The sequence below is a fragment of the Scyliorhinus canicula genome, chromosome 1, assembly GCF_902713615.1.
Source record: "Scyliorhinus canicula chromosome 1, sScyCan1.1, whole genome shotgun sequence".
In the NCBI taxonomy this organism is placed as follows: Eukaryota; Metazoa; Chordata; class Chondrichthyes; order Carcharhiniformes; family Scyliorhinidae; genus Scyliorhinus; species Scyliorhinus canicula.
The window spans coordinates 103,913,096-103,974,043 of NC_052146.1; the positions used below are offsets into that span (position 1 = coordinate 103,913,096).

Here is a 60,948-nt window from a genome sequence, read left to right on the forward strand (position 1 = left end):
TGAAATGCTGGTGGCGAATCGGAACTTTGTGAAGCTATGACCCAGTTTAAGACTTCCATTCATGACTGGACGGAGTCTTTCAACAGCTGTGTTGAAAGGGCAGCAGTTTGGCACAGTGGTTAGCACTGCTGCTTCACAGCACTAGAGACCTGGGTTCAATTCCGACCTCAGGTGACTGCGTGGAGTTTGCACTTTCTCCCCGTGTCTGCGTGGGTTTCTTCCCACAGTCCAAAGACGTGCAGGTTAGGTGGATTGGCCATTCTATAATTGCTCTTCAGTGACCAAAGGTTAGGTGGGGTTATGGGAATAGGGTGGCATGCTCTTTTGGAGGGTCGGTGCAGAACCGATGGTCCAAATGGCCTCCTCACACACTGTGAGGATTCTATGATCAAAAGGTACGTGATTTGAAACTTGCTTTGTATAGTTTCATATCCTGAGAGGATATTTTTGTCCGGTGGGATTGGGTGCTTCCCCCATATTCCCTTATATGGATTGTGAGAGTTTATAAAACCATTCCACCACAATAGACTAACAACCCTATCAGCTGGTATTATAGCTACAGTCATGGAAGGTGCATTTATATCATGGCCTATCAGATTCATAATCAGCCCAAGTTCTTCCATTATTTCACACATTTCTTCAAGGACAGGCGTGTGATCAGATGTCAAAATTCACAATCAGGACTTTCTTCCCCAAAATGGGAGAGTTTGCTGGATGAAATGGTGCCTCATTTGCAGACAATGGGCGAAATTCTCCGACCCCCAGCAGGGTCGGAGAATCGCCTGGGGGCCGCCGAAAATCCTGCCCCCGCCGCGGCAGAGATTCTCCACCACCCGGGAAGTGGCGGTGGCGGGAATCTCGCCACTCCGATCGGAGAGGCCCCTGCGGTGATTCTCCGGCCCGAATGGGCCGAAGTCCCGCCGCTGGGAGGCCTCTCCCGCCGCCAAGGTTTGAACCACCTCTGGAACGGCGGGATCAGCGGCGCGAGCGGGCCCCGGGGTCCTGGGGGGGGCGGGGGGTGATCGAACCCGGGGGGATGCCCCCACGGTGGCCTGGCCCGCGATCGGGGCCCCCCCGCTCAGACTCCGGGCCAGTGCCCTGGGTGCACTATTTCTCCTCCGCGGCCTTCGCCATGGCGGAAGCGGAAGAGAACCCCACATCGCGCATGCGCCAGCAGTGACATCAGCGGCCAGCATGCGCCGACCGGCGAAAGCCTTTCGGCCAGCCCCGCTGCCGGGGGCGCCGGTTTTTTGCGCCAGTTTTCTGGTGCCAACCGCTCCGGCGCGGGGCTGGCCCCCAAAGGTGGGGCAAATTCCCCACCTTTTTTTTTGGTACAACTGTGGCTTTATTACAGTCAGATGCGTGGCCTCCTACTGCAGCTGGCGAAATGGCAGATCAGAGGAGGACACGCATATTTATACGGCTCCTTATGGGCGGAGCTAGCCAGCAGGGGCTACCGGCAAACCTTTTTTTTTTTTATAAATGTTTTTTTATTGAGTTTTCATATTTTATATATGACAAATTACAAGTTATTAGAGAGAGAGAAAAAAAAAGGAAAACACAAAAATTTTTTACATGAATATTTACAGGTAAGCATCTTCATAACAATAATTGTGGCCGCCCCCTTTAGCCAGCATACATATTTTACATTCCCCAATATGGCCGAGGCACATGTTTATAGGCATTTATTTATAGTTTGGTTTTGGGCCTTGGCTTGCCATCAAGCCCCCATACCGAGCCCGTAGCCCCCCCCCCCCCTCCCCCCGGCTACCTTCCCCCGATTCCCGCCCATTTTCCCCTGGTTCTTGGCCACCCGACTATTCTTCCTCATGTACGTTGGCCACAAACAGGTCCCGGAACAGTTGCATGAATGGCTCCCACGTTCTGTGGAAGCCGTCGTCCGACCCTCGGATGGCGAATTTGATTTTCTCCATTTGGAGAGATTCCGAGAGGTCGGACAGCCAGTCTGCAGCTCTGGGTGGTGCTGCTGACCGCCAGCCAAACAGGATTCTACGGCGGGCAATCAGGGAGGCAAAGGCAAGGGCGTCCGCCCTCCTCCCCAGGAATAGATCTGGCTGGTCTGAAACCCCGAAGACCGCCACTATCGGGCATGGCTCCACCCTCACCCCCACCACTTTGGACATAGCCTCGAAGAAGGCTGTCCAGTACTCCACAAGTCTGGGGCAAGACCAGAACATGTGGGCGTGGTTGGCCGGGCCTCTTTGGCACCGCTCACATTTGTCCTCCACCTCCGGGAAGAACCTACTCATACGGTTTCTCGTTAAGTGGGCTCTATGTACCACTTTTAGTTGCGTCAGGCTGAGCCTTGCGCACGTGGAGGTGGAGTTGACCCTATGCAGTGCTTCGCTCCAGAGTCCCCACCCTATCTCCATCCCCAGGTCGTCCTCCCATTTCCTTCTTGTTGCGTCCAGTACGGTGTCGTCCCTGTCTACCAGTCGGTCATACATGTCACTACAGTTCCCTTTCTCTAGGATACTTGCGTCCAGTAGGTCTTCCAATAGTGTCTGTCGTGGCGGTTGTGGGTACGTCCTTGTCTCCTTTCGTAGGAAGTTTTTGAGCTGCAGGTACCGTAGCTCGTTCCCCCCAGCTAGCTGACATTTCTCTGTCAGTTCGTCCAGTGTTGCGATCCTGTCGTCCGTGTATAGGTCCCTGACTGTCAGTGTCCCCCCGTCCTGCCTCCACCTTTTGAAGGTGGCGTCGGTCAGTGCTGGTTTGAACCTATGGTTGTTGCAGATGGCAGCCTTGTCCGACATTTTGTACAGGCCAAATTGCTGCCGCAGTTGGTTCCAGGATTGGAGGGTGGCTGTCACCACTGGGCTGGTGGAGTGTTTTTTGGGTGGGGATGGGAGTGCTGCCGTGGCGAGGGCCCGGAGGGAGGTTCCCATGCAGGAGGCCTCCTCCGCACGCACCCACTCGGCTTCTGGCTCCTGGATCCATCCCCTTACTCGCTCGGCTGTTGCCGCCCAGTGGTAGAATTGTAGATTCGGGAGGGCTAGCCCCCCCCTGGATTTTGTTTTTTGTATGACCTTCTTTGGGATCCTAGCATTTTTACCCCCCCATACGAACGCCATGATATGTTTGTCCAGCGCTTTGAAAAAGGCCTTGGGGATGTAGATCGGAATGGATCTAAACAGGAAAAGGAACCTGGGCAGTACGTTCATTTTGATCGTCTGGACTCTCCCCGCGAGGGAGAGCGGGAGTGTGTTCCATCTTTGCAGGTCCTTTTTAACTTCCTCCGTCAGGCTGGTGAGGTTCCATTTGTGGACCCCTTTCCAGTCATGGGCTATTTGGATCCCCAGGTAGCGGAATTTATTTCGGGCTTGTTTGAACGGCAGGCCCTTTAGCGCTGCCCCCCCCCCCCCCCCCCTTGCGGGTGTACTGGAAAGATCTCACTTTTGCTCATGTTGAGTTTGTAGCCCGAGAAGGCTCCAAACTCTTTCAGGAGCGCTATGATTCCGTCCATGCTGCTTTGTGGGTCCGAGATATAGAGGAGCAGATCATCCGCATAGAGTGAGACTCTGTGCTCTCTACCTCCCCTTCGGATCCCCCTCCAATTTTTTGCTGCCCTGAGCGCGATTGCTAGCGGTTCGATTGCTAGTGCGAACAGCAGCGGGGACAGTGGGCATCCTTGTCTGGTGCCCCTGTGCAGCTGGAAGTATTGGGAGTTGGTATTGTTGGTCCGTACACTCGCCATGGGAGCGTTGTATAGGAGCTTTACCCAAGCGGTGAACCCTGTTCCAAGCCCGAACCGCTCCAGTACCTCTATGAGGTATTTCCATTCGACTCTGTCGAAGGCCTTTTCTGCGTCCAGGGAGACGATCACCTCTTGTGTTCTCTCCCCGGAGGGGGTCATTATCACGTTCAGCAGGCGCCTGATGTTCGCGGTAAGCTGTCTACCTTTGACGAAGCCCGTCTGGTCCTCTGTGACCACCTCAGGTACACAGTCTTCTAGCCTTTTGGCTAGGATTTTGGCCAGTATTTTGGCGTCTGCGTTCAGCAGGGATATGGGTCTGTATGACCCACATTCCGTTGGGTCTTTGTCTTTCTTAGGTATCAGCGAGATTGAGGCCTGTGCTAACGTGGGTGGCAGTGTGCCCCTAGCTAGCGAGTCTGTGAACATCTCCCGCAGGTGCGGGGCCAGCGCTGTCGCGAATTTTTTGTAGAAGTCCGCCGGGAATCCGTCCGGTCCCGGCGCCTTCCCCGTCTGCATGGAGCTAATGCTCTCCATGATCTCTCCCAGTGCTAGTGATGCTTCCAGATCCCGTTTTCTGCCCTCTCCCACGACTGGTATGTCCAGTCCATCAAGAAACCGGTTCATCCCAGCCTTCCCCGTTGGGGGCTCCGAGGTGTATAGCTCTTGGTAGAAGGCCTTGAAGGTTTCGTTAATCCTCTCTGGTTCTGTTTCCCACGTGCCTCTGGTACCTCTGATTTGCGCAATTTCCCTGCTGGCTGCCTGCTTTCTCAGCTGGTGTGCCAACAGGCGGCTGGCTTTGTCTCCGTGTTCGTACAGGGCCCCGCAAATTCCCCACCTTTGGGGAGGCCCGACCCCTGAGTGGTCGGTGCCACTCCCCTACGCCGAGACCCTCCGTCACGCCGGGTAGGGGAGAATCCCGTCCCAGGTTTGTGTTAGGTGGCTAAACACCCATCAAATGATCTCGGTGCAATATTTGTCAGGAGTGTTGGATGTCAGATGTCAGCCAACAGCAGATAAGTTTTTCAAAAGATTAATTTTAAAAATCCTTTGTGGAACCCAGAGACTCGTGCCTCCTCTACCTGTACCATTCTGACAATCATCTCCACCAGCGTCCTGGAACAAGCCGGCTGCAATTTCTCTCATTGGGCCATTGGCCTGTGGAAGGTGGGAAAATGCCCTTGCTTGTCTTTGAATAGCACCATGGGATCTTTCATATCACTCAAGGTGCAAACAGCATCGCAGTTTAATGGCTCAACCAAATGGTGGGACTCCCTCAGCACCGCAGTGTTGCATTGGAGCATCAGCCTAGATTTTGTGTTCATTTCCAGTCCTGGACTGAACCCACATCTTTCTGACTCAGGCCATCAACGGGAGGTTGTGCTAACCACATGGAAAACAATGACGATTTACTGAGACGCAAGCCTCAGAACCGAGGCACATTTGTCTTTCATAGTGAAGTAGATAAGCAGCTGTTGAAAAGTGTACTGGGATTAACTAAATGCTATAGATCTGAGCACTATATAGTCCTCAACTGAATAATACTTTCAAGCCAAATTAAATTGGAAGCTCCTGTTGGATATGGCTGGTATGGTTATCAGGTTGCCAAACTGCTTGGAAACCTAGCTTTGCATTTTTGATCCAGGCAAAGAAGTTGTCCCCTTCTGGAAGCATAATACTGGAGCCAATGTTTACTCTAACATTTATTTACAGAGTGAAAAATTACAAGCAGAAACCTCCCAATTCAACCATGCCAGAATTTGTGTGTCTTTTATAATGTACTCAAGTCATATGCCAATTAATGTCCACCACTTGTATACAATTAAACACAATTAATGATGCGCAATCTAAGGCTCCCCATCCAAGTGAAAGAACAATTTACATGTACTTCTGTCAATTTAGTGTACTGTATTCGTTGCTCACAATGTGGTCTTTACTGGGGAGACCAAGTACAGACTGGGTGATTGCTTGACGGATTATTTGGTAAGCATGGCCCAGAGCTTCTCGTTACCTGTCAATTTCAATCCTCCACCTTGCCATCGCTCTGACCTTTCTGATCTTGATCTGCTGCAGTGTTCCAATGAAGCTCGACACAAGGTTGAAGAACAGCACATTATCTTTCGACGCTACTGCCTAAACTCAACACCGAGTTCAACAATTTCAGATCTTAATGGCTGCTTCAATTTTGTTGTGTTTTTTTTTGCTGGTTCTTTTTTCCCCCTCATTCATTTCTTTAGTCTTTCAGTTTTCATTCCGATAGTTGCTATCCAGAGACATGTTTTGTGTTCCGATATTTGCTATCTAAAGGCATCTTTACTCATCATGAAACCATTTGTCATTTAATCTCTCCTGCCTACCACCCCACCTTACAAAGACATTTCCTTCTGTTTTTCTTCTTCCTCCTGCTCAAAGTCTACTACATTTCATTAGAACTGAGAAAAGTTGAGTTCACAAGCCTGAGACAAGCCAGCTTCTCTCTCCACAGATATTGCCTGGCCAGCCAGCCACTTGCAGCATTTTCCGTTTATGTAAGAATGTTTCGATTTGCCGTTTGAGGCAAGGCAAGGGTTGGGCATTACATTTTTTAAATCATGCTTGGGGATAAGCAGTTGGCAAAATGAGTTAACAGGAGGTCAGTTTATAGAAAATGCTCTGGTATTAAAGCCGGGCCCAGGTGAATAAATTCCCAGTGTATTGGTTTCCAATTTTCTGGAAAAACATGAAGGACTTTAAAGGTTTACCACTGGAATTCCCCATATAAAAATGCCAACAAGCTGAGGCAGTGAGTTTTTGGTGTCTGTAATTTTGATGACGATCTCCATTAACAGAAAGTACATCAGCGAATCTGATCAAAAGGGACCGAGATAATGTTAGCATAAACATTTAAACAGTGTTAGCATAAAGATTTAAACAGTTTTGTAATACATTAAATTAATAATTAAATTATAGACCCATTAAGCTTCTTTTGTGACTATTGAAAATTGAGACTTGTACAATAGAATTCTACTGTAACAACCAAACTAAACACCGAATAGGTGGAATGACTACACAAGAAATTTAGCTGCTGGGTCCATTGGTGCCCGGCTGGCTGACAGTTCTAATAATCATTTTCACTAAGTCGAGGCTAAATCACCTGACTTTCGCATTATAAAATGTAACGCAGTGGAAATAAATCTGTGAAATTAAAATAATTTCAAAACGTGCACACATCATTCGGGCTGCAGTTAGAGGTACAATATAAAATCATCAATGGCAAGGGTAAAATTAATTCTGCGCTCTGTCCAAGATTAATGTGGCAAATGTACCGTTAACTTTTAGGTGACAGTTTCTGAGACAAATCACCCAGTGAGGATCACGCATTGAAAGGCGCAAGTATTGCGCACTGTTGCGCTTAGTCCTCTTTGAAGACGTGCCGTCCATGATACTTAATGTAGACAATGAACATTACAATTCCTGTAACAATACAGGCACTACCACACGTAATATAAGCAATTCCCAAGAATGGGTTCCTCCCACCCATCCAAGATATGGTGCTGAAAGTTATTCGTTTCTTTCCATTGAAACTCAACACTGGATAATCTGAAGAGAACGTTAAGGAGAACCAGAACCACGGCATCAACAATACTAGAAAGAGTACAGCATTACTTATTTAAAAAAAAATCAATTATGAGAAGTGGGCACCATTGGTCCATCCCCAATTGCTCTCGATGAAAGGTGGCCTACTCCATAGTTTGCATGGGGAAGGTACCCTCAGTGATGTTATGTAGGAACCTCCACCATTTTGACCCAATAACAATGAAGGAACATCTAACCATATCCAAGTCAGAACAGTGGGAGGCCTTGAGCGGAACCTGGAGCTGATGGACGAGAAACCTTTCAAAGATAGCTACTTTATTATATATTTGCTCTTAAAATGAGAGAGATGTTAATAGGTCTGCATTTATTGCCCTAATCCAGTTGCCCAAGTAGCTAAGCTTCTTCACATTCTCCCCGTGTCTGCGTGGGTTTTACCCCCACAACCCAGATGTGCAGGTTAGGAGGATTGGCCACGCTAAATTGCCCCTTAATTGGAAAAAAATAATAATTGGGTACTCGAAATTTATAAAAAGAAAAGCTAAGCTTCTTCAAAGAGCACCAAAGGTCAACCATGTTGGGTGAGAGTGGAGGCATTTATAAACTAGATTAGAAAGGGATAACAGATTCCCATCACTTACACTTTACTTATTTTTTTAAAGAAGTACACAATAAATCGGCAGCTTTAATTGTCAGTTTTCTGGTGCCAGGCTACATATTTTCCCTCGGCAGCATAAAGCAGGAGGGTAGACAGGCAGGATTGCCGAACCTCATGTCTTCATAACACCGCTCTTGAACGCAGTGTCAGCCTGTTCGTTATCAATGGATTTGCAGTTTTGTAACACAGGCCACAGAGAAAAACTCTCCCCTCACTTCTCTTCCCCATCCCACTTCTTTTTCTAAAATAAATTTAAGAGTACTCAATTCTTTCTTTTCAATTAAGGGGCAATTTAGCGTGGCCATATATAACTCAAAATGGACAGTGACCCAAGGCCAGGATCGAACCTGGGTCCTCGTCTCATGAGGCAGCAGTCCTAACCACTGCACCACCATGTCGCGAAGCCCAAGAACATATTCAAGGGAGTGTGACCTGCCTCATCCAAAGATGTGCGGGTTAGGTGGATTGGCCATGCTAAATTGCCCATAGTGTTAGGTGGGGTTGCTGGGTTATGGGGATAGGATGGAGGTGTGGGCTTGGGTAGGGTGCTCTTTCCAAGAGCCGCTGCAGACTCGATGGGCCGAATGGCCTCCTTCTGCACTGTAAATTCTATGAAATTAGAGAGCGTGGAAGGAACCAATAAAATCTCAAATCAAGGAGAATCCTTTTATACCTAGGTACCTGAATAATTACACTTGTTAGAAATTACAACACAGAAAATAGGCCTTTTGGCCCACTCAGTTAATGCTGGTATTTATTCTCCCCCACTTCTTCAAACCCCAGTAGCACATTCTTTTTACTCCCCAATATCAATAACTAGCTTCCCATTCAAGGCATCAATAACATTGCTCTTGATGATTCCTTGCTGTACTGTGTTCCACATTTTCATCACTCTGAACAAAATAAAACATGCTCCCGAATTATTTATTGGATTTCTTTGTGACTACCATATTATTCCGACCAGTGGTTTGAATTCCATGACGGATGGAAAAATTGAAGTAAAAGTGCCCCAAGGCATCTTTAGTGAGAGTTATTCAGCAGAGTTATAATGTTTCATCGGGTATATATGTGTTTAAGCCAGTTAGTCCTCCCAGTATTGCTGGTTCGTGATGCAGAGCAAGGCCAGTAGTACTGGTTCAATTCACGTACCAGCTGAGGTTATTCTTGAACACCCCGCCTTCTCAATCTCGCTCCTCACCTGAGGTGTGGTGATCATCATCAGGGTGAATCACCAGCAGTCAGCTCTCCCCCTCTAAGGGGAAAGCAGCCTACGGTTATTTGGACTATGGCGACTTTACCCTTTAACTTCTGAAAAATGCAAGGATACTGTAACTTATTTCCACAGAATAATTTCCTGGCTGCATCCCACCATCAATACGCCGATAAAGTTTGCGAAATGTTGGCAAGGCCGCAGTCCTCATCCAAACAATGAAGTCTTCATTGACAAAGCCATTGTTTGCTGGGCTTGTGTCCAGCTCGTAGGCAGGTCGAGGCCAGTTGGCAGGCTTTACAGTTCCTGTAATTTCAGTGTATAGGGGTTGATAACCAAAAAGAAGAGTCACTTATTTTAAAAAAGCAGAGAAAATAAAATTCATCCAACATCAGTAAAATGACATGAGTAATTAGAGATTCAGCGGTTTTCACTTCTGACAGTCTAGTTGCTGTGCAACAACGCCATTGCCACACAATTTTACAGAACCAATCTAGCGGCGCTTTAATGAGAATTTTACGCAAATGATTCTGCAAAAATAGAACTTAAATCCCCAATGGGAAAGAAAGAGCGGAGGTAGCACTTTTCACAACTAGGTATTGAATGCTGTACAGCCGAAAGAGGTACAATTGAAGTATCTTTGTAACTTACGCAATGATGAACCAGCTGGTCATGTAGCAAGCTATCATATTTTACAGAGTGGACAATTAACTGTAGACTTACATTTCCTCCACAGGTACAGACACCTTCTTGATCCATATGGACAAGCCTTTGCCCCGATTATACATGGATAAATTAAAATCAAACCACAAAAGCCTTTCCAGTTGTGCACACTATGACTATTTTCCCTTTCTTTGTTTGAAGACTGGGCTTGAAGGGCTTTAGCTGGATTTTCAGCAGCAGGATATGGAGGTATGAACAGAGCGGGCACTGAATTTCAGATCACCAATCAATGCTGAAGTGTCTCCAGAAATTTCCCACCATCCTTCATTGGAGAGCAAGTTAGTAGACCAGATGGGGTTTTACAATAATTGATGACCTTTTGGTTATTAATTGGACAATTCAGGGAAAAGAAAAAATGACAAATAGGTACCTTACAGTGAGGGCTTCTGACCCCATTGATGTCAGACGGTGGATTCTTCAGCCCATAGGGAAAAGCCAACTTGTGGTGCTTGATCTAGGTTTGTCTGTCCAAACACCATTACTAATCCCTCTAAAGGATTTGATAAGAACCAAAATTTACATAAAGACCATTCGATTGGTAGAAACATTTAGTGAAAGCAAGTCCATTTACCCTCAAATGCCTGTTTTAGATCATCAGTTCCATTGTCTGATTTAGGGTTATTGAATTTGACATTGTAGTCTGTCCACCAAGAAATTCCTTTGCCATTTAGAGACACCTTGGAGACTCCACTGCTGTTTACCTTATAGACCACAAAGGAATCTAAAAGATAGAAAAGCACTGTCAATCCTATTATACAAATTAGCAAAGCAGAATTTACACATGTTACTGAGTAATGGGGGCAAAGAGAGAGGCAGTGGGCAATGTGTTCATCACAAGGGTTGCTGGAAATATTGTACAGGATCAGTCTTCACAAATGTTTCCATGACTTTGCCACATCTTGGAGAGGTCTTTAGGTTATTTTGAATCATGCTCCATGGAAGGCAGAACCTGCTGCATGTGTTGTGTTATGTACTCTGGGATAACACAGGCTGCAACTGGATGCAGCTTTAACCGAAAGATACTCCAGACCTTAAAGTTCGTTCAATCTGATTTATTGAACTAGAAGCACAGTTAGCACAGTTCTCTATGAGTTTGACACTCTGCTAACCCAAGTGTGGTTACTCTGTCTGACTGAACCAGACTAGCTCTTAGCCATGTGCTGGAGGTGTGATACTGTACATACACCCTGATTCACTCTGTAGATGTTCATCAGTGGAAAGAGGCGGAGTGAGAGTGCCTCGTGCCTTTTATAGTGAGATACCACCCCTGAATGACCTGCCTGCTCATTGGTCATGTTCTGTTCTCTGTGTTCATTAGCTGCCTGTCTGTATATCATTATCTGCATGTCTGCATATCATGACAGCATGGACCCTCTCACTCTCTCTTTTCCCCAACCCCACCCCTATATTTTGCTCTCTACACTGTTGCCTCTCCGGAAACACCGACATTTTGTTGTGCTATCAAAATTACTCAGTTAGGTCAAATGTCCGCTGTAGTATATTGCATAAAAATAGAGATTTGGACTAGAATATCTCATCAGAAAATGAAAAATATCTTATCACAAACAGTGAAGCAGAATCCATGATAGTTTAAAAAGGAGGATGAATAAATATTTGGTTTAAAAGAATATATTATCAGAAACGGTGAAGAATATCTTATCAGAAAGTAAAGCAGAATCCATAATAGCTTTAAAAAAGGGCGCGGGCTCGAGGTTGGTCAAAAAAGGGCAATGGCTAGTCGGTGGGGGGGGGGGGGGGGTTAGCCCCCCCCCCCCCCCCCCCCCCCCGTCCAGGCTGATCAAGTGGAATGTGAGGGGTTTGAATGGGCCGGTCAAAAGTGCGCGCGTTTTCACACATCTAAAGGGGTTAAAGGCAGATGCAGCGGGGGGGGGGGGGGGGGGGGGGGGGGGGGGGGTTCTCTTTTTTCTCCCACATTCATAAGGTTTATTCCCACATAGACTTCTTTGTCTTGAGCAGGCCGTTAATCCCAAAGGTGACGGGAACGGATTAGCAGGAACATCCAGGATTACCTGGAAACAAACGATACGGGTGAGGTAGCAGCGGCAACGGTCTGGGTGGCTCTGAAGGCAGGTGTCAGAGGGGAACCCAACTCAATTCGATCCCAGAGGGAAAAGAGAGAAAGAGCGGAGAGGGAGAGACTGGTGGAGGAGATTCTCTGAGTGGACAGGAGATACGCGGAGACCCCCGAGGCGGGGCTACTGAGGGAGCGGTGGAGTCTGCTGGTGGAGTTTGAACTGCTGACCACAGGGAAAGCGGTAGCACAGCTGAGGAAGGCAAGGGGGGCAGTCTATGAGTATGGGGAGAAAGCAAGTAGAATGCTGGCACACCAACTGTGAAAGAGGGAGGCGGCCATGGAAAGTGGGGCAGTAAAGAATAAGGAGGTTAACACGGTTTTGGATCCGGGGGGGAGGGGGGGATTGAATTGGAGGAGATTGTCATGGGTTTAGAGGGCATGCAATCGGGTAAAGCCCCGGGGACAGATGGTTACCACGTAGAATTCTATGAGAAATTTTTGGAAATATTGAGCCCACTCCTGAGGATGACCTTCAATGAGGCTAGAGAGAAAGGCACCCTCCTCCCAACAATGTCACAGGCTTTGCTCTCACTCATTCTTAAACGAGGGAAGGACCCAGAACATTGCGGGTCATACAGGCCGATTTCGCTTTTAAACATGGATGCCAAATTGCTAGCTAAGATTCTGGCCACAAGAATTGAGGATTGCGTCCCAGGGGTGATAGAGGAAGACCAGACTGGGTTTGTTAAAGGCAGACAACTCAATACCAATGCCCAGAGACTTTTGAATATTATTATGATGCCCTCAGAGGGAGGAGAGGCGGAGGTGGTAACAGCGATGGACACAGAGAAAGCCTTTGACCGGGTGGAGTGGGAGTACCTGTGGGAAACACTGGGGAGGTTCGGGTTTGGTGAGGGCTTTATTGGCTGGGTGAAATTGCTGTACTAGGCGCCTGTAGCAAGTGTATGTACAAGCCGGCTGATGTCGGGGTACTTCGAGCTTCACCAGGAAATGAGGCAGGGGTATCCCCTCTCCTCGTTACTATTTGCCCTAGCTATAGAACCACTAGCTATGGCGCTGAGAGCCTCGAGGAACTGGCGGGGACTGGTTCGGGAGGGGGTGGAACATCGGGTCTCGCTATACGCGGATGATTTGTTCCTGTATATTTCAGACCCTGTGGAGGGGATGAGGGATGTTCTGCGGATCCTGAGGGATTTTGGTAGTTTTTCAGGGTACAAACTGAACATGGGAAAGAGTGAGTTGTTTGTGATCCAGGCCAAGGGGCAGGAGGAGAGGCTGATAGAGCTGCCACTCAGGATGGTAGAGAAAAGTTTTTGTTACCTGGGTGTACAGGTGGCCAGAAAATGGGAGGCCCTGCACAGGCTCAACCTGACCCGGTTGGTGGAACAAATGGAAGTGGACTTTAAAAGGTGGGACATGCTCCCACTGTCACTGGCAGGGAGGGTGCAGATCGCGAAAATGACTGTCCTCCCCAGATTTTTGTTTGTCTTTCAGTGCCTCCCCATCTTCATCTCAAAGGCCTTTTTCAAGCGGGTGAGTAGGATCATTACGGGCTTTGTGAGGGCGAATAAGACCCCGCGAGTAAGGAGATCGCTGTTGGAGCGTAGTTGGGGGGTGGGGGGGGGTTGGCGCTGCCGAACTTTCGCAACTACTACTGGGCAGCCAATATAGCTATGATTAGGAAGTGGGTGGTTTGGGGGGGGGGGGGGGGGGGCGGCGGCGTTGGAGGCGGAAGGAGCATTGGTCTGGACCCCGATATGCAACAACCACAGGTTTGTCCCGGGTAGGATGGATGGTGGGTTCCAGAGCTGGCAGAGGGCAGGCATCAGAAGGATGGGAGATCTGTTCATAGACGGAAGTTTTCACAGTTTGAAGGCGCTAGAGGACAAATTTAATCTGCCGCCAGGAAACGCCTTTAAATATCTACAAGTACGAGCCTTCCTGAAAAAACAGGTAGTGGCCTTTCCGATGCTGCCGCCACAGAGGATACAGGGCAGGGTGTTCTCGGCATCTGGGTGGGGGAGGGGAAGGTGTCGGATATCTACCAGGAACTACAGGAGGCGGAGGAAACCCTGGTGGAGGAGCTCAAGGGCAAGTGGGAGGAGGGGGCTAGGTGAGGAGTGGTGAGTGCTTCATTGGAATGGGTGTTCGGGGACTTTTATAAGAGATTGTATGAGTCAGGAGCCCCCAGCCGGAGTGGAGGGAGTGAGGCGTTTTGTTGGAGGAGTTGGTGTTCCCTAGGCTGGAGGAGGACCTGGTGGATGGATTGAGAGCCTACACTGGGCTGATGGAGGGTATGGAGGTGATGCAGACAGGGAAGGCCCGAGCCCGGACGGTTTCTCAGTGGAATTTTACAAAACATTTTTGGGGTACTTGGAGCCCCTGCTGCTAAGGGTGTTTAATGAGGCGAGGGAGCAGAGCTCCCCAAAGTTATTGCAGGCCTCAATCTCATTAATTCTAAAAAGGGATAAGGATTTGGAGCAGTGTGGGTCCTACTGGCCAATTCCACTGTTAAATGAGGAAGCCAAGATGCTGGCCAATATCCTTGCCTCAAGGATTGAGGACTGTGTGTCCGGGGTGAGAGGGGAAGACCAGACGGGGTTTGTTAAGGGGAAACATCTGTCGGCCAACATCAGGCGGCTGTTAAATGTTATAATGAGGCCCCCAGAGAGACGAAATGTGGAGGCAGCGGTCGCCATGGATGCGGAGAAGGCCTCTGACCGCGTGGAGTGGGACTATCTGTGAGAGGTGCTGGGGTGGTTTGGGTTTGGGCAGGGGTTTGTGGATTGGGTTTGGCTGTTGTAGCGGGCACCGGTAGAGAGCGTATGAGGCACCGGTAGAGTGTGTACGAATGAACCGGGTGAGTTCATAACAGTTCAGGCTGCGCCAGGGGATGAGGCAGGAAATGCCACTCTCCCCATTGGTCTTTGCCTTGGCTATTGAGCCACTGGCAAGTGCACTGAGAGAGTCAAGGGACTTTGGGGTATAGTGCGCGCGGGGTGGAGCATAGGGTCTCGCTGTATGCGGACGATCTGCTGCTCTACATTTCAAACCCATGGAAGGTATGGGGGGGGGGGGGATTATGGGCATATTGGAGGAGTTGGTGGGTTCTGGGGAAATAAATTGAATATGGGGGAAGAGTGAGGTTTTTCTGATTCAAGCGAGGGGGTAGGAGAAGAGGCTGGAGAAGTTGCCATTTAGAGTAGTGGGGGCGAGTTTTCGGTATTTGGGTATTCAGGTGGTGCGGGGGTGGGGGAAGTTGCACAAGCTGAATCTGGAACAGACGAAAGGGGATTTCAGGAGGTGGAACGTGCTCCCGGGAAGGGTGCAATCGGTGAAGGTGATGGCTCTCCTGAAGTTCTTATTTGGGCTGCAGAATCTCCGTTTTCATTCACAAGGCTTTTTGTTTTAAAAGGAGGGCGAATGCACTTATTTTGGGGTATCTCTGGGCATGTTTTGGCTGGGCGGTAAGGCGCTGCGGGTGAAGGTGCTGCTGCAACGGGGAGGGTTAGCTCTCCGCAAATTTGATGAATTATTATTGAGTGGCGAATATAGCCATGGTTCGGCAGTGGGTAGTGAGACTCGGGTTTCGGGGCACTGTTGACGGTGCCTTTACCATTCTTGCCGGCCAGGTACTCTACAAGCACGGTAGGGCTGGCCGCCCTGAGGGTGTGGTGGCGGCACCTGAGGTTGGAGGGTTCTCGGCAGGGCACCGATTTGCCGAGGGGTTGATGGAAGAATTTGAGTTGCCCATCGGGAATGGGTTCCGGTATTTGCAGGTGAGGAATTTTGTCCGGAAGCAGATACCGTGCTCTCCTCATTCGCCGCCCTGGGGCTGCAGGACAAGGTGGTGTCAAAGACAAGGGTAGGGGAGGGTAAAGTGTCAGAAATTTACAAAGAGTTGATGGACTGGGAGGGAGCCCCGATAGGGGGTAGTGAAGCGGAAGTGAGAGGTGGAGTTGGGGAGGAAGGTGGAAGCGGGGGTGTGGGAGGAAGCTCTAAAATGAAATGAAAAATGAAAATTGCTTATTGTCACGAGTGGGCTTCAATGAAGTTACTGTGAAAAGCCCCTAGTCGCCACATTCCGGCGCCTGTCCGGAGAGGCTGTTACGGGAAGAGAGTAAACGCATCCGCGTTGTGTGCCAGGCTTACCCTTATACAGTTCAAGGTGGTCCACAGGGCATATATGACTGTGGCCTGGGTGAGCAGGTTTTTTGAAGGGGTGGAGGATAGGTGTGGGCAGGTCTGCGAATCATGTCCACATGTTTTGGGCCTGTCCGAAGCTGGGAGGGGGATTCTGGCAGGAGTTTGTCGACGTGTGTTGGAGATATTGAAGGTAAAGGGGTCGTGAGTCCAGAATTAGCGATCTTTGGAGTGTCAGAAGACCCGGATGTTCAGGGGGCGAAAGAAGTCGATGTCTTGGCCTTTGCCTCCCTGCTAACCCGGAGACAGATCTTATTCGAATGTAGTGACTCGGGACCACCGAAACTAAGGGTGTGGGTGAGCGACCTGGCAGAGTTTCTTCGGCTGGAGAAGATAAAGTTCACCTTGAGAGGGGTTTGCCCGGAGACGGGAGTCATTCATCGGGTGGAGGGGTGGAGAAGGCGGGATGGTGTGGTCTTAGGTATTTTGGTGATTTGATTATTTGCAGCCCTGTTGGCTTGTTTTGTTTTATGGTTGCATTTGATGTATAAATATATAATAAGAATAATTTTAGTATATGTGCTGCCGAAGCGAGCACAATATAATTAGAATAATAATTGCTTATTGTCACAAGTAGGCTTCAATGAAGTTACTGTGAAAAGCCCCTAGTCGCCACATTCCGGTGCCTGTTCAGGGAGGCTGGTACGGGAATTGAACCCGTGCTGCTGCCTTGTTCTTTACTACAAGCCAGCTAAGTGCCTCAAAAAAATAGTTTTCAAAAGAAAAAGATTTTGAAAAAAGGACAGGGCAATCGGACTAAGTGGGTAGCTGTTTCCGAGAGCTAGCATGGGAACCAAACGGCCTCCTCTGTTCTGCAAAATTCTATCATTCTAATTCACAAAAGGTTTTTTGGGCTTAAGGCATTGCAGAAATACAGAGGCACAAGGTGAATAGCACCTCCCCAGATAATAATCTTTATTGTCACAAGTAGGCTTATATTAACACTGCAATGAAGTTACTGTGAAAATCCCCTAGTCGCCACATTCCGGCGCCTGTTCGGGTACACGGAGAAGAATTCAGAATGTCCAAATTACCTAACAGCACGTCTTTCGTGACTTGTGGGAGGAAGCCCACGCAGACACAGGGAGAACGTGCAGACTCCACACAGAGTGACCCAAGCCGGGAATCGAACCTGGGACCCTGGTGCTATGAAGCAACAGTGCTAACCAGTGTGCTACCGTGCCACCAGTTATGGGCGTAGGTATTAAAAAATGGTGGTGAGGTTCAAAACACCCGGCTGCATAAAGTGCAACAATGTCAGCCCAAGGGCTGGATTTTCCGGCCGTTCCATTGACCAGGGGCGCGATTCTCCGCAAATGCGGAGAGTCATAAAGGCTGCCGTGAAACTGGCCGTGTTTCACGGCAGCCTCCGCGCCCCCCCTCCCGGGACCTGATTCTCCCCCCCAGTCGGGGCTAGCAGCGCGGCCCCGTGAAGCACGGCATCGCGGGCTTAGCGACGCACAACGATGACGTCAGCTGCGCATGCGCGGGTTGGACGGCTCCAACCCGCGCATGCGCGGATGACGTCATCACGCATATGCGTCAAACCCGCGCATGCGCGGGCCGTCATGCCCCTCAGCTGCCCCGCGGACTGATCCTGCGGGGCGGCGGAGGAACAAAGAGTGCGCGGGTATCGGACCCGCTGCCCGCGATCGGTGCCCACCAATCGCAGGCCCATGCCACCCTTGGCACGGCCGTGGTGCGGCCGTGCCAATCGGTACCATGGTTGTCCAGGACGGCACTTTGCGGCCGTTTTCACGAACGGTGAGAGCAGGTGTGTTTGCGTTCGTGAAAACGGCCGTAAAGGCCTGGGAACTTGGCCCATCGGCCAGGGGAGAATCGCTGTTCGCCGTAAAAAACGGCGAGCAGCGATTCGTGTCGTGGGGCGGCCGTGGGGGGGGGGGGGGGGGGGAAAGAGAATAGCGGGAGGTCTGGAAAAATGTCGGGAAGGCCCTCCCGCTATTCTCCGACCCGTCGTGGGCAGCGGAGAATCGCGTCCGGTATTTTCCAGTTCCTCCGAAGTCAATGGACATTTGAGCGGCTTGCCACATGGGGAGCCTGTAAATTTTCACCAATCCCAACTGAATTATATTGGGATTCAGAATATGCAGGAACTCACCATTAAACATACTGTTTGCAATGGCTCCACAGGGTGCGATAGGCCTGCTTTGTTGGTCGTGGCGAAACGGAAAACAGTATTCGGAAGGATTCTGTGAAAATAGGGAGCAGGCAACAAAAAAAATGTTGACAAAGTCAATTTGGCAAATTCACACAGTCCCAACGTGAGATTTACTAATATGTGCCGGCTTTCATTTCTGTTTTTGGTGCACTTATGTTGGACTAATTCCTTTAGAAGGGCAACAGAACAAGGCTTCTGACTTCTGCTCCTGGGGTTCATGAACGATTTATGTTGCGAGCTCACTTTATATATTATAGTGTGCTGTCAGGGAGGAGGAGTACTATGCCCCTCTGCTGATGGCTCACTATGAATTTAAGTGGCTTATCAGATTTGGGGGCTGTATTGGCTGCTTTCTGGGAGAAGGAAAAAGAACTCCATACATGCACAAAAACACAAGACTATAAATTTGTGCTGTCTCCACTCTAGCCACTACTTTATTCAGATTGATCTCGACAGTCAGAAAACCAGAAACAAATAGAATGGCAGTTTAGCGGGCAATGTGCTTTAAAGAAAAATTGGATTAGAAGTTGGTGTCGTCCTCAAGTGGAAAGCCTGGGGAAAGAGGTCAGATCCATGACTGGAGAACTCTGAAGTATGGCTCAGTCCCCGAGGACCATGGCGGAGGGTTTCAACAGCATGGTGCAGACAATGGGGGGCTTCCAGGACTGGCAGCGCCAGGTGCCATTGAGGATTTGGGAACTCACTCCAGTTGCCCCTCCATCCCATGGAGTAACCCAGGGACCCACGAGCACCCGGAGGGAGGAGGATCCACAAGAGCACCTTCCACCCAGGAGACCCTGGCAGTGACCAGCTAATCTGAATCCCCTCTTCCTGAGACTGGCAGAACTGGATGACGTGGCAACACCAGTGCCACTGACAGTACGCCGGGGCCTCAGAGGACATCCGCCAGACAACAGGGTGAGAGGCAGCAGGCCACCTGCACTTCGATTGTCCACTCTGGGAACACACCCAGATGGAGGAGGAGGGTTTATTACATGCATAAGGAATTGTAGGGGCACAATCACGGGTAAAGTCAGGTATAAGTAGTTGGGGGTCATTATCACTTGTAACATCTGCACGTCACTGAATTAAATATCATTGTTCTTCACCGCCGTAATGTCTCACATTCTTTAACCTTTCTCCCAGTGGCATAGCACTTCTCATCTGGACACAGTAAGAAGTCTTACAACACCAGGTTAAAGTCCAACAGGTTTGATTCAAACACGAGCTTTCGGAGCGCAGCTCCTTCCTCAGGTGAATGGAGGAAGGAGCTGCGCTCCGAAAGCTCGTGTTTGAATCAAACCTGTTGGACTTTAACCTGGTGTTGTAAGACTTCTTACTGTGCTCACCCCAGTCCAACGCCAGCATCTCCACATCTGGACACAGTTCTTCACACTGACCCTCAATGTCAGGCAGTTAGGTTCACTCGTTGTAAGTGCTTCATTCGCAGTGATAGGACTCAGGCGTGGTTCAGTAAACTCTAGCAATGTAGGGCAGAACCTCACTCAGACAGGAGCTGGGGAGTCAACATGCTGGTAGCAGACAGACCGAAGTCAGAAATAAGCAGCAGCTGAAGAGCATCACAGACTATTCCTCACTGCAAGTAGTCATCAGAGGACATGTGCCACTCCTCCAAATCTTCCTCATGAAGGTCATTGCCCTACTGCAGAGCAAGGCTATGTCGGGCATAGTAGACCACCATGATGTGGGAGATCTCCGAGTGCTCTACTGGAGGGTCCCACTGGAGGTGTCGAGGCAGTGGGAGCACATCTTCAGAAGGCTGATGCACCGTTCTATCAAAGATCAGGTGACATTGTGAGCCTCTTTGTACCGGGCTTCTGCTACGGTCTCTGACCTCTGCACTGTGTCATCAGCAAGACCTCATTGAATATCCCTTATCCCTACAAGCAATCCCTGCAGCTTGATCCTCGAAAATGCCAGGGATTTGCGATTGCCCGAGGATGTAGCAATCATGCAGACTCCTTGGAAAACGTGCATGAATTGCATCTGGTGGTCACACACATTGAGGGAGTGGAACACCTTCCTGTTTATGAAGGGAGCTTCTGGATGCCACAGGGCGTAGAGCGACATGGGCACAGTTGACATGGGCAGCACAGTGGTTAGCACAGTTGCTTCACAGCTCCAGGGTCTCAGATTCGATTCCCCCCGCATCTGCGTGAGTTTTCACCGAATGCTCCGGTTTCCTCCCACAGTCCAAAGACGTGCAGGTTAGGTGGATTGATCATGATAAATTGCCCTTATTTTCCAAAAAGGTTAGGTGGGGTTTTTGAGTTACGGGGATAGGGTGGAGGCGTGGGCTTATGTAGGATGCTCTTTCCAAGAGCCAGTGCAGATTTGATGGGCCAAATGGCCTCCTTCTGTAAATTCTATGATTTCCACTTGCATCTGTGGCAGACCAGCTATGGTGCCAATTCCTGTAGCCCTCTCGTCTTGCTGGGCCTGGTCCAGGTTGAAATGAATAAAGTCCACAGCCTTGCATAGAGTGCATCCGTGATCTCACAATGAACTGATGGACGAATGCCTGCGAGAAGCCACACAGGTGACCCGTGGAGCCCTGGAATGATCCCGTTGCATAAACATGGAGGACTGCCCATGACCTTCACAGCCACAGGGAGTGGGTGTCCTCCACCACCATGTGGCATCCAAGTCAGCAAGCTTGCGCCACAGGTACCGAACAGTCTCTATGATGAGGTGGAGTCTCCTGCACCACATGTTGTCTGATATTTCATGAAGGGTACTTGGGTCTGACACACCCTCTGTGCCTTTGTCGCCCTGGGCCTGTGGGGTCATCCCTGGTGCCACCATGCAGGCGCACGCACGCACATGCACACACACCGTACCCGGCGGCTACCATCACTCACAGTTCAGGTGCCTTCCCATCCCCATTGCATGACTGACTTGGGCATATGCCCTCACCCAGTCAGAGTCACCTTTTGCCTCCCAACTGGTTCTCCCGTCACTTATTCTCTATATCACTGGTGGGTCTGACAGGAGATACTTATGCTCGTATTTCCTAATGGGCAGGGTCAACTGGACAATGATGTCCACCTTGGGGGATAATGGATCCAAACGAGCACATAAGCAAGCCCAGTGCCTCTCGGTCCTGTATACCCAATATTTTAATCTTGAACCCTCAGTATTCTTCCCATTCCTGGACTTTGAACTATTTTGCGTTCTAACTAATTGAACTAAATCAACAAACTGAGGAACAAATCAACAGGGGCTGCTACTTAGAGGGGCACTGCCCTAAACAAAAGCAAAGAACAAATTAAACTTTTAAAAAAACCTTAAACCAAACCAAAAGGTGATTTTAGAGGGCCAATAAAGCACCACAGGACCTACAGTGCCCACCAGACACGCAAGGCCTCAATTGTGCCTGTGGACACCACATGTTCCCTCTCCAGGGACACCTGGCTGTGAATGAAGCTGCAGAAAAGGGGCCGACAGTCAGGTTGGATGACTCCCTTGGTTGCCCACTGCCTGAACCTGTTAATGGCAAGTTCCGCTAGGCTCAGGAGGTCCTCCTCCCTCTCCATACCAGATGCCCTGGACTTTGAGACTGCGGGCAGCTGACATTGATGGCCAATTAGTTTGATGAGCATGAATCTCAGGAATGTTTGAGGGCACAATTGTTTTCTGCTTCAGGGATAGGCAAAGCTAATGGGCAGCCTTCCCTCTCAGACTGCATCATTGCCGTCATGCCTCTACATTTCAGATTCCTGGACAGCCATTCCAGAGTTTTTGCCACACGCAGCAGCCCCCACCCAGCTGGGCACAGTGTTGCCTTCTTTTTCAGGGTTTCATCCACCCAGCCCATTCAGCCTGCCTCCTAGACTTTCATTACACTCTACACCACGCCCCATGTGGTCTGCAGCCACCCATACCCCCATGTCACAGATATCAATTAAGACAGCCCTCTATAAGCTTTTAAACGACACAGGCAGCAGGCTTTGGTACCACCCACACCAGCTGCGACCCCTCATCCTGGAAACCCCTGATCTCTCCCCAACCCCCGAATCCTATCCATTATAATTGTTTTTTTCTCTTTATGGATGCTGACTGATCTGTCCTGCATTTCCAGTATTTGCATTTAAAAAAAATTCTGTTTTAGCAACACTTGCGTGGGTCTGGCTTTGAATCACGACAACCATTTATCAGGTTGGATTTCAACTCTTACCGTTAAATAGTCCAAATCTCCATTCAGCTGATCATCATCTCGCGAGACTCCATATTTCCTATGATTCTGATAGAAGTTCGATAATTCATAGTACATAAAAACAGGGCCCTAAACAGAAACACAATATACTCCATTTGTTAGATTCAGTGACAACTCTTACACAAACCTTCCTCAGTTGGAACACATGTCTCAGCAGCAGGATTAGGCCATACGGCCCTTTTGAGCCAGTTCTACATTTGATCCGATCGTGGCTTATTTAGTTGTGATTGGAACCCCACTTTTCTCTCTGTCCCACGTAACACTGTCAAAAATCTATCTGACTCAGCCTTGATAAAATTCAATGACCCAGCCTCCATTGCTATCTGGGAAGAGAATTCGACAGGCCCTCAGAAAAAGATTCTTCTCGTTCCCATCTTAAAAGGAAGACGTCTTGTTCTTAAACTGTGTCCCCCTCGTTCTAGTCTCCACAAGTGGAAACATCATACCGATATCTACCGTGCCAAGTCCCATCAGGAGCGTACAATTTTCAATAAGATCACCGCGCATTCTTCTAAAGTTGTGTGGGCGTAGGCCCAACCTTCCTTCACAGAGTAAGCCTTTCATCCCAGGAATGGGTATAGTGAACCTTCTTCTAACTGTTGGATGACTTAATGGATGCTATAGCCTCATTGATGATGAATCAATAATAAATCCCCCAATTTGATGATAATGATTATCATCAAGGGTAGAATATCACCCCATGCTAGTTTGTAGTGTGCCCAGGTACTCCCACAGCAGATGTTCTATCTATAATTGGCTTTCAAAATGGAGCTATTGGCCGGAATTCTCCTACCATTGCCTGGCGGCGGGATTCTCTGGTCCCACCGGTAGTGCACCCCTTGGGTTTCCCAGCGGCATGGGGTGGCTTCAATGGGAAATCACATCGACAGTAGTGGAAGCAGGGAATCACATGGCTGAGAGGCTGGAGGATCCCACCCGTTGGATCTGGTCTGCCAGATCATCACCAATATCCATCTCAGGCTGAACATATTACATACTTTGTACAGTGTTATGGATGTGACAATACAAGGGTGATGGAATTATATCGACGTGAACATTTATTTAACTATCTTTCTTGTCTGACTGACATTGTCTTTTGGAAATCAGGACTGGAGGTCCTCATTAGTGTAGCCACCTGGGGTGGTCACGTCCCGATTCCAAAATGGATACCTGCAAAGAGTGCAGGGAAAAACGGACAACACTAGACAAAACAAGCAGGTGCAAGGTTTCCTGTGTATTAAGATTTGCAGAACCCAGACAGAACTGAAACCAATAGCCATTAGCATATTAATGAGCCATCTCCGGGGACAAAAATGAAACACTGAAACAACCAAGACCAGGACAGACTCCCTGGCACCAGTGGGAGCTAAAACAAAGGCAGGCCAACGGTCAGGGAACAACTCCGGTATTGGAGAAAATCAATACGAACGATTGGGACATGGTCCAATTAATTGGGACCAAGTCTGGGGTCCACCCAGAAGGGCGCGAAACCCCAGGGAACTATAAAACAGAGTCCCCAAGGTCAGTTCTCTCTCTTCTCTTACCCTGACTCATCTCCATCTTCACCTTGGCATTTGGCTCTCAGCGACGAGAGGCCGCCAAGCACCAGCCAAGTAAGTCTAAGGTCAATGCACGCTACGAGATAGACGCTCCTCGCTACTATTCCGTATTAGTTCTAAGCCAGCAGTATCAGAACCGGACAACGGCCATTGTTCCTCTGACTGAGTGGGCCACTCGAAGCTAAGTACAGGCTTTTAGTAGTAGTTGTAGTTTAGCGAGTAGAGTTTATGCATGAGTAATAACTGACTGTGTGTGTAAATAAATGTGTATTGATTTCAAACTTACTAACTGGTATATTGAGTCATTGATCAGTACTTGGCTTTGAACCCTGTGGTGGTATCAGAAAGATACCTGCCGACTCTTGAGCAAAGGTAATTAAAACAGAGCAAATTAAGGGAAAGCATAACGAGCAACATTAGTATAACTGATTGTTACCAGAGACCTTGATATAGAAACCATGGAAAAAATCAATGCTCCAAATTTCCTAAGTCGCAACTTCTCAGACCAGTGTATAAAATGGCCTTTTCTTATACACATAATAATAATAATAATAATAATAATAGCTTATTATCACAAGTAGGCTTCAATGACATTACTGTGTAAAGCCCCTGGTCACCACATTCCGGCTCCTGTTTGGGGAGGCTGGTACGGGAATTGAACCCACACTGCTGCCTTGTTCTGCATTAAAAGTCAGCTGTTTAGCCCACTGTGCTAAACCAGTCCCGCGCCATAGCCCCTCTAATTCAGGACTGCCAGATTATGGACCCTCATTTTGTGGACTCGTCCCCCAACATGAGAAGTGTCCAGACATCTCAAACTCACTTCATTCAGCAATATTGCAACGAGAAGAAGAGGAGCCTTTCTCCAGTGATCTGGGGTGGATTGCAATCCAGGATTCCGGACTGGAAGTGCAAAATCTAATTGACCCAGTACAACAGTGTTAAAAGAAATATTGATGTATTTGATAGTTACAGTTTCTTTTAATATATCAATTCCACACTTCATTGCATCATTGAAGGGGCGAAAGGAGGCAGCACGGTGGTGCAGTGGTTAGCACTGCAGCCTCACGGCGCCAAGGTCCCAGGTTCAATCCCGGCTCTGGATCACTGTCCATGTGGAGTTTGCACATTCTCCCTGTTTTTGCGTGGGTTTCGTCCCCACAACCCAAAGATGTGCAGGGTAGGCGAATTGGCCGTGCTAAATTGCCCCTTAATTGGAAAAAATGAATTGGATACTCTAAATTTATTTTTTAAAAAGGGCGAAGAGGAATATGATGCAAAATCCCCCAATTTGAATGGTGTGAGGGAGGTGAACTGCAGAATGGTAGTTTTGCGAAATGTTAAAAATAAGATAATTAATCTTTCCATCTTAATTTTCTCTTCTGACCAACATCCTATAACTAGGCTATAGTCCTAAAGGTCGAAACCAGCTCGGATATCTCAGCCAGTTCATTGTTCCTAATTAGTGAAACTCAACAGAGAATCATAGAACAGAGTAACAGAAAGGGAGGGCCACTCAGCCCACCGAGTCTGCACCAGCCCTTTCGTACAGCAATCCAGTTGGTCCCTCCCCATGGTTCTCTCCCTGTATCTAATTTCTTCCTTTAAGTATTTATCCAATTTCCTTTTGGAGAATTAATTTTTTCTTTACTCTGCCATGACATGCCAGTGCCACTGGTAAGTCCAACATTTGTTGCCTGAAGTGAGTGGCCTGCTCGGCCTTTTCAGAGGGGGTTCAGAATCAGCCACGTTACAATGGGTCTGGAGTCACATGTAAGCCAGACCAGGCAAGGATGGCAGATTTCCTTCCCTAAAAGTACATTAGTGAAGCAGATAGGTTTTTTCAATAATGGATGATAGTTTTGTGGTCATCATTACTGAAACTAGCAAGCTTTATATTGTGTGGCACGGTGGTCGGGTGGTTAGCACTGCTGCCTCACAGAGCCAGGGACCTGAGTTTGATTCTGACTTTGGGTAACTGCCTGTTTGGAGCTTGCATGTTTGCCTTGTGTCTGTGTGCTCTAGTTTCCTCCCACAGTCCGAATGATGTGTAGGTTACGTGGATTGGCTCTGTTAAATTGCTCTCTATTGTCCAAAGATGTGTAGGTTAGGTTGCAGGATGGGGCAGAGGATTGGGCCTAGGTGGAGTGCTCTTCTGGAGGGTCAGCGCAGACTCATTGGACCGAGTGGCCTCCCTTCTGCACTGTTGGGATTCTATGAGAACCCATGCACACTTGCACAGCAGGTAGAGACTGCAAGCCATGCTACCACAAGGACTATGGTAATAATGATTTCAGATTTTATTAACTGAATTTAAATCCAGAGTGGTATTTGAACCCATGTCCCCAAGGCATTAGATGGATTACTAGTTCAGTAACATTACCATTATGGTACTACTTAAAATATATTTGTACTGTTTCATTTGATAGTTGAGAAGTGAGTGAAAACATCACAAGTGAGCCAAATCTCATCTTTACCCAAGATGGAAGTCACCCTGCTTTTGATCTTGCCTAATTTTTCCAAAGCATAGAATCTAATAGCATCATCTCTAATGTCCACCCAGTTTCGTTCAGCTAACTCAGGACTAGGCTGTTTGTTATATTAATGAAGGAAAGAAATAAACAGGGGGAAAGGCATTCATTATTTGAGCTCATATGAAGATACACTTACTGACACTGGGGTGGTGAGTAGTGTACATTTTATGAATACATCTAAACTGAATAAAGATCGACTTCTGGAATCCTTCTTCACCAAAATGGCTTTTAGAAGTTCAACCCAAGGGACATCTTGAAATTTTTCTTGGATGGACTTCCGGTGGCGACATTTAGGTGGAGGTCTCATGTTGGGTGGCTTCGCTAGAATTCTCGTTTTTTGGCCCTTTACACCCAGTTTTGGGGGGATCTTTTATATGAGTTGTCTTCAGTAAAGTTGTGGGAATTACAGGATGTCAAAATCTCAACGAAAGAATACGGCACGAAGGGAAGTGACGCTAGTCCGTGTGTGTGCCTGAGTTTGGTGCAAGTCGTGGGAGAAAAGATGGCGGGAGCAAGCTCGCCGGGTGGGCTGCACCCATTATGGTGGACACGCTGGTTGAGGTGATGGTGGTGGAGTTTGAGCGGCAATTTGCCAAGAATTTTGAGCGTCATGGGAAGGAGATGATGGGAACACTCAAACAACTAGTGGAGGATACGCTGGCCCCGTTAAAGGAGGCTCTTGGGAACACGTCAGAGATGGTGTGGGTGCAAGGAGTGGTGTTGGAGGGGGTATAAGAGGCATTGTCATGGCACAGCGGGCAGCTCGTCTCGATGGTGGAGGAGCTGCGGAAGGTCAAGGAAAGTAAAGATCTGGGAGCCGAAGTGGAGGACCTGAAGAACAGGTCATTGCAGCAGAATCTTCAGATTGTGGATTGCCTGAGGAGCTGGAGGGTCCGAGGCAGATGGAATACTTTTTAGGGATATTTGCCAAATTGATGGGGGGAAAAAAAAACCGAGCTAATCGGTCACTCTGGCTGAAGCCAAAGGTGAATGATCCACCAAGAGTGGTGATGATCTGTTTTCACAGCTATCAGATGAAGGAGAAGTTCTTGAGATGGACCAAGCAGAATCAGGAGGTGAGGTGGGAAGGCAGTGATATTCGTATATACCAGGACGTCACGGTGGAGCTGGGAAGGTGGGCGGCCTTTAACAGAGGGAAGGCAGCACTTTATAAGAGTGACATGCGGTTTGGGGTGGTCTACTTTGTGAAGTTGAGAGTTAACTACAACTCCAAGGATCATTTGTTTTATGCAGCGGAGGAGGTGGAGGCGTTCATGAGTGCTGAAGGGCTGGGACTGAACGGAGTTTGGACTTTGATTTCTTATGTTGTGGTTGGGAGGGGATGGTTTGGGGGTGGTGGGATAATAGGTTGGGGTTTTCCCCCCTTGGTTTGGTGTTTAGCATGTTTGTATGTTTAGAAGGACTGGGTGTTGGAGGTGGTTTTCTTTGTTGGTTTTTGTGTTCGTTATGTGGGGGAAGGGGGCTATGTTGGGGGCAACTTCACTAGCCAACTTAAGCCTGGGAAGTGTGAATCGTGGTTGGATGGAGAGTATGCAGTGACAAGTGGTTTTGAGAGGAAGTGGTTGGTTAGTTTCTGAGGAGGGGGAGGGGGGATGGTGGAGGAGAGGTAATTGCTTGACGATGACTAGGGGCAGGCCTCAGTCTCATTTGTGGGGCGGGGCCAGGGGGCATTTTGAGAGAGCTCAAGAAGTTGGCGTTCCAGCGGGATGGTAATGGTGGATAGAAGGGGGGGGGGGGGGGGGGTGTTGAGAGACACCCAGTCCGTCTTTGGAAGGGTTGGGTGAGTCAGGTGTTTCACTCGGGTTTTGACAGCTGGGCATGGGAGATAGCGGTACTGGTGGATAAGAGAGTTAGTTTTCAGATGGAGAAGGTGGTGGCTGGTGCATTATAGTAATGAGCACTTTGGAGGGGAGGTTGGTGGTGTTGGTTGGCGTGTATTTCCTGAATTGGGATGATGTAGGGTAGGGTTTATGATAAGGATACTGGTGGGCATCCAGAGCCTGGACACACATCTGTTAATTTTAGGGAGTGGAGGAATTTAAACACAGTCCTGCATCCAAATATGGAATGCTCTAAGCCACGCTCGTTGAGGGGTGGGGACTCAAGGGTTTTGGCAGCATTTATGAAGGAGATGGGGGGGGGGGGGGGGGGGAAGAGGTAGTGCTGCTCCGTGGGGGTCCTTGCATCCAGGGGCAGAGATGCCAGTGCATACTGAATAGACGAGGATTGATTTCTTTCTTATGGGGAGGTCGTTGTTGTTGGGGGCGAGGAAAGCGGAATGCTTGGTGATTGTTATTTCAGATCATGCTCTACACTTGGTGGATGTGGTTTTGGAGAAGATGCCTGCATAGAGGCCGACGTTGAAGTCGGATGTGGTCTTGGAGAAGGGGCCTGTACCGAGGCCGACGTGGAGGTCGGATGTGGTCTTGGAGAAGGGGCCTGTACAGAGGCCGACGTGGAGGTCGGATGTGGTCTTGGAGAAGGGGCCTGTACCGAGGCCGACGTGGAGGTCAGATGTGGTCTTGGAGAAGGGGCCTGTACAGAGGCCGACGTGGAGGTCGGATGTGGTCTTGGAGAAGGGGCCTGTACAGAGGCCGACGTGGAGGTCGGATGTGGTCTTGGAGAAGGGGCCTGTACCGAGGCCGACGTGGAGGTCAGATGTGGTCTTGGAGAAGGGGCCTGTACAGAGGCCGACTTGGAGGTTGGATGTGGGGCTGCTTGTGGATCTGAGTTTTTGGGTGAGGATGGCAAAGGTGATTGATGATTATGTGGGGTTCAATAAGAATGGGGAGGTCTCACCGTTGGTGGTATTGGAGGTGCTGAAGGAGGTGTTAAGGGACAAAATCAACCCGTTTAAGGTGCAAGTGGGTAGGGAGGTACGAGAGGAGCGGTAACAACATTTTGGAAGTGGATTGGAATTATGCGGATAATCCCACTCTGGAACGTTTGGCCAATGATGGAACTGCAGACGTAGTTTGACCATTTGTTTATAGGGAAAGTGGTGGTGCCAGGTGAGACAGGCAAAAGGTGTGGTATACGAGTACAGGGAGAATGCCAGGCCCTTGCTGGTGGGAGAACTCCGTTGGAAGATTGTTCAGGTTTGGGATGGGGTGAGGTAGCTGGTAGCTACACTGGAGCAGGTGAATAGGGCATTTGAGGAGTTTTAGAAGAGATTGCATAGGTCAGAGCCCCCCGGGGGATGAGCCGGATATGAGGGAGCTTTTGGAGGGCTGGAGTGTCCCACAGTGGGAGAGGAAGATAGGGCAGAGTTGGAGGAGCCAGTGGGGATTGAGGAGGTTTGGACGGTAGTAGAGAAGATGCAAGTGGATAAAGCACCGGGAGCTTTTGGATAGGCTGACGCCACTGTTGGGGGAGATGTTTGAGGTCGCGGTTGCTAGGGGAGCGCTTCCGGAGACAATGGGCCAAGCATCTATTTCGCTGTTGTTAAAAAAGGATAAGGACCTGGTGGAGTGTGGGTCGTATCGGCAAATATCTCTGTTGAATGTGGATGCCAAGATTCCTGCCAAAGTGTTGCTACTTAGCTTGGAGAAATGCCTTCCGCATGTGGTTGGGGGAGGATCAGACAGGGTTTGTAAAGGGTAGGCAGTTGTCCTCGAACGTGTGGCGCTTGTTAAACGTGGTGCTCTCCCCATCGGGGGGGGGGGGGGGGGGGGGGGGGGGGGGGGGGGGGGGGGGAGAGAGCAGGAGATGGCATTTTGGGCCTGGGTTTGTGGCATGGGTCAAATTGTTGTATAAAAGGAACCAAAGGAGAAAGTTCGCACAAGTACTAAAAGGAATAAAATGGGAAGTAAAAATATAAATGGTAAGCGACGTGGCAGGTTGTTACATGAAGATATGGGTTCAACGACAAGGAAAATAAGGAGAAAAGTTAAGAGGAAAAATAACTTGGGAGAGGTTAGTGATCAAGGTGTTAAGATTCAAAACAGAGGTATAAAAGCCAACATAAAAGTGTACTTTACCTGAATGCTCGTAGTATTCGGAATAAGGTAAATGAGTTGACGGCACAAATCATCGTGAATGACTATGATTTAGTGGCCATTACTGGAACATGGTTAAAGGATGGTCCCGACTGGGAGTTAAAGATCCGAGGGTATCAAACTATATGGAAGGACAGAGTGGATGGTAAGGGAGGTGGTGTTGCTCTGTTATTTAAGGATGACATCCGGGCAATAGCAAGGGATGACATCGGTGCTATGGAGGATAAGGTTGAACCCATTTGGGTGGAAATCAGGAATAGTAAGGCGAAAAAGTCACTGATAGGAGTAGTCTATAGGCCACCAAATAGTAACATTATGGTGGGCCAGGCAATAAACAAAGAAATAACGGATGCATGTAGAAATGGTACAGCAGTTATCATGGGGGATTTTAATCTACATGTCGATTGGTTTAACCAGGTCAGTCAAGGCAGCCTTGAGGAGGAGTTTATAGAATGTATCCGCGATAGTTTCCTAGAACAGTATGTAATGGAACCTACGAAGGAACAAGTGGTTCTAGATCTGGTCCTGTGTAATGAGACAGGATTGATTAATGATCTCATAGTTAGGGATCCTCTCAGAAGGAGCGATCACAATATGGTGGAATTTAAAATACAGATGGAGGGTGAGAAGGAAAAATCAAACATTAGTGTTTTGTGCTTAAATAAAGGAGATTACAATGGGATGAGAGAAGAGCTAGCTAAGGTAGACTGGGAGCAAAGACTTTATGGTGAAACAGTTGAGGAACAGTGGAGAACCTTCCAAGCGATTTTTCACAGTACTCAGCAAAGGTTTATACCAACAAAAAGGAAGGACGGTCGAAAGAGGGAAAATCGACCGTGGATATCTAAGGAAATAAGGGACAGTATAAAATTGAAAGAAAAAGCATACAGAGTGGCAAAGATTAGTGGGAGACTAGAGGACTGGGAAATCTTTAGATTTCTAAAGCTATAAGCTAAAAAAGCTATAAAGAAGAGTAAGATAGATTATGAAAGTAAACTTGCTCAGAATATAAAACAGATAGTAAAAGTTTCTACAAATATATAAAACGAAAAAGAGTGGCTAAGGTAAATATTGGTCCTTTAGAGGATGAGAAGGGAGATTTAATAATGGGAGATGAGGAAATGGCTGAGGAACTGAACAGGTTTTTTGGGTCGGTCTTCGCAGTGGAAGACACAAATAACATGCCAGTGACTGATGGAAATGAGGCTATGAGAGGTGAGGAGCTTGAAATGATTGTTATCACTAAGGAGGTAGTGATGGGCAAGCTAATGGGGCCAAAGGTAGATAAGTCTCCTGGCCCTGGTGGAATGCATCCCACAATGCTAAAAGAGATGGCTAGGGAAATTGCAAATGCACTAGTGATAATTTACCAAAATTCACTCGACTCTGGAGTGGTCCCGGTCGATTGGAAATTAGCAAACGTGACGCCACTGTTTAAAAAAGGAGGTACGCAGAAAGCGGGTAATTATAGGCCAGTTAGCTTAACTTCGGTAGTAGGGAAGATGCTGGAATCTATCATCAAGGAAGAAATAGCGAGGCATCTGGATGGAAATTGTCTCATTGGGCAGACACAGCATGGGTTCATAAAGGGCAGGTCAGGCCTAACTAATTTAGTGGAATTTTGTGATGACATTACCAGTGCAGTAGATAACGGGGAGCCAATGGATGTGGTATATCTGGATTTCCAGAAAGCTTTTGACAAGGTGCCACACAAAAGGTTGCTGCATAAGATAAAGATGCATGGCATTAAGGGTAAAGTAGTAGCATGGACAGAGGATTAGTTAATTAATAGAAAGCAAAGAGTGCGGATTAATGGGTGTTTCTCTGGTTGGCAATCAGTAGCTAGTGGTGTCCCTCAGGGATCCGTGTTGGGCCCACAATTGTTCACAATTCACATGGATGATTTGAAGTTGGGGACCAAAGGCAATGTGTCCAAGTTTGCAGAAAACACTAAGATTAGTGGTAAAGCAAAACGTCCAGGATACCGGAAGTCTGCAGAGGGATTTGGATAGGTTAAGTGAATGGGCTAGGGTTGGATTGATGGAATACAATGCTGACAAATGTGAGGTTATCCATTTTTGTTCGGAATAACAGCAAAAGGGATTACTATTTAAATGACAAAATAGTAAAACATGCTGCTGTGCAGGGAGGCCTGGGTGTGCTAGTGCACGAGTCGCAAAAAGTTAGTTTACAGGTGCAACAGGTGATTAAGAAGGCAAATGGAGTTTTGCCCTTCATTACTAGAGGAATGGAATTTAAGACTAGGGAGGTTATGCTGCAATTGTATAAGGTGTTAGTGCGGCCACACCTGGAGTATTGTGTTTGGTTTTGGTCTCCTTACCTGAGAAAGGACGTACTGGCACTGGAGGGTGTGCAGAGGAGATTCACTAGGTTAATCCCAGAGCTCAACGGGTTGGATTACGAAGAGAGGTTGAGTAGACTGGGACTGTACTCGTTGGAAGTTAGAAGGATGTGGGGGGATCTTATAGAAACATATAAAATTATGAAGGGAATAAGTAGGATAGATGCGGGCAGGTTGTTTCCAGTGGCGGGTGAAAGCAGAACTAAGAGGAATAGCCTCAAAATAAGGGGAAGTAGATTTAGGACTGAGTTTAGGAGGAACTTCTTCACCCAAAGGGTTGTGAATCTATGGAATTCCTTGTCCAGTGAAGCAGTTGAGGCTCGTTCATTAAATGTTTTCAGGATAAAGATAGATAGTCTTTTGAAGAATAAAGGATTAAAGGGCTATGGTGTTCGGGCTGGAAAGTGGAGCTGAGTCCACAAAAGATCAGCCATGATCTCATTGAATGGCAGAGCAGGCTCGAGGGGCTGGATGGCCTACGCCTGCTCCTAGTTCTTATGTTCTTAAATGAGGTGAAGTCGGGATATTTTCAGCTGCATAGAGGAATGAGGCAGGGGTGTCCCATGTCCCCCCTTCTGTTTGCGCTGGTGAGAGCCCTTGACCATTGTGCTGAGGAGGTCATATGAGTGAAGGAGGGGTGGAGCATAGGTGTCCATGTATTCTGATGGTTTTTTTGTCGTACATTTCCAACTCGGTTCCCATGGTGGGGGATATAATGGGGCTGCTTAAGCGATTTGAGGCTTTTTCGGGATATAAATTGAATTTGGAGACCAGCAAGTACTTTCTGGTCCCCCACCAGGGATTGAATCTGGCTTGGGGGTGGGGGATTGCTGTTTTGTGTGGCGACTACTCACTTCAGGTATCCGAAGGTGCAGGTGGCTCGGGATTTGGCCCGCTCAGTAAATTGAATTTTAGGAGTCTGGTGGGTAGGGTCAAGGTGGGTTTGTTGAGGTGGGACAGCCTCCCCCCCATCACTGCCAGGCCAGGTGCAGACAATAAAGATTAACCTGTTTTTTTTTGGCAAATTTGAAGTACCCACTTGTATAAAATTTTTCCCAATTAAGGGGCAATTTAGCGTGGCCAATCCATCTACCCTGCACATTTTGGGTTGTGAGGATGAGACCCACACAGACACGGGGAGAATGTGCAAACTCCACACGGACAGTGACCCAGGGCTGGGATCGAACCCAGGTATGCAGCGCTGTGAGGCAGCAGTGCTAACCTCCACCACCGTGTCACCCCTGTAAAGATGAATGTTTGGCCATGGTTTTTGATTTTATTCCAGTGTTTACCAGTCTTCTTGATGAAAGTGTTTTTTATGGGGATGGAAGAGTCGATTTTGTCATTTGTCTGGGCAGGTACGTAGTGAGGGTTTGGAAGACTTTGCTTCAGAGAGGGTGAGTTGGGAATCTACTGTATTATTATTGGACGGCGAATGCCTCTAGGGAGCCGGAGGCAATGCGAGTGAGGATGGAGGCAGGCTCTTGTCGGGGTTGTGGGCGTTGGCAATGGTGTCGCTTCAATTTGCCCTGGGGAAATATTCAGGTAGTCCGGTGGTGGTGGCCACACTGAAGATATGGAGCCAAGTTTGGCAATAGTTTAGCTTAGGGGAGGGGTTGAGGCTGATGCCGAGCCAAGAGAATCATGTGTTTGAGTTGGCGACGCTGTATGCTAGGTTTCGGGGATGGGAGGAGCGAGGAGTGGTGCAAATGAAGGACTTATTCTTGGAAGGCAGTTTGAGAGTTTGGTGGAGTTGATGGAGATGTTTGGGATTCCTCGGTGGGGGGGTGTCCTTTAGGTGTATGCAGGTGCGGAATTTTGCAAGGCATGTTTTTGCCACTTCTACGGTGACACTGCCCTCCTCGTTGTTGGAGGGGTGCTGTCGGTGATGGGGTAGGAGGGGGCGTCACCGTGGCGATTTATGGAAGAACTATTGTTGGAGGGGGTGAAGGCCAAGTGGGAGGAGAAGCTGGGGGTGGCGCTGGAGGAGAGGTTGTGGTGTGACGTGTTGCGGAGGGTGAATGCCTCAATTTCATGTGCGAAACTGGGGTTAATACAGTTAATGGTGGAGCACAGGCCCCTGACGAGGCCAAGGATGAGCCGGTTGTTTGAGGGCGTGGAGGACACCTGCGAGTGATGTGGGAGAGCGCCAGCCAACCATGTACATATATTCCGGTCCTGCCTGAAGTTGGAGAAATTTTGGAGGTTTTTTCAGCACCATGTCAGGATCCTGCACTTGGACTTGAAACCCAATCCCCTGGGGGGCCATATTGGGGTGTCCAACCTGCCAGAGCTGACGACGGGAGCAGGGGGCAGATGTTTTAGCCTTCGCTTCGCAGGCGGGTCCTGTTGGGGTCGAGGTCAGCTTCTCTGCCCTGTGCCTCGGCATGGCGGGGGGATTTAATGGAATTCCTGTAACTTGAGACGGTGAAGTTCATCTTGAGGGTGGCGGTAGTGACTGAGGGGCTCTATAAGAGATGGGATCTACTTAGTCTTCATTTTAAAGAGTCGGTTACTGTCAGCTGCTGGATGTGGGTGGCGTTGTTCTTTGAGTACAAGTGGGTTGGTTGGTAGAGTGGGGGAGGATTCCTCTGTTATTCTTTTTATTTTGTGTTTTTTTGTTTTATGTATAAAATGTTGAAAACCGAATAAAAGTATTTTCCAAAAAAAATTCTTATTGGGATCTTTAATGCACATTAGCTCCCGAATAGTCATATTATATATGATTTCCAAGTTGCTGCTGGGCATAACACTCAGGATCTGTACTTCAACATTCCTAGTTGCAATAATGGGTTTATTTTGATAATATACACTGGTTTCACATAGACAGTTCCCATTTTATTGACTTGCTAATACTACAAATTTAGAGCTACGTCAAAAAAACAATAAAATGAAAAAAAAAGGTATTGTGTTTAAATCTGAACCAAATATTCAACTATTTGGGTGGAACTCCTACTGTTCTTACCGGCAACGTCTTGTTCACCTTGAAATGTATTGTGCACTTGCAGTCCTTGGTATCGTTCTTGGTGCACCGGTGACACAAACTGTTCGGACTGTTGCCTGTATAGTCAAGCTGGGAAAAAAACATTCTCGTGTAAAACATTTAGACCAGATATTTGAAAAAACAATCTATGCCAAACCTGGCTACTTATTGCAAGTTGAATCAGATTTGGCTCTCAGAATTAAGGAAAAATGTTCGACTCGGCATCAAGAGTCCAGCTTTAGTTTAGTCTATCATTTGTGCATATGAAGGAGCTTCCTTCCTCCTTCATGCATGTGCAATTCTCAAGTGAGCTGTCATTTTTGTGGTCTCTTATAAGAACGTATCTTCTGGTCCCTTTAGTACGGGTAATTCCAACATTTTCCCATTCGGAGCCTTCAATAGCTGCATTGAAGACCCTCAGTCTTGATACAACTTGCACAGTGATGTAATGTCAAAGAGACATGTGAAATGAAAATGAATGAAAATGAAAATCGCTTATTGTCACAAGTACGCTTCAAATGAAGTTACTGTGAAAAGCCCCTAGTCGCCACATTCCGGCGCCTGTTTGGGGAGGCTGGTACGGTAACAGTTAAACACAGACACTCGAGACAGTGACGGGATTTTTCCCACCTGGTTTCCTAATTATGGACCTCTTACCTCAAATGATTTGGTGCATTCTATTCATCCCATCTAAGCACGTCAATTTTATATACACCAATTAAATTTCCCTTCAGCCTGCACTATTATAAGGAAAGTAATGCCAGTCTATCCAATCTTTCTTCGTAACTAAAATTCTTCAGTCCTGCCAACACCCTCATAAATCTTCTTTGCATCCTCTCTGGTGTGAACACATTCTTCCTGCAGTATGGTGACCATAACTGTACGTGCTTTCTAGGCAGTCCCTCGGGAGTCGAGGATGACTTGCTTCCCCACTAAAAAGGAGTCCTCAGGTGACTGACGATTCCAATGCGTGATCTACAGTCTCTGTGAGGCAGATAGTGGTTGGAGGAGCGGGTAGGTGGCATGCCCTGCCCAGGTTTCCACGCACTCCTTTCACTGTTGCTGCTTGACTTCAGCTTGCTCTCAACGATGAAGCTTCAGCTCCATCCAGTTTAGCTCCTTCCCGGATGATTTTCCTCCACCTTGGGCAGTCTTGGGCCAGGGATTCCCAGACATCGGTGAGGATATCACATTTTTTTGAGGCTTTGAGAGGTCCTTTAAGTGCTTCCTCTGCACTCTTGGGTCTCATTTACTGTGTTGAAGTTCCGAGCACAGTGCTGGTTTCAGCAGTCTTGGGTCAGGCATGAAGACAAATGTGGCCTGCCCAGCGGAGCTGACCAAGTGTGGCCAATTCTGCAATATGGAGGATGTTGGCCTAATTAGTGCTTTAAACCTCCCAACTCTTATATTCTATGCCTCAGCTAATAAAGGGAACTATCCTGTATGCCTCTTTAGCCATCTCAACATATCCTGCACAATCTCTGTGCGCACACTCCAAGGTTCCTCTAGATTTTGCAATATCCTAACATTTATTGTGTACTCCCTTGTTTGCTTCATCTTCCCCAAATGTTTGACCTCATATTTCCCAGGATTGAATGCTATGTCATTTTTTTGACTACCTGACCAATCAGTTTAGATCTTCTTGCAGTCTATAGCTGACTTCTTCACTACTAACCAAACAACAAATTTTCAGATCATTCGTAAAATCTTTGATAATTTGCTACATTTGAGCCAAAATTTTTGATATACCAAGAAAGACAATGTAGATCCTCAGGCCTCTTTGGACCTTCATTGTTTCCAGCTTTTCACCACTGAAGAGGACATGCCAAATGGTGAACTCACTTTTGCCACAGTTTACCCATTCAATCAATATCTCTAATTTTATGTTCCCCGCTACACTGCTTTACAATTCAGTCTACCTTTGTGTCATTTGTTAATTTGAATGACTAGCTTTCCATCACCCTTTCAGGAAGTGAGTTCTAGACTCCCACCACTCTATGGGTGCAAAGGTTTTTCCTCAAATCCTCCCTCAACCTCCTGCCCCTTACTTTAAAGCTATACTCCCTTGTTATTGATTCCTTCACCAAGCAGAACGTTTCTTCCTCTCTACTCTATCTATGCCCTTACATAATTTTACACACCTCAATCATGTCCCCCCTCAGCCGTCTCTGCTCCAAGGAAAACAACCCTAGTTTATCCAATCTCTTGTCAGAACTTTCATGATATGCAAACATGCAGCTAATGAACATAAAATAGGACACGACCAATGAGCAGTCAGGACACTTGGGGGTGGTATCTCACTATAAAAGGAGTCTGTACAATCTAGTCAGTTCAACTCAGCAAGATGCGTGACGACCAGCAACTGCATACCGGCACAATGGAAAAGATTCAGGCTCCTCACCAGCTCAGGACCTCCGGCAATCTCAGTGCCAACTGGCGACATTCAAGCAGAAATTTCAGCTTTACATCGAAGCATCAGACCTCAATGGTGCGCCTGATGCACAGAAGATAGCTCTTTTCTTCACCACAGCGTGTGATCACACCTTGGAAATATTCAGCTTCTTTCACTTCGCCGAAGACCAGTACAAGACAAAGTTTCAGACCATCCTGGACAAGTTTGACAGCCACTGTGACGTGGACACCCAATAAAATCTTCGAGCGCTACATATTCAAACAGTGATTGCAAGGTAAAGACAAATCCTTCACCTCATATTTAACTAACCGTAGACTGCTAGCGCAATCCTGCAACTTCGGTGATATCACTGACTCATGATCAGAGACCAAATTGTTTTTGGAGTTCACTCTGATCGTCTGAGAGAGCAGTTACTGAAGATCAAGCATAAACATGCACAGTGCATGAGCACGCTAAAATCGCTATACCCAGTACAAAAACGGCAGAAAATGATAGACTAGCCTCCCACGAAGCGGAGAGTGTGCAGGTCATCTCCCGGATGCAGCGCCTCAACATTGACGAAAGCGGCCATTCCACGCACTCTATGCGGGGGCCCTACACATGCGCGATGCGAACGGGATAACGAAGCGGCAGAAACCCGCACTGCGCCGGTGCAGACGTCTGAGAACCGCACTGCGCCTGTGCAACGATGCAATGAGCATCAGGACGCCGAGGTCATGATGTGGCTGAACTGTGGCACTGCCCATTTAAAGAAACACTGCCCTACAAGAGGCAGACTCTGTTTAAACTGTGGGAAGCCAGGCCACTATGCAGCCCTGTGCAGATCCAATTCAGACGATGGCGCATCTGGAGTGTGCAACAACGCCTCCAGGATTATTATCCTGGCAGTGCAACGGATCCAGATGATGAATGCCTGGACAACGCCTACCGTGTTGGCATTATTACAACGTCTGATATGTCACACCAGACACATCGCAAGTCCAATCCATCCTAGCTGTGGATTCCAACGACGAATGGCGAGCAGTGATGAAGGTCAACCACTGCCCCATCCAGTTCAAGCTGGACAAAAGGTGCCTCTGCCAACCTCCTCTCACAGGCAGACTTCAGACTCATTAAGAAGCCCCCCCCCCCCCCCCCCCCATGGTCCTTCCAGCTGCCTGCAAGCTCCTGGATTACAACGGGAATGCCATCACGGCACTGGGATCCTGCCATCTGCACGTATCCAACCGACACATACAAGTATGGTCACGCTTTGAAATTGTTAAGCTGGACAGGGCATCCCTATTGGGTGCGCATGCCTGCAAGCAGCTGAACCTCATTCAAAAGGTTTACACCACAACATCCTCCCATGTGAATTTTCAGGCTGGCATCAACAACATCCTCGCCCAGTATCCAGATGTGTTCAACGGGATAGGCACGCTGCCGTATCGATACAAGATTCTGCTACGACCTGATGCCAAGCCAGTGGTCCACGCACCACGATGAATCCCTGCTCCACTTAGAAAGCGCCTGAAGACACAGCTCAAGGATCTTCAGCAAAAAGGCATCATATCCAAGGTCACCGAACCGTCTACCAACTGACTGGGTTAGCTCGATGGCGTGTGTAAAGAAGCCTTCGAGGGACCTGTGCATCTGCATTGATCCCAAGGATCTCAATAAGAATATTATGCGGGAACACTACTCCATCCCGAAGTGGGAGGAACTCATAAGAGAGATGGCACACTCGCGCTTCTTCACCAAATTGGATGCATCACAGGGATTTTGGTAAATCCAGCCGGAAGAGTCCAGCAGCTTCTGCACCTTCAACACGCCTTTTGGCAGATTTTACTACAACCGAATGCCATTTGGCATCATCTCGCCATCGGAGATATTCCATCACATCATGGAGCAGATGATGGACGGCATTGAAGGGGTTCGTGTGTACGTGGATGAGATCATCACATGGTCCACGACCCCTGAAGAACGTGTGTCCCGTCTCCAGAAGGTATTCCGCCATGTACATGCCAACACCTAAAGTTAAACAGGTCCAAATGTTGTTTTGGCACATCGATGGTCAAGTTCCTAGGCGACCAGATCTCACAGCATGGTGTGCGTTCGGACACAGCCAAAATCAAGGCCATCGAGGCGATGAAGGGCCCTGAGGACAAAAAGGCGGATCTGCGCTTCTTGGGTATGGTTAATTTTCTGGGCAAGGTCATTCCAAACATGGCCACATAAACCACGGCCCGACGCACCTGGTGAAAATGTCAACTGCCTTTGCGTGGAAGGCGGCACACCAGACAGAGTGGCTGAAAGCCAAGCTCACCACTGCACCAGTCCTGGCATTCTTCGACCCGGACCGGGAGACAAAGATATCCATAGATGCGAGTCAGGATGGCATCGGTGCGGTGTTTCTTCAACAAGGTGACACATCATCCTGGGCACCAGTAGCCTACCCATCAAGGGCGATGATGCCCACTGAAACCAGATATGCACAGATTGAGAAGAAGTGCTTGGGTCTTCTTACCAGCATCCTCAAATTTCATGATTATGTCTACGGCCTGCCGATGTTCACTGTCGAGACGGATCAAAGGACTCTGGTCCACATCATCCACAAGGACCTGAACGACATGACGCCTCAGTTGCAGAGAATCCTGCTTAAACTTAGGACGCAAGGCTTCAACTTGGTGTACACACCTGGCAAGGAGCTCACCATCGCTGATACATTGTCCTGCTCTGTCCAGCTCCGTCACCTCGCCCAGTGAGCCACTGGAGATCATCTGGCACATCGAATTGCAGGTGCAGCTGTGTGCTAGCACTCTCCCGGCACAGATGAGAAGGTAGTTCACATCCGTGATGAGACAGCCAAAGACCCCCCTTGCAGCGGGTCATCCACAACCTCACCAATAGCTGGCAGAAAGGGCAGTGCCCACAATTGTACAATGTGAAGGATGACCTGACGGAGATTGATGGTATCCTCCTCAAGCTGGACAGGATTGTTATTCCGCTCAGTCTCCAGAGCCAGGCAGGCTGTCTACTGGCCCGGCATCAGCCAGGACATCATGAATATGGTCCTGAACTTTGCTACCTGTCGGCAGTTCCAGCCAGCGCAGAGCAAGGAGATGCTCCAACAGCATGACATAGTGACCTCTCCGTGGTCCAAGGTTGGCATCGACCTCTTTCATGCAAATGGCCTCGACTACGTATTGATCATCGACTATTTCTCGAATTACCCTGAGGTGCTGAAGCTCCCGGACCTCACCTCTCGGACTGTCATCAAAGCCTGTAAGGAGACATTCTCAAAGCATGGCATCCCAATCACCATCATGAGCGACAATGGCCCGTCCTTTAGCAGTTGAGAATGGTCCACGTTTGCCAGGTCATACGATTTCCAGCATGTCACCTCAAGTCCGCACTATCCACAGTCCAATGGAAAAGTTGACAAAGGGATGCACATTGTGAAACAGCTCATCTGCAAGGCCGCGGACTCTGCTTCCGACATACACTTTTACTTTGTACTGCTCGCGTACAGGGCAACTCCATTGTCCATTGGCAGGTCGCCGGCTCAACTCCTGAACAGGGACCTGCGGATGACGCTTCCAGCCAAACACCTGCCCAACTTGGATCACCTCCCAGCTCAGAGACCGCCAAAAGCAGGGCTATGATGCCCATGCCACTGATCTGGCCATGATAGCCCCGGCAGACACTGTCAGGATCAAGATACCGGATGGTGAGTAGTCTGCCCCGGCTGTCGTTGATCGACAGGCTGCGCCCCACTCTTATGTTGTACGTATGGCTGATGGCTCCATCGTGCGAATGAATTGACGGGCACTGTGTAAAGTTGCCTGCCTGCAACCACTTTCTCCTCCATTTCCATATGTTGAATTGCCACCTCCTGATACCTCGCACCATGAGGCCACCAGTCAGGCTTCCATCCCGCCTGTCAAGGCACGGTCGTCCCCTCCGCCACCTCTCCGGCGGTCGACCAGGATCAGACACAAGACTCAGAGAATGGACTTGTGAACGTTTGTTTTGTTTGCTCTGTTCGGTTGTCCTCCATCAGTCACGTTACACAGACTCATTCACATGTAAATACATTCACATACGCCAACAAAACATTAAAAAAGGGGGGGAGATGTCATGATATTCAAACATGCATCTAATGAACACATAGAATAGGACACGACCAATGAGCAGTCAGGACATTCAGGGGAGGTATCTCACTATCAAAGAGATGAGGCACTCACACCCGCCTCTTTCCATGGACCAACATCTACAGAGTGAGACAGGGTGTATCCTCAGCATCACACCCCAGCACGTGGCTTAGAGCAAGGCTGGTTCAGTTAGACTGAGTTACTACATTTAGATTAGCAGAGAGTCGAACTCATTGAGAACTGTGCTAATAGTTCAATAAAACACATTGAACTCACTTCAAAGTCTGGAGCATCTTTTACTCAAAACTGCATCAGGTGGCAGCTTGTGTTATTCCAAATTACATAACACGACAATAACCAAAACTCTCCAGTCCAGGCAACATCCTGGTAAACCTCCACTGCACCCGTTCCAGTGCTACAACATCCCTCCTACAATGTGGATTTCAGAACTGCACACAATATTCTAGCTGTGGCCTAACCAACGGTTTATACAGTTAAAGCATAATCTGGGCTGCACAGTAGCAAAGTCGCTAGCACTGCTCCCGCAGTGCCAGGGACCCAGGTTCAATTCTGACCTTGGGTGACTGTCTGCATGGAATTTCATGCTCTCCTGTGTCTGCATGGGTTTCCTCAGTTTACTCCCACGGCCCAAGGATGTGCAGGTTAGGTGGATTTGTCATGCTAAATTGACCCTTAGTGTCCAGGGGTGTGCAGGTTCTGTTACGGGGTTAAGATGGGATGGACAGGGGAATGGACCTTGGTAGAGTGTTCTTTTGAAGGGTTGGTGCAGACTTGATGGGCTGAATGGCCTCCTTATGCACAGTAAGGATTCTATGATACAATGAACCTCCCCGCTCATAAACTCCAAGCCTCGTCTAATAAAGGTATATGCCTTCTTAACCACTGTATCCACCTGCCCTGCTATCTTAAGGGACCGGTGTACATGCACACCATGGTCCCTCTGATCCTTGGTGGTTCCCAGAGTTCTGCCGTTCATGTATTTGCTTGCCTTGTTTGTCCTGCCCAAGTGTATCACTTCACACTTACCAGGATTGAATATTATTTGCCACTGATCAGCCCACCTGGCCAGCCCATCTATACCCTCCAGTAATCTAAGGCTATCCTCCTCACTAGTTACTACCCTACCAATGTTTGTTACATTCGCAAACTTACTGATCAACCCTCCTACATTCATATCTAAATCATTTATATAAACCACAAACAGCAAAGGCCTCAACACTAATCACTATGGGACCCCACTGGACACAGGCTTCCAGTCAGAAAAACACCCCCCAACCATCACCCTCTGCTTCCTGCCACTTGGCCAATTTTGGATCCAATTTGTCACGTTTCCTTCGACCTCACAGGCTCTTACCTTCGCTCTCAGTCTCCCATGTGGAACCTTATCAAAAGCCTTGCTGAATTCCAAATAGACCACGCCAAATGCATTTCCCTCATCAATACACCTGGTCACATCTTTGAAAAATTCAATCAAATTGGTCAGACAGGACCACCCCTTAACAAAACCATGCTGACTGTTCTTGATTAATCCCTGCCTCTCCAAATGCAGATTACTTCAGTCTCTCAGAATTGCTTCCAATAGTTTCCCCACCACTGAGGTTCGACTGACTGGCCTTTAATTTCCTGGTTTATCCCTTCTTGAATAATGGTACCACATTGGCTATCCTCCAGTCCTACGGCACCTCTCCTGTGGCCAGAGAGGAATTTAAAATTGCCAGCCCCCTTGCTATTTCCTCCCTTGCCTGACTCAACAGTCTGGGATACATTTCATCTGACCCTGGATATTTGTCTACTTCAAGGGGCAATTTAGCAGCCAGTCCACCTAACCTGTACATCTTTGGATCATGGAAGGAAATCGGAGCACCCAGAGGAAACCCACACAGACATGGGGAGAATGTGCAAACTCCACACAGACAGTCACCCGAGGCCGGAATTCAACCTGGGGTCCCTGGAGCGGTGAGGTAGCAGTGCTAACCACTGTGCCACCGTGCCGTCAAATGTAGGCCTGATGAGTGCAAGATAAAATGCTTCGACAGCATGTCTCTTTTTTTCGAGCAATACTCAGGTTATGTGCTAGCAAGCAACTGTATCATATTTTCTTCATTACTTATTAATTTTGGTGAGTCCCTGCCCTCGTTTCAATTCTTGGTATTGGTATTGCTAGCTTGCTCGCTTCTTCCTCGACTATAAATACTGGCATAATGGATACAGGTTGCGCACCATTTCATTGACAATATTACGTATCAATTTTAAGGGGGCTCGCATTGCTCCTGATAATGCTCTTTATCCTAATATCGTTTAATTTTTTGTTGATCTAAAGATAGCTGCACAGCCAATTGAACTTTCTGCATGCTTGTCATAAAGAAAGGAGCAAAAGCAATACTAGAAAAACATTTTTATGCAGTGAGTGGTTAAGATCTGGAATGCACTGCCTCTGACTGTGTGATAGAGACAGATCCAACTCAAGCTTCAAAAGGGAATTAAATAGTTATCTGAAAAAAAATGAATGATCAAGGTTACAGGGAGAAGGCGAGTGAAGAGTCAATGACATTGGATGAAGTGCTCATTGAAATGAAAAATGAAAATCGCTTATTGTCACGAGTAGGCTTCAACTGAAGTTACTGTGAAAAGCCCCTAGTCGCCACATTCCGGCGCCTGTTCGGGGAGGCTGTTACGGAGAGCTTCAGACACAATAGATTGAAGTTTTCTTCTGCACCATAACAATTCTACCCCTTGCAAGTTTCTTTTCATTCTGTCTTTTGTAGCTCATACCAGCTACTTTGTCACACTCTGCTGTTCTGTGTATCCTTCCCATTTGTCAGAATCTTTTTTGTTTGCTCGTCTCTTTGCCTTTTGTTTTAGATTAATATTGCCTGTCACATATTTCGTGGTTCATTGCTTTTTTTGGCAAGCTCTTGCCCGAGAGGTATAATCTGATCCTGGTGTCACAGATGCCTTTTTTGAAAAACACTTACAACCGATCTTCTGTCCATTTATTCATGAAAATATTTTCCCAGATTACTGCAAATAGTCTTCATCTCATTGCATTGAAGTCTGCGTTACCCAAATTTAGAACTTTAGGCACTGTTTTGAATTTCTCGCTTCTAGACACAACATCAACAGAAACAATTTGCTTTAATGCAAGTCGTAAAGTGTCTCAAACACTTCTCAAGAGCATCGTCAGATTATAACTGACAACCCCCGCGGGTAAGGAGGGGGATGCTGGAACGGAACCGTAGCGAGGGGGGGCTGGCATTGCCGAACCTCAGCAACTACTACTGGGTGGCTAACATAGCCATGATAAGGAAATGGATGGTGGCACGGGGTCGGTTTGGGAGTGGGTGGAGGCTGCCTCGTGCAGGGGCACCAGCTTGGCAGCCCTGGTCACGGCTCCCATGCCATTCCCGCCGGCCAGGTACTCCACCAGCTGTAGTGGTGGTGGCTGTAGTGGTGGTGGCTTTGTGGATTTGGGGCCAATGGAGGAAGCACGCGGGGGAAGTGGGAGCGTCGGTCTAGTCCCCAATATGTGACAACCACCGATTTGTCCCGGGGAAGATGGATGGCGGGAAGGATGGGATACTTGTTCCTGGAAGGGAGCTTCGCGAACATGAGGGTGCTGGAGGAGAAGTTTGGGCTGGCGAGGGGGAATGACTTTTGGTACTTGCAGGTGCGGGATTTCATATGTAGACAGGTCCCGTCCTTTCCACGCCTTCCACCAAGGGGGATCCTGGACAGGGTAATTTCCAGGCGTGAGGTAGGAGAGGGGAGAGTCTCAGATATTCATATGGAGCTATGGGAGCGGAGGACACAGGGACCTAGGAACTGAAACTCAAGTGGGAGGAGGAGCTTGGTGGGGAGTTGGAGGGAGGCGTATGGGCAGACGCTCTGAGGAGGGTAAATGCAACCGTAACATGTGCCAGGCTCGGCCTGATTCAGTTCAAGGTGGTTCACCGGGCCCACATGACGGTGGCCCGGATGAGCAAATTCTTTGGGCTGGAGGACAAGTGTGCTAGATGTGGGGGAGGACCAGTGAACCATGTCCACATGTTCTGGGCGTGTCCAAAACTCAGGGGCTACTGGCAGGGATTTGTGGACGTCATATCCCGGGTACTGAAAACAAGGGTGGCCATGAGTCCAGAGGTGGCGATTTTTGGGGTGTCGGAAGACCCGGGAGTAAGGAGGGGATAGAGGCGACGTTGTGGCCTTTGCTTCCCTGATAGCCCGGCGACGAATACTGTTGGCCTGGAGGGACTCAAAGCCCCCAAAGATCGAAGTATGGCTGTCGGACATGGCAAGCTTTCTCGGCTTGGAAGAAAATCAAGTTCGCCTTACGAGGATCACTATCGGGGTTCGCCCGGAGGTGGCAATCATTCATCGACTTCTTCGCGGGGAACTAATCGTCAGCAGGGGGAGGGGGGGTAGAATAGTGTAGAGTAGGGGGGAAGAAGAGGCAGGTCTATCTGCGAGAGTGGTACTGTTATTTGCACTATGTTTTTCGTAATTGGTATCTACACACTAATGTATATTGTTACTGTTTATAATGCCAAAAATACCTCAATAAAATTGTCTATTAAAAAAAAAGATTATAACTGACAACAAGCCAAAGAAAGATATTAGACAGGTGACTAAAAGCTTTGTCAAAGAGGTAGACATTAAGAAGTATCTTAAAAAGGAGAAAGAGGTGTAGAGGTTTAAGGAAAGAAGACAAATGACAGGAATGTGCACAAGAGACCAGAATCTAAACAACACAGTTACAGGAGGATTGTGGGTGGAGGTGGTTGCAGACACAGAGTGCGAGACACCATGGAGGTACCTGGATCCAACAATGACAAGATTGTTTTGAAACGCCTAGACATTGGTGGACCAAGACCAATATAGATGGATAGGTGATTCGGACTTGGTGACTTGGTTAGAATTTGGGCAGAGTTTTTGATAAGTTCAGGTTTATTGGAGGTTGGAAGCCAATAAATTTTGATCAGTGATTAATTCATAGGGTGCACTGGAACAGAGATCATTTTTTTCTGTAAAGCACTGGATAACAATTTGGAGTGGGAACCACAACTTATTTATTTTTCTCCCACCAAACCTACCCACAATCCAGAGAAATGGGAGGACAATTGCTATATTCCAACTATTGCCCTGGCTGAGGTTTGTTAATTAAGCCTATGTTCAAACCAGAGACCTTTCTGTTCTTATGATTCACGACTGCTTTATGCAGTATTTACCCAGAGTGTCACCTGGAAAGACAGACAAATTATTTTCACAGGAAAGATTAAAATGAAATGAAAATCGCTTATTATCACAAGTGGGCTTCAATGAAGTTACTGTGAAAAGCCCCTAGTCGCCACATTCCGGCGCCTGCTCGGGGAGGCTGGTATGGGAATTGAACCATGCTGCTGGCCTGCCTTGGTCTGCTTTAAATATCAGACAAAGGAAACAAATTAGGTAGAAATCCTGTGTCAATGGTAAAGTTGGGATTGCCCCACTAACAAGTGGAATGACCATTTATATTATCATTATACATTACGGGGATGGCACGGTGGCACAGTGGTTAGCACTGCTGCCTCACGGCACTGAGGTCCCGGGTTTGATCCCAGCTCCAGGTCACAGTCCGTGTGGAGTTTGCACATTCTCCCCATGTTTGCATGGGTCTCACCCCCACAACCCATAGATGAGCAGGGTTAGTGAATTGGCCAAGCTAAATTGCCCTTAATTGGAAAAAAAATTAATTGGCCATTTTAAATATATGAAATTAAAATTTTTTAAAATCATTACACATTTATAAAATCTTTCAAGGAAGGATGTCACCAGTCCAGAATCAAACCAACACGTCTGAACATATTATGTAAACTTCACAATAAAGTATAAACATTTATCCATTATGTATGCAGTACATAGATTTGACTATTCATTTTCTAGTTACAAACTAAACACACAAAGATTTGCTTATGCTGGCTGCTCCCCTGCGGCATTGCTCATGGGAAGTCTGGATTTATCATTGCAGAGCTTAAGGCAGCACGGTGGCGCAGTGGTTAGCACTGCAGCGTCACGGCACCGAGGTCCTAGGTTCGATCCCAGCTCTGGGTCACTGTCCGTGTGGAGTTTACACATTCTCATCGTGTCTGCGTGGGTCCCATCCCCACACCCCAAAGATGTGCAGGGTAGGTGGATTGGCCACACTAAATTGCTCCTTAATTGGAAAAAATGAATTGGGCACACTAAATTTGATTTTAAAAAATCATTGCTGAGCTTCACTATTAATTTTATTTTTCATTTAAAGTCACTTCTCTGGTACTCCTGGAATAAATGATTCACAGAAACCCAGCAGTCAATTATAAGCTCATTCTTGGCGTTGTTGGAAGTTCCCTTCAAACTTAACAACATACACATGGATACTTTTGAAGAAAAAAAAATTGGTCAGTTGCAATCAGCTGCCATTTTACATAAAACATGACACCTGGAGTGGGATGGAGCTCCAAATTGTTTATGTTTATGGTCAGGCCTTTAAAAGGCAACACTTTAGATGAATAAGTATTTCATTAACATTTTTGAAATTCTAGATTTTAATCACAACAGGTATAAAATATGAAAGTGTTAGAAATATCTAATTTTAGAAACATGCCTTTTAATTTGGGGTTTGGAAATTTAAAATGTAGAGAAATAATAAACCTGATTGAGAGACCTTAGGTGCAAATTAACAAGAGCTGGATTGAGTACAGTTTAAAGGGTAACCTGTGTTTCTTCAATAAAAAGCCAAGAAGCATGGAAACCTTCAACAATTAATGACCCACCTTTGAGCGGTAGGGACAGGATGTCCACAGTTATTTCAATTTGGGATTAAAGTCAATGTGAAACTAAAGGGATGTGAAGGCATCAGAGAGGGGGCAGAAGAGGTTTAACGACAATTCTTCCAAGGATGAGGAACTTTAGTTATGAAGAAGAATTGAAGAAGTTGGACCTTCTAGGCGTTAGGAAAACAAAAACAGTTTTAAGGGATTTATATTTGCATTGGTAAACACTAGAAATAATGTATAGTTTTAAGTGGGTTTAAATTAATGTTTCTATCCCTGGAAGGGCACAACCTATAGTTAAGTTTATGCTTGACAAAGGTGGTTGTAAGTTTGGGGGTTGGTTCAAATTCTAACTGTGTTTCTATTGTGCTTAGAGAGTGCTACAGCATGAAGAATACAGCAGTGTTCCTTAGCAAGAGGAAGCCCCTATAAGGGTAGAAAGCTTTCAGGTTTTGGCTGGATCTATTGCAGTTGGAGACAGGACACTGGAGATTGAACATCTCTCAACCCTGCCAGGAGAAGCTGGACAGGACAAGTGAGTTGCAAAGTTGCAGGCTTCCTAAGTAACAAGTTACAGTCCAGAAACCCAGGGAATTGGGACAGAAAAAATGCCTTAAGATGACTTAAGTTAAGCGAACAAGGGAACAGAGACCAAGATATTGTTCAGAAGAATTCAAGGAAGAGTAAACAAAGTTTTCTGAGTTAAATAGACAATTGCAGTACCAGATTTAAAGTGGGACAGCAGACTTCAGAGGTAAATGAAATATTTTCCTTTTACTAGAGCCTGGGAATGAAGAGTCAAAGTAATTGTGAGCAGTTTGCACAGCTCAAGGCAAAGACATCTGAAAGGGATTGTGAAGGAAAGGGTTAAGAAACATTCCAATTAGATGTCTCATTGATCCAATAATTGACACTGATATGTAAAGAGGCTTCAGGTGCCCTTTGGGCATGTAATGAGATGATAGCGTTTGGTGCAGAGTGTGTTCAAGGAAAAAAAAAGGTGTTTTGGAAAAGGAGCAGAGCTCTTGACTCTACTCAACAGCAGCTAGAGGCTAACAGTGATAGCAGAGGATGGTTGTTGTGTAAAGGGTTGAAAGATACCACTTTTCCAGAAGAAAATAAATTCTGTATTAACCAAGGAATGAGTGAGAAGGAAAAATAATATGGCTGAACCCAAGATAAAGATGGCCGGATACGACTAATGGAGAAGTGCAGTTGTTATGTGGACTAAGGTAACTGCCTTGGGAAAGAGGAAACAAGGTATGGCATTGGCTCTTTCTCTACCTTACGAGAGTAAAATCCGAAGCAAAGTATTTTCTGAACTCGGGAGCTGGGGAGAGGTTGCAGAAAAAGGAGCTGCGCATTGGGGGCGGGGCCGGCTCGGATGGGAAGTGCGGACTCTTTCCCCCCCCCCCCCCTGCAAAGGAGGGGCGGGGCCTGGGGAGGAAGGGCAGTGCTGGAGGAGAGCGCATATTGATCAGCAGGGGGAGGTGGGGGGATTCCCACACTGGGAGGTTGTTGGAATGGTGGGAGGGGCTGGCGTCAGCAGGAGTCAGCTGACTTACGGGAATGTAATGGGGGGAGCGGAATGGCTGGACGGTGGTCTGGCTGGGGGGGGGGGGGGGGGGGGGGGGGGGGGGGGGATGGGTGGTTGAACTGGGTTGCTGCTGTATTGGCCAAAGGGGAGCTGGCGGTAGAAGAGGGAATCGGGCGAGTGTGGCTACGAACCGGCGGAGGTCGGAGTACTTTAGGTTGTACCGCGGGATGAGGCATGGGTGTCCCTTATCCCCCTTGTTGTTTGCACTGGCAATTGAGCCGCTGGTCGTGGCACTGAGGGAGTCTAGGAACTGGAGGGGATTGGTCCGGGGAGGGGGAACACCAGGTGTCGTTATATGCTGATGACCTGCTGGTATATGTTGCAGACCCAGTGGAGGGGATGGTGGAGGTTATGCGGATCCTTGGGGAGTTTGGGGACTTTTTGGGTTGTACGTTCAACGTGGGGAAGAGTGAGCTCTTTGTGGTGCATGCGAGGAACCGGGGAAGGGGGATAGACGAACTACCGCTGAAGAGGGCGGGGAGGAGCTTTCGATACCTGGGGATCCAGGTAGCTAGGAGCTGGGGGGCCCTGCATAAGCTCAATTTGGCATAGTTGGTAGAACAGATGGAGGAGGATTTCAAGAGATGGGATGTGCTGCCAGTCTCCCTGGCGGGTAGGGTGCAGTCGGTCAAGATGACTGTCCTCCCTAGGTTCCTGTTTATGTTCCAGTGCCTGCCCATCGTAATCCCCAAGGCTTTTTTAAAACTGGTAAGCAGGAGCATTATGGGATTCGTATGGGGGAATAAGACCCCGAGGGTGAAGAGGGTGTTTTGGGAGCGTAGCAGGGACAGAGGGGGGCTGGCGCTGTTGAATCTATGTGGCTATTATTGGGTAGCTAATGTGGCGATGATCCGTAAGTGGGTAATGGCGGGAGAGGGGGCGGTGTGGAAGAGGCTAGAGGGGGCGGTGTGGAAGAGGCTTGAGGTGGCGTCTTGTGTGGGTACGAGTCTGCGGGCGCTGGTGACGGCACCGTTGCCGCTCCCACTGACGGTATACCACGAGTCCAGCGGTGGCGGCGACTCTGAAGATCTGGGGGCAGTGGAGGCGACATACGGCGAGGTGGGGGCCTCGGTCTGGTCCCCGATTCGAGAGAACCACAGGTTCGTTCAGGGTAGGATGGATGGAGGGTTTCTGAGCTGGCATCATACAGGGGTTTAAAAAATGGGGGACCTATTCATCGATGGGACTTTTGTGAGCCTAGAGACGCTAGAGGAGAAATTTGGGTTACCTCCCGGGAATGCTTTTAGGTACATGCAAGTGATGGCGTTTCCACTGCTCCCAGCACGAAGGATTCAGGGTGATTTTGGGTGTATGGATTGGAGACGGCAAGATCTCGGCGATCTATCAGGAACTGCAGGAAGAGGAGGAGGCCTCGGTGGAGGAGTTAAAGGGCAAGTGGGAGGAGGAGCTCGGGGAGGAGCTGGATAAGGATCTGTGGGCTGATGCCCTGAGTAGGGTTAATTCCTCTTGCGCCAGGCTCAGCCTAATACAGTTCAAAGTTGTTCATAGGGCATATATGATGGGGGAGAGGATGAGTAGGTTTTTTGGGGTGGAGGACAGGTGTGCGAGGTGCTCGGGGAGCCCAGCAAATCACGCCCATATGTTTTGGACGTACCCGGCGCTGGAGGGGTTCTGGAGGGGCTTTGCGAGGACTATGTCCAAAGTGGTGAACACCCGGGTCAAGCCGAGCTGGGGGATAGCATTATTTCTTTTTTTTTCTTTTTTGTGGTTTAGATTAGAGTGGGGCGTTTTCCTTACGGGCGTGTTTATTTGTTAAATGGGGGTTATTGTATTTTGTTGGAAATCCCATTTAGAATTTTTGCTTGTTTTGGGCTTTATTCTTTTTTCTGTTTGGAGTGTTTTGTTGAAAATTTGAATAAATATATTTTTTTGAAAGCATTTTCTGAACTGGAATTGGGACAATTAGACTAAGAAGGTCTGGAGACTATTATTTATGGATAGGATTTATCAAAAGGATTTGATAATTTGATAGACTCCAGAAAGCAGAGGATATCTCTATGGAGGACAATATAATGGAATTTAGCACACTATCGAGAAGGCTGCACAAACACTGCCTGGAATTCCCACAGTCTGTGTTGGCATTGAAGTTACTGGATTGTGTTAGTGTCCCCAATATGGATAGGCTCTTGGTTTTGACAGGAGTTAACTTTGCAGATACTGATACCTTATTTGATCAGATGATAGAGACCTTGAAGAAGTTTCTGGGGAAACATTCAATACCTATGGTTCTTTTGACACAAATGGGTCAGTCAGCAGTAAAGCAGACTATGGAAGATACACGGCTGACAGGATGGTGTGATTGTATGGCTCCGAACAGGTTCAGAGAGTATGGGTGAAGATCGGGTCCCGGAAATTATGAGGACAGAAACCCATTTAAAACCTATAATAGGAGGAGGGTCATGGAGAGTGGAAATAGGAAAAGAAACTCCAGAAATGCCCGGGGTATGATAAATAAATGTTTTCAGTGTGACTCTCAATACCATTATGATTTGAACTGTCCAGCACTTTATAGTAGTGTTTGAAGCTACACATGACATGGAAGAGGAAAAAGATAGTGACCCGAAAGATGGCATTGTCCTATTAATAAGCAGTTTTACTCCTCCGGTAATGAGGGTGCGAGTTGCAGAATCCTTCAGTTGGCTGCACATCTACTGTGTGTGGAATTGACTGGTTAAAATGTTACCTGGACTCTTTGAATGCTGAAAATCATAAGTTCAAGGAATTTGAAATCTCTACAAGTTTCAGGTTTGGAGATGATAATACTCTGAAGTCGCTGAAAAGAGTGGTGAGCCCTTGCAGTATTGCCGGAGTGAATCATTTCATTAGCATGGATGTTGTATCAAGTGAGATACCTTTGCTTCTGAGCAGATCGTTGATGAAGAAAGCACACATGAAGCTGGATATGAAACAGGATAAGGCAACAGTTTTTGGAAAGACGGTGGACTTACAATTTACACAGTTGGGACACTATTGTATTCCATTACTGACAAATAATATTTCAGGTGCAGTTGTTAAGGATGTGTTATTAGCAGCTGGAAATGGGACTTTAGCTGATATTGTATTAAAATTGCATAGGCAATTTGTGCATCCGTCTCCTTGGAGCCCGAAACATTTATTAAAGGATGCAAGGGTAAGGGATGAAGACAATACTAATCCGTTAGAACAGGTTAGTGATCACTGTGAGGTTTGTAGGAAGTACAGAAGGACACCATCACGACTGATAGTAATCCTGCCCATGGCCTGGGATTTTAACAGCATTGTGGCCATGGACCTTAAGACCTGGGATAAAGCTAACGATATATTTATTTTGCATTTTGTAGATTTAGCAACCAAATTTAGTCAATCAACCATTGAACGAAGTAAAGAAAAGTGAGTAATCCCGGATCAGAAGATGGAAAAACAGATAGGGACAGGAATGGGGCCACCGGCAAAATTCCTTAAAGATAACGGGGGAGAAATTGCTAATGATGAGTTTGGGGATAAGTGTGAAAATATAAATATCACAGTTATGAATACGGCTGCAGAAAGCCCATTTAGTAATGGTGTGTGCGAAAGAAACCATGCAGTAATAGATGACATGCTCCGGTGAATTTTGGCAGATTGACCAAATTGCAAGTTAAATTCAGCATCTGCTTGGGCAGTACACACAAAGAATTTGTTGCAGATGGTTGGGGGCTATAGTCCCTATCAATTAGTGTTTGGTAGAAATCCTAAAATTCCGTCCATTTTGGATGACCAGCCTCCAGCTTGGGAAGGGACTACAATTAGCTCTGCCTTTACTGAGCATTTAAGTGCATTACATAGCAGTAGAAAAGCTTTTTTGGAAGCAGAAGTCTCTGAAAGAATTCGCAGAGCTTTAAGACATCATGTACGGCCATCAAATTCCGTTTTTCAGCAAGGAGACATGGTATACTATAAGAGACAATTTTCATGAATGGAAAGACGCAGAGAAGATCATAGGCATAGATGGCAAAACAATTATTTTGCAACATGGCAATCAGACTGTTAGGGTACATTCATCCAAGGATAAAGGGTACAGGTTACAAATTTTCAAATTTAGACAGCAGACCGACATGATGAGGAACCAGAGTCATCTGGTACGCACGTGTTAAAGAACTAGGAGGACCAGTTAACTCATACAGACAGGGTTTCTGTAGAGGAGCACAATACTTCTGAATTAGAACGGGCCATTTTTCCGAAAGGACAACTGGCAAAAGTTGGTACAAAAGTGACATACTTGCTTGAAGGGTCTAGTCAATGGAAGGATGCAACTGTTATTAATAGAGCAGGGAAAGCCATTGGAAAGTATAAACATTGGTTGAATGTGCAGCATACAGGGGAGCATCAAGACGATGGATTGGGAACACAAAGTTCAAAAATGGAGGGCACAGAAACGCAGTGCCAGTTCAGATAGTACATCAGATAGTGAACATGTTCACAGAAAAAGGTTGAACTATTGAAAGGACATCCCACAGCAGAAGGGAAAGATCTAGCAGTACAGAAGGAGATACCAGGCGGGATAGGGGATGTAGTTTGTCAAGGTCTTGGAACATGGGTAAGACTACAAATGCTACTCGGAGTAGAAGCCCACATGCACATGAGATTTTGGTAGCCTCCAATAAATTAGATGAAAAAGTTATCAAAGCTGCTGAACAGCAAGAATTGCATAGTTGGAGTAAATTTGGGGTATATACGGAACTACCGGATAGGGGACAAAGAGCTCTATCCCACAGATGGATTTGCACGGAAAAGGTTCTTCCGGATGGAACTTGTAAGGCCAGGCTTGTGACAAGGGGATTTGAAGAAAACTTAGATGATCAGGATTTAGGGGTAGATTCACCTACGGCAGGAAAGGTTATTTTAAAGATCTTCTTGGCTCTATTAGTCACAAAGGCATGGGACTGCAAATCTATAGATATAAATACTGCCTTTTTGCAGGGGCATCAGCTTCAGAGAGGCATCTTGTTTCCATCCTCCTAAAGAGGCAACTAACACAGAAGGGGTACTCTGGAAGTTGAACAAATGTGCATTTGGATTAAATGATGCGTCTAGAGTCTGGTATTTTTCGGTAAGGTCCGTTTTGTTCAGGTTAGGCTGTTGCCAGTTGAAAGCAGACCCAGCAATGTTTTACTGGCACCATAAGGGAAATCTTTCTGGCATCTTTATGATGCATGTCGATGATTTTTTTTGAGTGGGACTAGTGATTTTGAAGCTATTGTAATCTCTGGGTTGAGAAAAGAATTCGGGGTTGGAAGTCAGGTTTCTGGTACATTTAAATATATTGGACTGAATATCGGACAGACTAAGTTGGGGGCAACTTTACGTCAGCAATCTTATTTGGAGAGCATCAGCCCAATAGCAATTAGTCATGGTCGGGTTTCACAAAAAGACACAATGGTTTCAAAGATGGAAAAAGAGCAATTGTGAAGTTTAATTGGACAACTGAATTGGTTAGGTAGACAGACTAGACTGGACATTAGATTTGATGTCTTAGAGTTGAGTACAGAAATGAATGATCCTAAAGTGGAAGACATAATGAGAGCAAATAAAGCATTGGTCAAACTAAAAATGCAGGAGTGTGTTTGAGATTCCCAGTTTTAGGTGATCTTAGGCACTTGAAACTCATAGTTTATAGTGATGCGTCCGATACAAATTTATGTGATGGGGTTTCAAGCACAGGAGGTTTTATAATTTTCGTTTTGGGTAACAATGGTAAATGTTGCCCTTTTGTGTGGGAAACAAAAAATGAGTGGTCAAAAGCACTTTGGCTGCTGAGACGTTAAGCCCTGTAGAGGCGATGGATATGGCCTTTCAATCTCAGATACTGTTAAGAAAAGGGTTAAGAAACATTCCAATTAGATGTCTTTGATCCAATAATTGACACTGATATTGACGAGACATTTTGGGATTAGGGGATTTGGGAAACATACCCATTGAGTGTCACATTGACAAATCCCTGTGGGAAAGTGTGCACTCTACAAAACATGTCAATGAGAAAAGGTTTAAGGATATACATTTCAAGTTTGAAGCAGATATTGGACAGAGGGGAGATAGCAAAAATTAAATGGGTTGCCAGTAGCCATCAATTGTCCAACTGTTTAATGAAAAGAGGGATTAGTTCACTAACTTTTGTATATAATTAATGAATGGCACCCGTTTCTGTGACTTTGTTTCCTTCTTTTTTCCTTCCCAAAAAAAAGTGAAATTGCATGTTTGAGTTTCTTGAAATACTGTTTCCACATCGTCCCCGTGACTGCGTGGGTTTCCTCCGGGTACTCCAGTTTCCTCCCACAGTCCAAAGATGTGCAGGTTGGGTGGATTGGCCATGACAAATTGTCCAAAATTCTATGATTAACCTAGGACAAAAGTTTGGTGCAACATCGTGGGCCGAAGGGCCTGTTCTGTGCTGTATTTCTCTATCTCTAATTACTTTTTTCTCCAAGGGGAGACTGTTAAGGAATGGGTTAAGAAACATTCCAATTAGATGTCTCATTGATCCAATAATTGACACTGATATGTAAAGAGGCTTCAGGTGGCCTTTGGGGCATGTGATGTGATGATAGAGTTTGGTGCAGAATGTGTTCAAAGAAAAATAAAGGTGTTTCGGAAAAGGGGCAGAGCTCTTGGACTCTTTACTCAACAGCAGCCAAAGGCTAACAGGGATTGGTGTAAAATCCAGGACTGGATTTGCTGTTAAAAGTGAAGCTTTATCATGTTCATATGTTTTGGTCCTGTCCACAGCTCGAGTGTTACTGGAAGGAAGTTTTTAGGGTAATTTCTAAAGTGGTGCACGGGAAACTGGACCCGGGCCCCCGGGAGGCCATATTTGGGATGTCGGACCGGCCAGGGTTGGAAACGGGTGCGGAGGCAGATGTTGTAGCCTTCGCCTCATTGATCACCCGAAGGCGGATCCTGATAGGTTGGAGGTCCTGTGCCCTGGCATGGCGGGATATCTGTTGGAATTCTTGACTCTTGAGAAGGTTAAGTTTGAACTGAGGAAGGACAGAGGGGTTCTAATATTCATGGGCATTATTCATTATGCACTTTCAAGAACTGGATAACATCATACATTAGATGGGGGTGGGTTGGAGTGCTGGGGGGAGGGGGTGATGGGTGTTACTGGGGGATTCCTGATTCCTTTTTGTCAGTTGTTTATTTGAACATGTGGGCGAATGTTTTGGGTTTGGTGGGAGGATGGGATCATTGTTATGGATATGGGGATTGACATATTTGTTACTGATTATTGTTTATCGTTGGTGGGTGTAAATTTGGGAGAAAATGCGAAAGAGGAGGAGAATAGAGAATTTTTTTTTTAAGTGAAGCTTTATTTCAGAATGCAAACAGCCAAGGGAAAGCATTATAGCAAGAGAAGACTTAAGTGTATTTTTGGGAAACTAATGTGACAATCATCTAGAAGGATTCCTAGGAGATATCTACAGACACTGTTGGGTTCAGAATGAAGTGCATGTATACATGACTAAAAGGAATTGTGTGTTAATTAGATCATTGTGTCTTCATATATACTTTGTAATCCATGTTACCCTTAAAATCTGTAATTGTTAGGCTAAGGGAAAGTAGCATTGTCTCAAAATCCAGTTTTTTCATGTTTAATAAATTCTTGTTGTTCAAGCTAATTTTAAAATATATATTTTTATTCACGTTTTTAACCATACACAAGAGAAACAAGAAGAACAATCCCAACAATATACGTACTATAACCGTCTTTGACATTATATTCAGGCAGTTCCTAGATCAAAGAAACTTAAAGCACCTTGTAAACAAGGGGGTTCCTTTGTAGAACTACAAAGTCTGGAAAGAGGGTCCTTACCTCCTTTAGAGGTATAAATAATGCAAGTCACAGAATCAAAGGGATGTTTTGAAGGTAAAAGATAATTTGCTTACATTTCTTTCTGGAGCATCTCAAAGTATGGCAAATTGTCAAGGAGATGGGCTGTGGGGGTTAGAAAGGATCCTTGATTTTAATTTATCTGTTTCCAGTGACCTAAAACACAACCAGTCAGCTTGGTTAAGGTAGAGATGAAGTCTATCAGGGTTTGTAAAACAGTTGCAGGAACAGAAGCAAAAACCCCAGAGGTTTTGCCTTAACTAAGCTGACTGGTTGTGTTTAAGGTCACGGGAAACAGATAAATTAAAACCAATGATCCTTATTAAGGGGGTTCCTCAGAGGATTTTCTGATTTTAATAGTTACTGAAGAGAAATGCAGCGAGGCCAAGCTTTGATGACAAAGGTTTGAAGGAGAGTCACTTAGCCAGAAAGCTAAAGAAATTGCATTCTTGGAGAACAGCTAGAACACTTGGGAAACCAAAGTGAATTCCAGAGAGCTGTGTTATACCTTGGTTTGAAACCAGAAGAACAATTGAAAGAACCCTCCAGTTTTTATGGTGTACAAGGAAACTCCTGGGTGGAATTATAAAGTAGAACAACCGTTACAGTCCAAGTCTTTACAAACTCTAATGTTAATTGAGTAGTGAATGTTCAAACATTTTTATATAGACAAAGTTTGTTTGAAATGTGAAATATTGTGCTGTAGTCCTTTCAGTTAATCACTGGGTGTTCACATTTCTCTAATTGTTAATAGTCTCCATGGAGATTGCCTCATGGATTTTATTGATAAACCTATATTAAACTTTATTATTAAGATCTGATGGAACACTTGGGTGTAGCATTGGGGTCCATATTGGAGAAGGAATATTGAGTGAGGCGTCTCCTACCCTCAACAACCCCTTACCACTGACTAAGCATAGTGACTATTGAAGCAAGTAAGAGTTAAAACTGACCGGACACATGCTCGCTATATTACAGAGTTGATGTGACAATGACGTTCGTAACTAGTTGGACGATCTGTTAGGAAGGAAATAAAGAGTCGTGTACACATTTCACAAGAGTTCGGAATGAGCAAGGTACTGGAGGAGGAGAGGTAGGTGATAAGATAGCCACTCACTCACCTCGATCTCGATGACAGTGTTGGAGGTAAAGTACAACCCGAGGCCGATCGCAATAAATATCAAGCCCAGCAGGAAGAATGTGGGAAGCACATAGCCCGCGGAGAGGAAGGGCTGCCAAGCCGGTAGCCTCTGCTGGGTGAAAGCCGTGTTATCAGGCTTATTCTTCGAAGCGGCCCCGTCCCCCTGTCGAGACGAACCCCGGACCCGCGACATCTCCGGCGCTGTATACCCCAGCCAATTCCTGGGGCGGGCGGTGGGTAGCGAAAGAAAGTAAGTTTAACTTTCTAACCCACTGGATTAGGAAAGTTGCCGCTAACGCGCCCACCAAGCGAGCTGCTGGAGAAAGAGGAAATAAACTCTCAGGCCAATTGTTCTTTGATCCCGCGCCCTCACCTCTACCTATTAGATAGCACTCCACCCAGTTGGAAGACACTGTCACATGATTGTTCTTCACCAAACCGGTTCCACAGACCCGGCCACCACAGCTATTGACTTCCTGCCACATTCATGAACAGCATTCTTTGTTTTTAAATGCAGGAAAGTAATCTTTAAATCCCATTATTCTCCACATTTACAATTACTTATGTAACTGGGCTGCCTGAAATCAGTAATAACCCCCCCCCCCCCTCCCCCCCACAATTTTATTTTAGAAATTCATTTTAAGTCCCAAGTTCAGGAAGTCCTGCGAAGTCTTTTATATAAAATCCCCAATGTTCGTGTTCAGAGACAATATATTTAGGATGATCTATAATGACTTTTAGAACATTCAATAAAGCAACATGAAAATTGGAAAAGACAGTGCTGGGCAACGAGGTCAGTGCTTAAAAGATACTTTACAACTGCTGTGTTAGCTGAATATTTAGCTGGTGAAATGATTTTGTGCCAACTACGGGAGACTCGAACTGGGGCCATAAGTATAATATAGTCAATAATAAATCTGTTTAGAAGAAATTTCTCTACCTACAGGGTGGTTGGAATGTAGACGTCACTACCACAA

The 60,948-nt window shown here is 47.0% G+C and overlaps 1 protein-coding gene across 1 annotated transcript; it reads right to left on the minus strand.

Annotated features, from left to right (window-relative positions):
- Window positions 1-5,402: 5,402 nt before the first annotated feature.
- Window positions 5,403-60,395, minus strand: tmem30b (transmembrane protein 30B). Its single transcript, XM_038796757.1, has 7 exons — window positions 59,952-60,395; window positions 35,991-36,098; window positions 22,513-22,620; window positions 18,255-18,345; window positions 10,448-10,597; window positions 9,271-9,459; window positions 5,403-7,291 (listed from the first exon to the last, which is right to left on the minus strand). The coding sequence occupies exons 1-7, from the start codon at window positions 60,162-60,164 to the stop codon at window positions 7,104-7,106; spliced, it is 1,047 nt and encodes a 348-aa protein (XP_038652685.1). The 5' UTR covers window positions 60,165-60,395; the 3' UTR covers window positions 5,403-7,103.
- Window positions 60,396-60,948: the final 553 nt, after the last annotated feature.

What these genes read in the sequence shown, in the direction of transcription:
- tmem30b (XM_038796757.1), bottom strand. Translation starts at nt 60,164, where the DNA reads ATGTCGCGGGTCCGGGGTTCGTCTCGACAGGGGGACGGGGCCGCTTCG. An exon ending in ACACTGTCATCGAGATCGAG is followed by an intron (nt 36,099 to 59,951) that starts GTGAGTGAGTGG and finishes TTTTTTTCCCAG; the next exon opens with CTTGACTATACAGGCAACAG. An exon ending in AGGTGAACAAGACGTTGCCG is followed by an intron (nt 22,621 to 35,990) that starts GTAAGAACAGTA and finishes GTTTCTGTTTAG; the next exon opens with GGCCCTGTTTTTATGTACTA.